At 43.8% G+C, this 72089-nt stretch overlaps 1 protein-coding gene across 1 annotated transcript; it reads right to left on the bottom strand.

Moving 5' to 3' along the window:
• Window positions 1-15368: 15368 nt before the first annotated feature.
• Window positions 15369-68444, bottom strand: hs2st1a (heparan sulfate 2-O-sulfotransferase 1a). The gene is made up of 8 exons (XM_084313655.1): window positions 68265-68444; window positions 67952-68168; window positions 38841-39091; window positions 29961-30046; window positions 28645-28783; window positions 27075-27172; window positions 23332-23489; window positions 15369-16895 (listed from the first exon to the last, which is right to left on the bottom strand). The coding sequence occupies exons 2-8, from the start codon at window positions 68073-68075 to the stop codon at window positions 16669-16671; spliced, it is 1083 nt and encodes a 360-aa protein (XP_084169781.1). The 5' UTR covers window positions 68076-68168; window positions 68265-68444; the 3' UTR covers window positions 15369-16668.
• Window positions 68445-72089: the final 3645 nt, after the last annotated feature.

Below are 72089 nucleotides of genomic sequence, written 5' to 3'. Positions count from 1 at the left end.
GTTCTGATGCTGTTCTGGTGCTGTTCTGGAGCTGTTCTGGTGCTGTTATGATGCTGTTCTGGTGCTGTTCTGATACTGTTCTGGTGCTGTTCTGATACTGTTCTGGTGCTATTCTGGTGCTGTTCTGATGCTGTTCTGGTGCTGTTCTGATACTGTTCTGGTGCTGTTCTGATACTGTTCTGGTGCTGTTCTGATACTGTTCTGGTGCTGTTCTGATGCTGTTCTGGTGCTGTTCTGATACTGTTCTGGTGCTGTTCTGATGCTGTTCTGGTGCTGTTCTGATACTGTTCTGGTGCGGCTCTGGTGCTGTTCTGGTGCTGTTCTGGAGCTGTTCTGGTGCTGTTATGATGCTGTTCTGGTGCTGTTCTGATACTGTTCTGGTGCGGTTCTGGTGCTGTTCTGATACTGTTCTGGTGCTGTTCTGATACTGTTCTGGTGCTGTTCTGGTGCGGTTCTGATACTGTTCTGGTGCGGTTCTGGTGCTGTTCCGATGCTGTTCTGGTGCTGTTCTGATACTGTTCTGGTGCTGTTCTGGTGCTGTTCTGATACTGTTCTGGTGCTGTTCTGGTGCGGTTCTGATGCTGTTACGGTGCTGTTCTGGTGCTGTTCTGATACTGTTCTGGTGCTGTTCTGGTGCTGTTCTGATGCTGTTCTGGTGCTGTTCTGTGTGCATACACATGTTATGCTGCAGTGCTGAGTTGTTTTGTCTCCGTTATTGTTATGAATTATATTGTAATGACTGGAAAGCACTTTGGATCAACTCCTGTTTTTAATAAATGTGCTCTATAAATAAAAGTGACATGACGGATAACATCTAATAAAGATCTATGAACTGAGGCTGGACTAATCACCATGTAGATCCTGTTGATCATCTCAGTTGCCTTTACTCATTTGGAGTAAAATGAATAAATAAACATTTAAATACAGAAGAAAAAAAAACTGTCTCCAGCATCTGTCAGTTCTTGAAACCGTTGCCTTGGTAACTCATTCCTCTCATCAACATCTAGTCACAAGCCTTCCATCTCTCTGTCTCTCTCTCTCTCTCTCTCTTATACAGTGTGTAATATAGTATACAGCGTAGTATAGGAGGCTGATTCTGACTCAGCCCCTCCCTCATGGTGTCTTTGGACTGATGGACTGTGATATTTATCTCCTACACGTTATATTCATAGATAATCTTGCTTTACAAAGGAAAACAACAGTAACTTGAGATGAAATAACTTTCCAAGTCAAAAAGGTCTTTACTGAGGAGGGGCGCTCCAGGGGTCAAGATGCAGGAAGCGGAAACCGGAGTGATAAGAGATTAGCAGTGATCATACTGGCTGCAGTACCTGAGGTCACCTGTAGGGCTAAAGATCAACATGATGGAGCACCCAGGGGGAAATGTCTGGGATAACAACTGATCACAGACCAGGCTCTTCAACGACGTCGTAGATGAATATAGCTGATCAAAATGTATGTAAAAGTTGTTATTATTTATAATTTAGGATGTACTTTAAATGTGAAAACCTGGTCTGATGTGATCTTGACTATTATATGAAGATTATAATTCTGTCACCTGAGGCCTGTTCCTCGTACCTGGCTAACTGAGTTAGCCGGATAATTATCAGGATAACTTGACATAAACTAGACTTTTCGGTTCCCTGACCGAGGTTTGTCTAAATCACTATGGCAACAGATCAAAAGGTTTTAACCTGCTCCAGCGCAGAGTTTAGTTCAGTTAGCTGGATGAACTGGCCACGCCCTCGCAAAGAAATGCCAGCTCCCTTCCTCACAGATTCTGAATTATGTTTTTGTGCTTCGTTTTTCTAGAGGGGGCTTTTGAAATGTAAAATAATAGACCTAAAATGCTGATAATAAATCATATTCAGCCTATGGATTTACTTTGTCCTAAATAATGCACGTCATATGCGCAACACACTATGTGGTTATTTTAATAACGGAGCATTGCAAATGTGAATCCCGCGGGGATATTTTTAATGAATGAAACCTATGGGGTGTTTGGCTCTGATTAGTTTCATATTCTCCGCTGTGGATGTATTTGCTTAACGGAGCGCCCGGATTGTGTTTCATTGAAGCATAAATTGAAGCGTCTTTATGCGTGGATTGTGGATGTGAATTACGACGGATCAATCTGTGGATTGTTGAATTGTATCACTGTCACTCGCACGTTATTGTGATATTGTAACTGGGATTAAAATGTCTGAGGAGATGCGCTGTTTGACGGATTTGATGACGTGGACGTGACTTGAGAAAAGTGAATGAGCAATTGCAAGCCTGTGTTTTGATGAATGAATTTGAGAAAATGCATTTATCTGTTCAAGCACTGTTATCTGATGATGAACAAGAGGGTGATTAACATGACTGGTGTCACTGGTATAAACCAAAGGTTAATCAATTCAATGTATGGATGTTGTCCGAAACAGATTAAAACCTGATTAATAGTGAAACTGTATAGCCTCCAAGCCTCTCTGACACGTTATTTCGGGGGTCGCGCCTTGAAAACGTTGGGAACCATGTATTTATATAGTACATGATACCTAAGCGCATACAGTACAGATATCCTTATAAGTATCTACTATCTATTAATTCGTATCAATTAGATACTCTTTGGGCTTGTTTTTGTCTACTTACTCTGAAAGAGTTGAACTAATTATTTTCGCTAGCAAGATCTCATTCGATTATTCATTCCATTAAGCCTACTGCCAGCAGGCACATTTAAAGAAATATAATCTGATTGATTGGGGTAATGAGGGACTTAAAATTAGCCTATAGATATGCATTTAACTTGTCGGCGAGGCTATTGAGCCGTACTGTATTGTACCCATTCTGCAATCTGTTAATAAAGTTTTCAATCAATCAATCAATCAATGCCGTTAGAAAATCAGGATTTCTGCGACACCTGCTGTCTTTTCAGGTGAGGCGGGCGTGTGCAATTATCAAGTATCAAGTATCAAGTATCAAGTCTCAAGTCTGGTTCGAATTAAGGAGAGTGAATCAGCGTTCGAGAAACAGGGAAAGCCTGGTTTCAAACATCGGGTTAATTTAATCTGGCTAATGGGACTTTTGATCGACTTAGTTGAACCAGGTACGGGGAATAGGGCCCTGTTCTGGGTTCACTAGACAGTACACAACTACACAATCACACAGAATGGTTGGCTTAAAGGAGTACTGTAGCTCACTGTCTCCCCCTGCAGGACTGTGTAGGACACTGAGCTTCATGGTGACACTATTAAAGAGGAGTACTGTAGCTCACTGTCTCCCCCTGCAGGACTGTGTAGGACACTGAGCTTCATGGTGACACTATTAAAGGAGTACTGTAGCTCACTGTCTCCCCCTGCAGGACTGTGTAGGACACTGAGCTTCATGGTGACACTATTAAAGGAGTACTGTAGCTCACTGTCTCCTCCTGCAGGACTGTGTAGGACACTGAGCTTCATGGTGACACTATTAAAGAGGAGTACTGTAGCTCACTGTCTCCCCCTGCAGGACTGTGTAGGACACTGAGCTTCATGGTGACACTATTAAAGAGGAGTACTGTAGCTCACTGTCTCCCCCTGCAGGACTGTGTAGGACACTGAGCTTCATGGTGACACTATTAAAGAGGAGTACTGTAGCTCACTGTCTCCTCCTGCAGGACTGTGTAGGACACTGAGCTTCATGGTGACACTATTAAAGGAGTACTGTAGCTCACTGTCTCCTCCTGCAGGACTGTGTAGGATACTGAGCTTCATGGTGACACTATTAAAGAGGAGTACTGTAGCTCACTGTCTCCCCCTGCAGGACTGTGTAGGATACTGAGCTTCATGGTGACACTATTAAAGGAGTACTGTAGCTCACTGTCTCCCCCTGCAGGACTGTGTAGGACACTGAGCTTCATGGTGACACTATTAAAGAGGAGTACTGTAGCTCACTGTCTCCCCCTGCAGGACTGTGTAGGACACTGAGCTTCATGGTGACACTATTAAAGAGGAGTACTGTAGCTCACTGTCTCCCCCTGCAGGACTGTGTAGGACACTGAGCTTCATGGTGACACTATTAAAGGAGTACTGTAGCTCACTGTCTCCCCCTGCAGGACTGTGTAGGACACTGAGCTTCATGGTGACACTATTAAAGGAGTACTGTAGCTCACTGTCTCCCCCTGCAGGACTGTGTAGGACACTGAGCTTCATGGTGACACTATTAAAGAGGAGTACTGTAGCTCACTGTCTCCCCCTGCAGGACTGTGTAGGACACTGAGCTTCATGGTGACACTATTAAAGAGGAGTACTGTAGCTCACTGTCTCCTCCTGCAGGACTGTGTAGGATACTGAGCTTCATGGTGACACTATTAACACTATGGCGACCGGCGCCACGTGGCGATTTAGGCCTCGGGCTGGGCGATATGACGATATTATATAAATATCGGGTACAGTTCATTAACGATACACTTTTTAAACGTATCGTGGATATCGTGATGTTTTGCCCAAGAGGCTTGTGTCGCGTCAATCTGGTCCACACGTTGACACTTTTGAACAGCGCCGCCCCACACACACACTAGTGCATCAAAAGTTACTACTTATGATAACAAAGGCATTCGTTTTGTGGCATTAACGTTATATAGTTACACTTTCAATAACATCAGCGTATTTACATAGCAACGTCCGAGGTCGACCTAGATATAGCAAGCATTAGTCGTTCATATCTCAGCCCGTGCTGACTCAGTTGTGCCCATTCTGCGGTCTGTTAATAACGTTTTCAATCAGACAGATGTATGGAAAGGCTTTTATTATAACATCCGTTGCAGTAAAATCATTATGCCTCCAGTCGTTTAGTCATTCTGCGGACCTAAAAGCTAAACGTCGGCCGCGGCGAGCTACCGCTGCCATTGTTGTGGTCATTGAGCTCTCCAATGGCGGAAGTAAAAAATGAATACGCGCTTGCCGATTGGTGCTAAGAACAGCAGGGCGGGTGCAAGCGATGTGACGTAATTGGCAGACGCGACTGTCAATCAAAATGATTCTGTTTGCCGACTGAATGAATGAAAACCTTATTAACAGATTGCAGCATGGGTACAATACAGTACAGCTCAATACAACAACAGTCAACAGTGGACTGGAGGATGCAGACCAGAGAAAGACTTTCGTCTTGTTTACATCAGGGTCCCCCATTTTCAATTCATCATATTTCATATCTAAATCATATAATATCTCATTGCTAAATATATGCAATATATAATCTAATAATCCAATAATCTAAATCTAATATATAATATAAAAATGCTAAATGCATGGGTATTTTATTTTGTCTTTAATGTTAGCTTGCAAACTCAAATACCGTCTTGGTAAGCCTCATAATGAATTGTTTGGGGAAAAAAATAAAAACATCGTGATGCGTATCGTGTATCGCCGAAAGGTCAGAAAATATCGTGATATCATATTTAGGCCATATCGCCCAGCCCTAATTTAGGCCTCAGAGGACAGAGGATTGTAAACAAACCAATGTACTTTCTATGAGCTTTATATATAGTATTGCTATCTGTCCATTCTCATTGTCACTTGAGTGCATAAACCGTGCCTTCATAATGGCTTAAAGAAAATAAAAATCCATCGGTTGGTTGTCATTTTATAGCGTCGTGAATATAAGGTATATTGCGCTTTTCGTCTAGGCTTTTCTGCAGGAGGCTGCAAAAAAGGCTAAACGTTGGCGCCACTATATCAAACGCCATTTCTGCTGTATATATACGAATGAAATAAAACAAACTGCGTAGCGTCCGGACTATTACAGAGCATCTATGGATGAAATGGGGGCGGCGGGGAACGCCGATCAGTATTATTGATTAGCAATAGAGTGTGCGTTCCGGTAGCCAATGTCAGTAGTCTATCACGTTAGGTTATAAAACAATGTCCAATCCAGCTGTAATTTGGGGTAATATTATCCTACCGTCAGGCCATGTGATCGCCGGCAGCATTTCCTCACCAGTCATCGGATTCTGGTAGATCAATATGCACATTGGCTAATCATAAATCCCATTATTCCACGCTGAAAAAAACGTTCGGCAAGCTGATCAAAGATGGAGGGGCTTCGTTTGGAATCAAGGCTCTATGATCCGCCCACAGGACTGTAAAAGCATTCTTTTTAAAAAATCCCATCAATGATACTGCAGTGGAGCGATGGCGCCCCTAAGCGGATCTGGCCGGTACTGCATGTTTCGAAAATCAAATATGTGAAAAGATCCTGCTAGTGGATCGGGTACCTAATAAGCATTATAAATATGGAATAAAACAATAACAACTCGTCACGAGTATACTCGTGGCTCTGGACCACAACGCATGGAATCGAAACACGTGTATACTCGTGAACGGACGCCATAGTGTTAAAGGAGTACTGTAGCTCACTGTCTCCCCCTGCAGGACTGTGTAGGACACTGAGCTTCATGGTGACACTATTAAAAGGAGTACTGTAGCTCATTGTCTCCCCCTGCAGGATACTGAGCTTCATGGTGACACTATTAAAGGAGTACTGTAGCTCACCGTCTCCCCCTGCAGGACAATGTAGGTCATTGGTCACACTATTAAAGGAGTACTCGGGGTAAACGTTTGTCAACATATAGACCAACCTTCTATAATTTATAGAGAACTATGCTGGGAAGCAGGCTAAATAGTGTCTCCTCTTTGAGTGTGATATTGCTAAATAGTGTTGTATTAGAATGTTTCAAATTGAATGGTGATGATGATGATGCATTTTATTTATAAGGTGCCTTTCAGGACACTCAAGGTTGCCGTACAACAATTAAAAACAGTTAATTAACAATCACAATCAATTTGAAAAATAAAGTTAGACATACGCCTGCCTAAACAGGTGGGTTTTGAGGTGGGTTTTAAATGGGATGATGGAGTCAATGTTCCTGATGTCGGGGGGGAGGGAGTTCCAGAGGCGAGGGGCAGAGCAGCTGAAGGCTCTTGACCCCATGGTGGACAAACGGGCTGGGGGGGGGGGGGGGCGGTCAGGTTGATGGAGGAGGCCGACCTGAGGGACCGAGTGGGAATGTTGATGTGGAGGTCGGACAGGTATGGAGGGGCGAGGTTGTGGATGGCCTTGAATGTATGGAGGAGGATCTTGTAATCTATGCGGTGTTTAATGGGAAGCCAGTGTAGTTGGCGTAGGACGGGGGTGATGTGACTGATGACAGGGGTTCTGGTTATTATACGGGCAGTAGCGTTCGGGACCAGTTGGAGCTTATGGGGGAGTTTGTGGGGGAGACCAAAGAGAAGGGAGTTGCAGTAATCTAAGCGGGAAGTGACAAGGAAGTGGACCAGGATTGCGGCGCTGTTGGTAGTGAGTGAAGGGTGGAGGTGGTTGATGTTGCGAAGGTGGAAGTAGGCGGACAGGATGGTGTTGTTGATGTGGGAATGGAATGATAGAGTGCTGTCGAGGACGACACCCAGACTCTTGACCTGGGGGAGGGGGAAACCAAGGAGTTGTCTATGGTGAGGGTGAAACTGGGGTGCTTGGTGAGTGAGGACTTGGAGCCAATGAGGACTACCTGTTTTATCACTGTTTAGTTTGAGGAAATAATTAGGGGTAGGTTGTTCTATAAGCCAATTGGCTTCAAACCTATCCTTTTCGCTTGTTTATTTGTAAACAGTCGAAATAAAGAATTCATTCATTCATTCAATCATGTGGTTTTTAAGAGGCGTTGAGCCTCCATCACATACATATTAATACTACAACTCTGTACATACATCTGATTAGATTACTCAGTAGTACTTATTATATATTTTATATCCAGTTTAATCACCTGTAGCTTGTATATTACTATTGCACTTTACTGTTACCTTTGCACTCTGGTTGTATGCCAAACTTATTTACGTTGTTCTGTACTTGTGCTGCATGATGACAATACATTTTAATCTAATACATTTTTTGGATGGACTGACATTCATATTAATCAGCTTCTTAAAATCCTTCAAGTACTAATTCCCCTCAAAATAAAAACATTTAGAATGACTGTTTTAATTTTTTCTATTGCTAAAATGACATACATGGTACTAAATGTATGGAGAGGTGTGTGTAATGCTGTTGTATTGCACTCACCTGTGTCCTGTACACCATATGCATCTGTAATACTGTGTGACCCAAGACACATTCCTCTACATTATTTTTGTACCTGGCGAATAAAACTGATTCTGCACATTTGATGACACTGCCTACTTGCTCATACACATATATTCAGTTAATTATATTGCTTACTGCCTATTTTTTGTAAAGGTACTTTATTGTCTGTATTTATGTCTTCTACTATTACCATGCCCATATCTGTACCTCCCCTCCTCCCTGCTGCTATGTCTGAATTTGTGATGACCCTTACTTCTTTTATAGTTTCCTTGTTATAGAATGATGGTATTATGATGTGGTGACCCTTGCTTGGTAGTTTCCTTGGTATAGGCTCTCTACCTCATGAGACACTGCTAACCCTAACCTTCAGATTACCAGACGACCGATCTACCTCCTGAGACACCGTCGCTCCTTGTATGAACACAACGTGACTGATACAAAAACAAACAGTCAGGTTTCCAGTTTATGTATATTCTTGTGAGACCTGGGAGAAGAGAATAAGGGAAGAGAGAAGAGAAAGAGGGGGAGAAGAGAAGAGAATAGGAGGAGTAGAGGAAAGGAAAAGAGGAGTAGAGAAGAGGGGGAGAAGAGAAGACAAGAAGGAGAGAAGAGAAGAGGAGAAGGATACTAGAAGGCACACAGCAACCTTCAATCCAACCCTTTCAGACGGAGAACCAGATAATTCAGTTTGGACGACACGTGCATTCAGTCCACTCAATCTAACCTCTACTGTGTTAACTATGAATGAACACAACACTCTTATCTAAAGATGGTAAGGTAAAGTAAATCTGACTTGCGCATGCGTTAGATCTGACTTTAAAGTGCTACTCCTCACTTACAACATTTTAAATGGGCTCGCACCGCTCTATCTATCCGATCTCATCTCACGATACTCGCCCGCTCGTGCTCTGCGCTCACAAAATGCTGGGCTTCTATCGATTCCTAGGGTTAAAAAGAAATCCGCCGGCCACAGAGCCTTTGTCTACCGCGCTCCCTACCTGATCGCTATATAAATCCAATGTATTATTATTAAAGTACTTAACCTCTACACTCCATACCATCTTTAGATAATAAAGTACCTCATCTCTATGGTCTTTAACTATGAATGTGCACAACATTCTGCTTCAGGGATGGTTGTCAGGGACTAAGTGACATTAGCTTGAGTGATGGTTGTCAGGGACTAAGTGACATTAGCTTGAGTGATGGAGGGAGCTCCACAAATCATGTTAAACCCAGATTCGGCTCAAACAAGAGACTAAACACGTTTCGCAATTATGCCACATCAATGTGGAACGCCCTACCCAAAGCTGTTAAGGAATGTGAAATCACTACCCACTTTCAAAACCACTCTCAAAGAACACCTACGGGAGATTGCAATTCGAAACTGGCCCCTGTAAATGTCCTAACCCAACCCCCTCCAATGTACAGTAAATGACCAAGTATGGTTGTCAATATTCCAATGTACAGTTTTGCTTGTACAGTTGTAGTGTCCCCCACCCACCCCTCCCCCCTCCAATGTACAGTCCCCCCACCCCCATCCCACCCAACTCCACCCCACCTACCCAACCTCCTCCAATGTACAGTTTCTACGTCAAATGTATATACTCTCTTTTCTGGACTCTTTTTGTATCACAAACAGTACTGTATTTGCAAATCTGGTATGTCATAAATGTATAGATGTAGCAGTACTGTCTATCTGTATGTCGTATGTCATATGTTATGATGAATTGAAAATGTGGGACCCTGATGTAAACAAGACGAGTCTCTCTGCTCTGCATCCCCTTAACAATTGTATGTATTGAGCTGTACTGTACTACCCATTCTGCAATCTGTTAATAAAGTTTTCAATCAATCAATCAATCAATGGTTGTCAGGGACTAAGTGACATTAACTTCAGTAAAGGCGAGGATCTGACCAGATAAAGCCTTCAAAGGAAGAACCAGATAAGACGCTTTCTTTTAAGATTGTAGTCAATTAAAAATAATTTGACTGCAAATGTTATACAGTTAATGTTCTTGAAAGTACACAACCACTACGGTGTTAAAACTCTGAATATACACAACACCATTGACTCCCCAGTGTCTACAAGACAAGATGTGCAAACATCGTCTAAAAAACTAAAATAATTATGTTCTCCGTCTAAAGAATTCAAATACATGGTACATATTATAGAACGATTCGTCGACTACAGGTTAATGTGTATCGTTTATGCATTGGACAATTGCAGAGAAAACACTAGTTTTTAGCAGCAGAGAAGTGTTAATGAGCTTCATTATTTAACTGTAGCTAAGAAGAGCAGGAAAACATACACTGGGTCTGAAAAGAGAAAAGAGACAGAAAGGGTGTAAAGAAACACAGAACATTGAAATTGTCCGCTGTCAAAATGACCAGTGTAAACAAATTCATTCTGTTTAAACTGGGAATGAAAAACCTACTGAAATTATAAATGTATGTACAGCAGCTGAACCGTCGCTGAGGCATAACAAATAAATATTGTTTGGTTCCTGTTGGTTGTCAGTTAAGGCCATGGGTAGGTAGGGAATTTATTTTATTTAATCTTTTATTTAATTTTTTCCCACAGCGACTATGGATAGGGAATTTCTTTATTTAATTAAAATGTTCACGACAACATGGATGCATGTACTCTGCCAGCATGTTTAATATCCATAATACTAAAGGTTTGACTAAGATTTTTATCAAACTGTATTGTAAAAAGAAATATATATATAATAATAATTTTAAACTCATAAAATAAATTGGGTCGCACCTAAATCGGCAGGAACCAACATTTTGTTTTAGGCCCGCGTGTGTTTACATGCACAAGGTATATCAAGGAAACTATGAAAGTGAATTAATGTGCTGTGGTGATGCGATGACCCTTCCTTCTTTTATTGTTTCCTTGACCTAATCAGGCGGTACTAGGGGTACATTCTGAAGGTTCATAGACAGCGCTGCCTCTTAGGGGTCCATTCTGAAGGTTTATAGACAGCGCTGCCTCTTAGGGCTCCATTCTGAAGGTTTATAGACAGCGCTGCCTCTTAGGGCTCCATTCTGAAGGTTTATAGACAGCGCTGCCTCTTAGGGCTCCATTCTGAAGGTTTAGAGACAGCGCTGCATCTTAGGGGTCCATTCTGAAGGTTTATAGACAGCGCTGCCTCTTAGGGCTCCATTCTGAAGGTTTATAGACAGCGCTGCCTCTTAGGGGTCCATTCTGAAGGTTTATAGACAGCACTGCCTCTCAGGGCTCCATTCTGAAGGTTTATAGACAGCGCTGCCTCTTAGGGCTCCATTCTGAAGGTTTATAGACAGCGCTGCCTCTTAGGGGTCCATTCTGAAGGTTTATAGACAGCACTGCCTCTCAGGGCTCCATTCTGAAGGTTTATAGACAGCGCTGCCTCTTAGGGCTCCATTCTGAAGGTTTATAGACAGCGCTGCCTCTTAGGGCTCCATTCTGAAGGTATATAGACAGCGCTGCCTCTTAGGGCTCCATTCTGAAGGTTTATAGACAGCGCTGCCTCTTAGGGGTCCATTCTGAAGGTTTATAGACAGCGCTGCCTCTTAGGGCTCCATTCTGAAGGTTTATAGACAGCGCTGCCTCTTAGGGGTCCATTCTGAAGGTTTATAGACAGCGCTGCCTCTTAGGGCTCCATTCTGAAGGTTTAGAGACAGCGCTGCCTCTTAGGGCTCCATTCTGAAGGTTTATAGACAGCGCTGCCTCTTAGGGGTCCATTCTGAAGGTTTATAGACAGCACTGCCTCTCAGGGCTCCATTCTGAAGGTATATAGACAGCGCTGCCTCTTAGGGCTCCATTCTGAAGGTTTATAGACAGCGCTGCCTCTTAGGGCTCCATTCTGAAGGTTTATAGACAGCGCTGCCTCTTAGGGCTCCATTCTGAAGGTTTATAGACAGCACTGCCTCTTAGGGCTCCATTCTGAAGGTTTAGAGACAGCGCTGCCTCTTAGGGCTCCATTCTGAAGGTTTAGAGACAGCGCTGCATCTTAGGGGTCCATTCTGAAGGTTTATAGACAGCGCTGCCTCTTAGGGCTCCATTCTGAAGGTTTATAGACAGCGCTGCCTCTTAGGGCTCCATTCTGAAGGTTTATAGACAGCACTGCCTCTTAGGGCTCCATTCTGAAGGTTTAGAGACAGCGCTGCATCTTAGGGGTCCATTCTGAAGGTTTATAGACAGCGCTGCCTCTTAGGGCTCCATTCTGAAGGTTTATAGACAGCACTGCCTCTCAGGGGTCCATTCTGAAGGTTTAGAGACAGCGCTGCCTCTCAGGGGTCCATTCTGAAGGTTTAGAGACAGCGCTGCCTCTCAGGGGTATATACAGCAGAAATGGCGTTTGATATAACGTGACTAGCCTTTAGCCTATTATCTAGGTCTCCAGAAAAAAACTGAGGCGAAAACTGTGATAAACCTTATATTCCCTTAAGTCCCTGAATTCCGGACGTTTCCTGCGCTTTAAGATATTTCCTGGGCTTTTATGTCGTTTCCCGGCCTTTTTGCAGAGTTCACGGGCCGTAAGATTTTATTGGGCTTTAAGACGATTCCTGGGCTTTGTGAAGTATCCTGGGCATTCTGAATTGTCCACGGCTTTTTCGACGTTTCCTGGGCTTAGGGACGTTTCCTGGGCTTTGGGACGTTTCCAGGGCTTTAAGACAATTCCCGGGCTTTAAGATGTTTCCTGGGCTTTAAGACGTTTCCTGGGCTTTAAGACGTTTCCTGTGCTTTAGGACGTTTCCTGGGCTTTAAGATGTTTCCTGGGCTTTAAGATGTTTCCTGGGCAGGGCGGCTACATGGCGTAGTGGGCAAGGCGCTCGCCACGAATGCAGAGACGCTGGGCTCGCCTGTTCGAGCCCAGCGCTCCACATTGCTTTCAGTTTAGCTGGTCGTCCGTACTAATACACATTGGCCGTATTAGGGGGTGGGAAACTGATGGGTGGGGATCAGGCGTTGTGGACAGCGACTCCTACAGGTCGGTTGGTGCGCCTGCGCAGTAGAATCAGGAAGTGTCGGGGGCAGCGTGAGCCTCCCACGCGTTACTCCTCGCCACTGAAAGATCGCGCCGCGCAGGTGAAAAGATGCGACTGCTGTTACCTCAAGTACCGGAGGGGACTTGTGCTATGTATGACTTAGTCCACATTGCAGCCGGCTTGTGGGAGGCAAGAAACAGCGTTCGTGACAGGGGAGGGTTGAATTGGATGATACGAAATTGCGATGGGAGAAAATATAGAAAATGGGAGAAAAAAGCGGATAAAAAAAAAAAATATGTTTCCTGGGCTTTAAGACGTTTCCTGGGCTTTGGGATGTTTCCTGGGCTTTAAGACGTTTCCTGGACTTTGGGACGTTTCCTGGGCTTTAACCTGCTGTTGTGTGGCAGTGAAAGGGTTAACCTTCTGTGTATTATCGCAGTGAAAGGGTTAACCTTCTGTGTATTGTCATAGTGAAAGGGTTAACCGTTTGGTAGTGTGGCAGTGAAAGGGTTAACCTTCTGTGTATTGTCGCAGTGAAAGGGTTAACCGTTTTGTAGTGCGGCAGTGAAAGGGTTAAATATGGCGGCAAGTTTTCATGGTCATGGAGGAATGGAGGACAGGATGCTTAATCTTTGGAACGCACCCTTATGGTGTGAAGGGCTTAATGATCCTTACTCACCTCACCTGCACGTCCACGTCATAAACATTGTATCTTACTTGTACTATGTATTTTTTTACGAGTGTGAATCAAATCAAGCTTTACAACCTCTGAGGAACAGTAATCCATTATTTATACTCTGAATGCCCCTGTTATACACATTGATGAGCAGAATGTTGACAACAGGAAACCAAGGAAAGTGAACATGACGAGCAGCAGTCAACGGGATGAAGTGAGGTTAATATTCCAGCTGTAGGAGGCTTCACGCCACGGCCAGGGTTTTCCTGCCGCTCAGAGGCGTGACCCCCCCCCCCCCCCTCCCTAACGTGACCTTTCAAATGCACGGCTGATGGCTTTACAATATCAATCAATCAATACATTTACAGTAGGTTGTAGTCAGAGACAAATCAGCATGCTTGATATATTCACGATAGTTTCTATTCAAATTAATAAAATGTGTGTTGGTGTTTTTCAGTTTTCTCATTCTGTGTAAAGCTCCCCGTACAGCTGACGTACAATGCGTTTACATATATCGTACCTCAGAACTTCATACTAGTTCTTGTCAGGGACCTAGTTCTCAATGCGCACCAGGCTGTGGACCCCGGTCTGACGAAAAGCTCGTCTCACAGACCCCCGTCTGACGAGATATTTGATGTTACATTATGATTCAGACCAGCGTTCCATCACCGATACTGTAGTCGAGGAGATTGCAGTGAAACCCGTGTTCAGAGTCTTTCTTCTCGTTGGGTTAATAAATGCACTTGTGAAATTAAACAACTTATTTGGGCTAGGGGGCCACCTGGACCTCCTCAAGGACCCCTGGAGGTACCCGGACCCACTGTGAGAACCACTGCTGTACCTCACTATCCTGGAGGTACCCAGACCCACTGCTGTACCTCACTATCCTGGAGGTACCCGGACCAGACCCACTGCTGTACCCCACTATCCTGGAGGTACCCGGACCAGACCCACTGCTGTACCTCACTATCCTGGAGGTACCCGGACCAGACCCACTGCTGTACCTCACTATCCTGGAGGTACCCGGACCAAACCCACTGCTGTACCTCACTATCCTGGAGGTACCCGGACCAGACCCACTGCTGTACCTCACTATCCTGGAGGTACCCGGACCAGACCCACTGCTGTACCTCACTATCCTGGAGGTACCCGGACCAGACCCACTGCTGTACCTCACTATCTTGAGTTAAATCCCAGTTATCATAATCAAATGTCTCTTGTCAGGATGAGTACATAACAACAGAATACCCCATTAACCCAGAGATAATAACCAGATATTAACAGCATGTTAAACTCACGCTTTTCTTTCATAGTTTCTCCACATCAAGGGGATTCAAACAATTTCTTAGCACGTTCGCTACATGAGAAACTTTAAACCCACTCCAAAGTAATTAGTGTATACTTCTCCGTGATTGACAGCTCGATCCGTAGCCTATCCGAACCGTCCTTTAACCGGTAAAAGCCTACCCAACTGGTACTCCCGACTCGGGTAACGCCAGTAAGAAACAATGAATGCAAATACTACTTGACCCCCGGTCTGATGACATCACGTGTAAGGGTAAGGGTTCATAAAACAATCACATTGAGTACGGTATAAAAAAAACACACACAGCCTGTAAACAGTCCCAAGTCACAGGATTTTCATTTAGTAAAAACATCTTCCGGTTCTTAAGTTTCATGTCCGATAATATACAACAGTAGTCAGTTTCTCACACTTATAAGTTAGTAGTGATGGTGGTGGTGATGGTTATGGTAGTAGTGGTAGTGGTGGTGGTAGTGATGGTGATGGTGGTGATGGTCATGGTGGTGATGGTCATGGTAGTGATGGTGGTGGTGATGGTAGTGATAGTGGTGGTGGTGATGGTGGTGGAGAGGTGAGGGAGGCTGTCATTTCATCAACATCACTGCCATTACGTATAAAAGAGTAGAAGACTCCTCTCCAGCATAAATCATGATGGTAAAGTTAAAAAAAATATACAACAGAAAACACCAAACAAAACACGGCCCATAACAACGGTCCCTCTGGGTGGAGACTAGCCTCCAACATGACGCTCCCTCTGGGTGGAGACTAGTCACCAACATGACGCTCCCTCTGGGTGGAGACTAGTCACCAACATGACGCTCCCTCTGGGTGGAGACTAGTCACCAACATGACGCTCCCTCTGGGTGGAGACTAGCCTCCAACATGACGCTCCCTCTGGGTGGAGACTAGTCACCAACATGACGCTCCCTCTGGGTGGAGACTAGTCACCAACATGACGCTCCCTCTGGGTGGAGACTAGCCACCAACATGACGGTCCCTCTGGGTGGAGACTAGTCACCAACATGACGGTCCCTCTGGGTGGAGACTAGTCACCAACATGACGCTCCCTCTGGGTGGAGACTAGTCACCAACATGACGGTCCCTCTGGGTGGAGACTAGTCACCAACATGACGGTCCCTCTGGGTGGAGACTAGTCACCAAACCAACATGATGTCAGCCAGCTCCTCTCCAGGCTGTGCGTCTCTAAAGGCTCTGCTCCCATGACCTTCCACCTGGAAGTGAAAGTAGGTCTGGGAAGGGGGGGGGGGGGGCCTGGGAGCCGATGGGAACATGACCTCTTGGCACTCTTGACCGGGAGGGGGGGGGGGGGGGGGGGGTGGGGGGTGGGATGGGGTGCGGGCGGAACAAACCCAATCTTTTGGTTGGCATGGAAATGGAGATGTGACACACAGTACCCCTGAAGAAGACCCAGAGGAACAAGAAGACGGCCCCCCCCTGCTGGTCCGGGTTCACGAACATTTAACCTTTAAGAGTAAGAATTCACTGCTTCTCCAGTGCCGGCTTCCCCCCCCCCCCCCGTGGTCTGCATCCGCTCTCCGCAAGCGACTGTACAAAAACCTCCTCGACCAAACGTTCCCTCCGCCGGTGTGGGGAGTCAGTTAGTCTTGGGGTAGATCTTCTCGTAGAAGAAGTTCTGCGGCAGCAGGTAGAGCTCCCCGTCCTTCTCCCGCACGCCATGCGCTCTGACGAACTGGAACTGCTCCAGGGCGAACTCGTAGAAGTCGTTCTCCATCTTCCAGATGGACGACTGCTGCAGCTTGGCGATGGACTCCTTGGTGGGCGGCTTCTTCTCCGTCGTCTTACGCAGGTGTGACTTCTTCCCTGTCGAAGAGAAGGAGGGTTGAGTTGGTTTTAAAGGTCCCCATGTTTTGCTATTCCTTTCACTATTTGGTAGGGGTGTAACGGTACACAAAAACCACGGTTCGGTACGTACCCAGGTTTTGAAGTCACGGTTCGGTACGGTTTTTTCGGTACAGTGGGGGAAAGTTTGGCTTTCCATGTTCCACTCAGGGGTGATGTGGTGTGCAGTAACTAATTGTACTTGTAGGGCGGTCAACGAATATTCTATATTGAAATTAATAATCGACTTGTAATTTAAAAAAATATATAATAATAATTATATATTAGATTGTGAAAACATACCGTTGTATTCGTCTGTACACTACACAGCCGTTCGGTACGGTACGGTACACACTGAAACGGTTCGGTACGTTACGGATACGTGTACCTTTACACCCCTACTATTTGGGCAATGTTACACAATTCCTGTGAGTCTTTGGAACACATCTGTACGTTTTCTTTCCAATAAAAATTCATTGTTTTGCATTTTTAATCAAGTACTCTAAAGCAGCATTTTTCCACTTCAAGATTTCAAGCCGTTTTGGGCTGGGCTCCGCCCATACTCGCAAATCGCTTTGAGTGACAGTCACCCACAGTCTGCACTGGCAGACAGAGAGAGAGAGAGACATAGACTGACAGGGAGACTAATTAATTTCGCCGCAGGGGGGCATAATCCCACGGGACAATGCATTTTTTTTTTTTATTGCACAGATCGGAATACACGTGGGAGTGTGCGTGTGCAGTGTGCACTATGATATTTTGCAACAGGTTGACGTGACGCGAGTGCTGACAGAGAGAGCAGAGAACGAGAGAGAGAGAGAGAGAGGGATACAGAGCATTTACACACACTGTAAATGCTCCGTATCCCTCTCTCTCTATCTCTCTCTCTCTCTCTCTCTCTCTCTCCGCACCCACGCCACGTCAACCCGCTTTAAGGAGATCTTTTATTTTTAGAGCATTAACTCTTTGGAATAACCTGCCTCAAAACCTCTGCTGCATTTACAGTAGATTCACTTTTAAAAATAATCTTAAATTGTTTTTAAATTGTTTTTAACACTGTAAAGTAATTTTTTGTTTTTGTTTTACACTGTAATGTAATTGTAGCCATCTTAATTGTTACAGTAGTTTCATTATGCATTGTGTGTACTGACTTAATTTTGTTTTTGCAATAATAATTGTTTTTGTATGTTTTTTTGTGTGTGGACCCCAGGAAGACTAGCTGGTTGCTATGGCACCAGCTAATGGGGATCCCTAATAAAATCAAATAAAATCAAACTGAACTAAACACAAGATGTGACAAATGATGGGGGGGGGGGGGGGGGGTCAGGGGGCCAGTCTTGATAGGTTATATTAATCAAGTACATTATGGGTTATATTAATCAAGCACATTATGAGTTATATTAATCAAGCACATTATGGGTTATATTAATCAAGCACATTATGGGTTATATTAATCAAGCACATTATGGGTTATATTAATCAAGCACATTATGGGTTATTTTGAATGACTGCATTGGGTTTAGACAGGTTTAGGTGGCGTGGAGAAGAATCAGCTCTGAATGAGCTGCAGGAATGGAGACCAGGCGTTATGAAATCCCAATCCTGGATCACCACACCCTTCATAAACCCTGGCTGATTATTTCTCTCTATTTCATGTGATTTCATGTGATTCGGCCTCTGTTGTGGTTTGGGCCCTTTGTTTGGTTACCATTGGCTCTGGTTTTGATTGATTGATTGAAAACTTTATTAACAGATTGCAGAATGGGTACAGTACAGTACAGCTCAATACATACAATTGTTAAGGCGATGCAGACCAGAGAAAGACTCGTCTTGTTTACATCAGGGTCCCCCATTTTCAATTCATCATAACATATATGACATACTTGACATACAGATAGACAGTACTGCTACATCTATACATTTATGACATACCAGATTTGCAAATACAGTACTGTTTGTGATACGAAAAGAGTCCAGAAAAGAGAGTATATACATTTGATGTAGAAACTGTACATTGGAGGAGGTTGGGTAGGTGGGGGGGGGGGAGGGACTGTACATTGGAGGTGGTTGGGTGGGTGGGGGAGGTTGGGTAGGAGGGGTTGGGTTTGGACACTGTACAACTGAACAAGCAAAACTGTATATTGGAATATTGACAAGACCATACTTGGTCATTTACTATACATTGGGGGGGGGGGTTGTGTTAGGACATTTACAGGGGCCAGTTTCGAATTGCAGTCTCCCGTAGGTGTTTTTTTGAGTGTGTTTTTGAAAGTGGGTAGTGATTCACATTCCTTTACAGCTTTGGGTAGGGCGTTCCACATTGATGTGGCATAATTGCGAAACGTGTTTAGTCCCTTGTTTGAGCCGAATCTGGGTTTAACATGATTTGTGGAGCTCCCTCTGGTGTTGTGATTGTGGTATTAACTGACCTTTGGGAAGTATTTTGACATGTACATGGGTACCTTGGTCGTGTAGTGTATCTTGTAGACCAGGCCCATTGCAAGTTGCTGTACTCTGTCGTCTACTCTAAGCCATCCTAGGTTGTCAAAGTGGGCAGGGGTGAGGTGGGTTCTAGGAGTAAGGTCAAGCAGTAGTCTGACCAGTTTGTTTTGAGATGTTTGTAATTTTGTTTTTAGCGCCTTTGAGGTGCTTTGGTACCATGAGGTGCAAGCATAGTCGTAGTACCCTTGAATGAGTGCTCCTGCCAGAGTCTTCAGGGTATTCTTGTTTACCAGTGAGGAGATCCGGTACAAGAATCGTGTTCGTTGGTTGACTTTTTTTATTACATTGGATGCCATTTTGTCACAGGAAAGATTTGCCTCTAGGATGGAACCCAGGTAGGTAATATCTTCTTTCCTTGTGACAATATTGTCACCCACTGTAACTGAGAAGCCGTCAGTCTTGCTGAGTTTGTTATTTGAACCGAAGAGAATGGACTCTGTTTTGCCCATGTGTAATGATAGTTTGTTATCAGCGAGCCATATGCAGATTTTGCCTAGTTCTGAGCTGAGGGGTTTTTCAACCTGTAACTTGTTCTTGTCAGAGACCAGCAGGGCTGAGTCATCCGCAAACAGGAACAAGTTGCAGTCACAAGCTGACGACATTTCATTTGCATAAATTAGGAACAGTAGTGGACCTAGTATGCTTCCTTGTGGAACACCACAGCTCACTGTGAGGGGGGGGGATAGGGTACCGTTTACCTCCACCATCTGCTCTCTCCCCTCCAGGTAGGATTGCATCCAGCTCACTGATAGACTATCAAAACCAATTACTTTTAGCTTGTCAATCAGAATGGTGTGATTGACAGTGTCGAAGGCCTTTTGTAGGTCCAGCATGACCATGCCGCAGTATTTGCCCGCGTCCACCTCTTGTTTGATGTGGTCGTTTAAATAGAGAAGGCATGCGTCAGTGGAGTGGGATGTTCTGAAGCCAGATTGGAATTCGTAGATTCGATTTTTTTCCGCAAGGTATTTTTCTACCTGTTCGTATAAAAAAAATGCCATGACTTTCGAGATGGAGGTAAGGATAGAAACAGGGCGGTAGTTGCCAGGGTCTAATTTACTGCCTTTTTTGTGCAGGGGTGTTACTCTCGCAATTTTGAAGTCCTTGGGGACGTGTCCCTGTTTTATGGAGAGGTTTATTATGTGTGTGATGACTGGGGTGATGGCGGCTGCTGAGTCTCTGAGGAATTTGGAGGGGATGTTGTCATGGCCAGTGGCCTTGTTAGGTTGGAGGGCACTCAGTTTTTTGAGTACCTCATCTGTTGTTACCATTTCCAGTTTGAAGTAGTCTTTGTGGACCCCTAGGTTCTTGTAGTATGCTACTATGTGTTCTACCCCATACTGCCCTGAGTGGGAGGGTAGTTTGTTTACCAGTGTTGTGGCTATGTTTGTGAAGAAACTGTTAAAGTAATTGGCTACATCCAGCTTGTCTGTGATGAGCGTGTTGTCCGTCTTTATGTTTATGTTTGAGAATCTGGTTTTACGTTTTTTACTGCAGCCTAGTTCGTTATTGAGTCATTTCCAAAGTTCACATGGTTTGTTTTTGTTTTCCTCGGTTTTGTCATTGATGATTTTTTTTTTGCTGTTTTGATCATGGAGTTTACGTCATTTCTTAGTCTGTTTCTTTCCAGTTTGAGTTCAGTCACGTGGGCTTGGAGTTCACTGCTCGTGCTTTTGGTAAGCTTTGACTGACCGTTGTGGTCGTTGTTAGAACTGTTAGCTTGTATTGTCTAATGTATTACTTTGTTTTACTACACTTAGCTTGTATTTGTCAGGTCTCTGACATCAAGGTCACCTAACCATCCCTTCCCCTTAATTGGCTGATATCAATCCCTGTCTCCTGAGCCGTTCAGCCATTGTGTAGTGTGATGTGTGCTGGGTGCCAGTGTATGGTAGCAATTGAGCCTGCGTAGCCCAAGGTTGGGTGCTATCAGTGGTGGTGAAGGAGGCAATTTCCACCCTACATTGTAAAGCGCTTCGAGTGTCTAGAAAAGCACTATATAAATGCAAGTAACTATTATTATTATTATTATTATTATTATTATTATTATTATTATTATTATTATTATTATTATTATTATTATTATTATTATTATTATTATTATTATTATTGTCTAATGTATTACTTTGTTTTACTACACTTAGTTAGCTTGTATTGTCTAATGTATTACTTTGTTTTACTACACTTAGTTGTTTTCTGTTCTTCCTATCATGACTAATGTGTGTTTTTCTCATTTTCAGGAAGCACCGATGGGGTGAGCCGCCATTTCATTTGAGTATTGTTTTCTCCTGTTATTGTTAGTTAATGGTTTAGGTTACTGAATGTATTTTCCTTTACCATAGGTTAGGTTGGTTTGTTTTGATATAGTGGTGTTTGTTTGTCGTTTTGGCCTTGGCTCACCCTCGAGTTACTTGCGCTTCCTTTTGTCAATAAATACCCTTTTTGTTTACAAACCTGGTCATCCTTTCTGTCAACCAACATTTATGTTACAGCCCTTTTACCCTTAGACCCTTACACATAAACACACTATCCACATAAACACACACGCTGCACATAAACACACACTATCCACATAAACACACACTGTGCACACGGTTTTATAAGATAACTTATAAAGATCAGTGACATGGTACCCGTCTTATAAAGATCAGTGACATGGTACCTGTCTTGTAAAGATCAGTGACATGGTACCTGTCTTATAAAGATCAGTGACATGGTACCTGTCTTATAAAGATCAGTGATATGGTACCTGTCTTATAAAGATCAATGATATGGTACCTGTCTTATAAAGATCAGTGACATGGTACCTGTCTTATAAAGATCAGTGACATGGTACCTGTCTTATAAAGATCAGTGACATGGTACCTGTCTTGTAAAGATCAGTGACATGGTACCTGTCTTATAAAGATCAGTGACATGGTACCTGTCTTATAAAGATCAGTGACATGGTACCTGTCTTATAAAGATCAGTGATATGGTACCTGTCTTATAAAGATCAATGATATGGTACCTGTCTTATAAAGATCAGTGACATGGTACCTGTCTTATAAAGATCAGTGACATGGTACCTGTCTTATAAAGATCAGTGACATGGTACCTGTCTTGTAAAGATCAGTGACATGGTACCTGTCTTATAAAGATCAGTGACATGGTACCTGTCTTATAAAGATCAGTGACATGGTACCTGTCTTATAAAGATCAGTGACATGGTACCTGTCTTATAAAGATCAGTGACATGGTACCTGTCTTGTAAAGATCAGTGATATGGTACCTGTCTTATAAAGATCAGTGACATGGTACCCGTCTTATAAAGATCAGTGATATGGTACCTGTCTTATAAAGATCAGTGATATGGTACCTGTCTTATAAAGATCAGTGACATGGTACCTGTCTTATAAAGATCAGTGACATGGTACCCGTCTTGTACAGATCAGTGATATGGTACCTGTCTTGTAAAGATCAGTGACATGGTACCCGTCTTGTAAAGATCAGTGACATGGTACCTGTCTTATAAAGATCAGTGATATGGTGCCTGTCTTATAAAGATCAGTGACATGGTACCTGTCTTATAAAGATCAGTGACATGGTACCTGTCTTGTACAGATCAGTGATATGGTACCTGTCTTGTAAAGATCAGTGACATGGTACCTGTCTTATAAAGATCAGTGATATGGTACCTGTCTTATAAAGATCAGTGACATGGTACCTGTCTTATAAAGATCAGTGACATGGTGCCTGTCTTATAAAGATCAGTGACATGGTACCTGTCTTATAAAGATCAGTGACATGGTACCTGTCTTATAAAGATCAGTGACATGGTACCTGTCTTATAAAGATCAGTGACATGGTGCCTGTCTTATAAAGATCAGTGACATGGTACCTGTCTTGTAAAGGTCAGAGGTCAGTGACATGGTACCTGTCTTGTACAGCTCGGTGGCTCCTCTGAAGAAGCGCGGCAGGGCCGCCTCCAGCATCATGACGAAGTCCTCCAGCTCCTCCGTCACGCCCACCAGCAGGTACTCGTTGACCAGGGTGTACTTGGCCTGTTCCAGAGCCCAGTGGCTGCCCACGTTCCTGGGGAGAGAGAGCGGCTCGAGAGTCAGTTCAGCCGCTTCATTTGCTGTATTGATTGTGCAGGAGAGGAAAGAGTAGAGCAGAGCAGAGGAAGTCATACAAATATGGAAACATTGTAGAATATCAAACCAAGATATCAAACCATTTGTACAGATGGTTACATTTTACATTTTGTCATTTAGCTGACGATTTTATCCAAAGCAACTTACAAGTTCTGTACGACAAGTCAGCAGGAACGGTACGACTCTTACGACTGAGTAACAATGTTCATCAAACAGTGTTGAAACTTGGGTGGTGCAGTAGTAGTAGAGACATATTGGTATAGTAGGAAGAGTGCATGATAGTATACTGCAGTTTTTCTTTTTTTCATTTCCGATATTGAGTCACCCGCTCTGGAAAAATAGTCAACGATCCCTCTCACCCAGCACACCACCTATTCCAGCGCATGCCCTCGGGTCACTACAAGTCCATTTTAACCAGACACACACGCAACACAAACAGCTTCTCCCCCACAGCAGTCCGAACACTAAACACTCTGCCCCCCCCCCCCTTGCACAGACGGGCAGGCATCCGAACTGAACTGAACATGAACTGAATTGAACCGACACTTGTTATATGTGACTGTCGTGTAGGGCTGGGCGATATAACGATAACGATAAATATCGCGATATATTTTAATAATCGATATCGAATATCGAAATTAATTTTTTTTTTTTTTTTTTTTTTTTTTTTTTTTACCTGCAACAGGGCAGTTTTAAAACCAGAGACAGTGGACAGACTTGTCTTTCTTGCCTGCAACTTAAAGTAATGGCTTTGCTTGTCCAAATGACAATACTGACCAAATTCAGATTTCTTTTTCTCTTGTCCATTTATTTTGTTTGCTTTCTAATTTAAAATACATTTTGAAACCGTCTGTACACAGTAGGCTATGTGTGCTAGCAGAACTAGACTCCAGTCACGAGTCACAGTGCACATGTGCTGTGGTTTGTCCACCAAAAAAGCGCCAAAAGATCGAAAATAAACTAGCAGAGCCAGAACTGTTCAACTCCTCTGGAGCCACAGCCAGCAGAGAAGCCGGTTTACTTTAGCTTTTAAACCAGCTGCAGCCTGAGAACTGGAGTGTGAGGGGATGTAACACTAAAGATGGCGGCAATGACAAAGAATTGCTGCAAAATACACATACATCTGTTGTTCAAAAAAAAAAAAAAAAAAAAAAAAAATTTATACTTATAACAATTCGATAATTATCGATATCGAGAAATAAAATAAAATTATCATATCGTTATCGCGATATGATTTTTTTCCATATCGCCCAGCCCTACTGTCGTGTATGTATTTATGTATTTATTGTGGGGATTGGGAGGTGGGAGGGGGGCGTTTGATGTTCCATGTTGATGTCCCAGTGCTTAAATAACATGCTGTACCGCAAACGATTACCACCAACCATAGTTGTGTGGCATTAAAAGCATCTTGTATCGTGCCGTGTAGTGGAAGGATATTGATAGGATATATAAAATATAAAAAGGTACACGTATACATTTGTACAGCTATAAAGTGTTGTGTAGTGGTAGGATAATGATAGGATATATAATATATAAAAAGGTACACGTGTCGTATACATTTGTACAGCTATAAAGTGTTGTTTAGTGGTAGGATATTGATAGGATATATAAAATATAAAAAGGTACACGTATACATTTGTACAGCTATAAAGTGTTGTGTAGTGGTAGGATATTGATAGGATATATAAAAAGTAGGGCTGGGACTTTATTGCATTCATTTAGATTAATTAACTACAGAAAGAATTAAAAGTTAGGAAAATGTATGCATTTAATCGCATGATGATTTTTCTTTATTGTGTAAGAATGTTACCTTTCAAAGGAGACCAGACTCATGCATGTGCTATAAGTATAAACTATAAAGTATAATAAATCGCAAATAACTTTTTTTTTTTTTCAATTGTCAACTGTTCTGGAATGTACTTGAAAGTACTGCGTTTAACTTTTACCTCGAAAGTGCTTCAGTTTACAAAAGGTCCTTTGCGCTATATATATTATTCCTAAAATTGCTGCACTTTGTTAAAAATGGCATTGATCTGTTGGTCTGTGTAGTAGCTAATACAGGATTTTGCTGCTTAAACGTATGTATAATGTATATTCATTGATTCACTCGTATACCAAAATTAATTTGAATTGAACATTTTTCCTTTCGCATCAAATATTGATATGAGATTTGAATGTGATTCATTTCGATTAATTAACACTTTGAGTGCCAGCCACGACAAATCTAGTTATTTCATGCCATGCGTTGAGTGCCAATGACGAGAAATATCGTTATTTAATCATTATTGCTTTTTCTTTTTTAAACTTTCTTTTTTAGCGTTTATCGCTTTTCTGGTCAAGCATGACCGACAGAAACAGGTTGAAATGGGATGTAGAGCAGGGGAAGACATTCTGAGAAATGACGGCGGGTCCGGGAATCGAACTCGTGTCCCCCAGATCCGTGCCGAGCACGGTTTTCCCCGACGCAGAAATAGCGCCGAGATATGCGGTGAGCTACGGGAGCTCCCCTATCGTTATTGCTTTTATTAGCGATATCCATTCATTTTTCATCAATCTAGCCTCACGTTACCATTGGGACTGTCAATGAGCTCGAACAGGGAAAATATGAGCTCGAACAGGGAAAATACCGCACCCTATCGTCTCCCGGATGGTAATGCACCCATTGGATTGGACTCAATGAAAATCCGGATTCCACATTTTACTTCTCAGGCATGTAACCTGAGCCGATCAGATTCATTGTGGTCCCTCAGAACAGCGTGGAATATGTATTTCGAATACCTAACGTTGGATCAATAAACGCGATCGATATTTGGAATGGTGATCAGGAATTGGAATAATCTTTTTGCAGAACATCTGATGTGAGGTAAGGAATCTATGTTACCAGTCTTGGGGTAATCGGATCCATTTTTCACATATCTCAATGTGTGCGTGTATGACGTTAGCACTGACCAGGAAATAGATAATCGATTTTTCAGCCCGCTTCTCTAGCGTGCATACGTACACATATACTATCGATAATCTAGCGTTTATTTGAAAACGATTCATAAATAGGCCGAAAAATGACTACGTGTTTTGTGTATTCCACTAAAGAGCTATTATCACAGAATAATTTTTTCTTTCTGGACATTTTTAAAAACGGTATAAAACGGAAATGTACTGATGAAAAAACAATCCGTTTCATACATGTTGACTGCAAGCAAGTCATTGATAAGCGACGGGCGTATTAGACACATAGCCATAATATAGAATATAGAAATAGCTCCGCGAAAATCATGAAATATCGGAAAATCAGTCCAAAAAGGCTGGCATTCAAGCGCTAAATCTGGCGCCCCCTGCTGGCACTCAATGTGTTAACTATAAAGTCTCGAATTCATTCGATACATTTTTTTTAATCGAGTCCCACCAATAATAAAAAGGTACATGTACCGGAATACATTCTGTACAGATATAAAGTGTTGTGTAGTGGTAGGATATTGATAGGATATATAAAATATAAAAAGGTACACGTATATAAAGGTCTCACCAGCACTCAGAGTAGTGACCACAGAAGAAAGGGATCTGGAGCCAGAGCTTCTCAGGAGCGCAGTCTGAGCCTCCTGCCGACACACACTCGTCAAACGTCTGGGGACACATGAAGCACACGGTTACCTTACATTCAAACGTCTGAGGACACATAATACGGTACCGTTACCTTACATTCAAACGTCTGGGGACACATGAAGCACACGGTTACCTTACATTCAAACGTCTGGGGACACATGAAGCACACGGTTACCTTACATTCAAACGTCTGGGGACACATGAAGCACACGGTTACCTTACATTCAAACGTCTGGGGACACATGAAGCACACGGTTACCTTACATTCAAACGTCTGGGGACACATGAAGCACACGGTTACCTTACATTCAAACGTCTGGGGACACATGAAGCACACGGTTACCTTACATTCAAACGTCTGGGGACACATGAAGCACACGGTTACCTTACATTCAAACGTCTGGGGACACATGAAGCACACGGTTACCTTACATTCAAACGTCTGGGGACACATGAAGCACACGGTTACCTGACATTCAAACGTCTGGGGACACATGAAGCACACGGTTACCTTACATTCAAACGTCTGGGGACACATGAAGCACACGGTTACCTTACATTCAAACGTCTGGGGACACATAATACCGTTACCTTACATTCAAACGTCTGAGGACACATGAAGCACACGGTTACCTTACATTCAAACGTCTGAGGACACATAATACCGTTACCTTACATTCAAACGTCTGAGGACACATGAAGCACACGGTTACCTTACATTCAAACGTCTGAGGACACATAATACCGTTACCTTACATTCAAACGTCTGAGGACACATAATACCGTTACCTTACATTCAAACGTCTGAGGACACATAATACCGTTACCTTACATTCAAACGTCTGAGGACACATAATGAGACATGATATATAAGGTCCTCCAGCTTATAGACAAAGCTCTAAATGGAACAGGACCAAGCTACATTGCCAATTCTCTTGTCAACTATGTGCCACCAAGAACATTACCATCATCTACCACTGGTTTGTTCCCAACCACAGGCACAAGAACATCAGGGATGCAGCCGTTGTTAATTAAGCACCAAAGCTATGGAACACCCTGCCTATGGACACTAGGGAGGCTAGATAAAGCTATGGAACACCCTGCCTATGGACACTAGGGAGGCTAGATAAAGCTATGGAACACCCTGCCTATGGACACTAGGGAGGCTAGATAAAGCTATGGAACACCCTGCCTATGGACACTAGGGAGGCTAGATAAAGCTATGGAACACCCTGCCTATGGACACTAGGGAGGCTAGATAAAGCTATGGAACACCCTGCCTATGGACACTAGGGAGGCTAGATAAAGCTATGGAACACCCTGCCTATGGACACTAGGGAGGCTAGATAAAGCTATGGAACACCCTGCCTATGGACACTAGGGAGGCTAGATACAGCTATGGAACACCCTGCCTATGGACACTAGGGAGGCTAGATAAAGCTATGGAACACCCGACCTCTGGACATTAGGACAGAGGGTTCAGGACGTCCTACCTTCTTGTCTCCTTGCTTCCTGCGCCTCAGGCCCGGCCGATAGTCGTCTCCGAAGCGGAGGAAGTAGTAGTAGGAGACCAGCCGCTCTATCGGGTCACGGATAACATTGATGTAGATCGGCTTCTTCTTCACTCCGAACCTGAAGGGACAGACGAGACCGACGGAGCGCAGAGGAGGATCAACGTCAAACATAGGACACATGTTCTCAGAGATAAGTGTAGTGGTCCTGCTCCTGGAACCACGTGTACCTGCTGGCCTGGGATCAGATCCAACCAGAACCTTCAGTCCTACTCTCTCTCTCTCTCAGCCTTCCTACTGTCTTAATAAAGAACCTTCAGTCCTACTCTCTCTCTCTCTCAGCCTTCCTACTGTCTTAATAAAGAACCTTCAGTCCTACTCTCTCTCTCTCTCAGCCTTCCTACTGTCTTAATAAAGAACATTCTCTCCTACTCTCTCAACCTTCCTACTGTCTTAATAAAGAACATTCACTCATACTCTCTCATACTCTCTCTCTCTCAGCCTTCCTACTGTCTTAATAAAGAACCTTCAGTCCTACTCTCTCCCTCTCTCAGCCTTCCTACTGTCTTAATAAAGAACATTCTCTCCTACTCTCTCAACCTTCCTACTGTCTTAATAAAGAACATTCACTCATACTCTCTCATACTCTCTCTCTCTCAGCCTTCCTACTGTCTTAATAAAGAACCTTCTCTTCACCAGGGGATGATAAACCTTATGTTCATATTAATTCTATGTATTCAATTATATTATTACAGCTCCCAACGTGTCAGAGCTGGAAGAAGAAGATAATCTCATTGAAAATAGGATGATATCTCCTCTGCAGGCGACTATCTACCACTCCAATGTGTAACACCCTGAATGCCCACAAGGTGGCACCATCAACAGCACAGATCCAGGGAGAGTAACCCTAACCTCTAAAGTCTCCAGGGACAGTCTGGATCAGGGGTCACCAACAACCTTTTTGAAACTGAGAGCTACCTCATGGGTACCGAGGCTACCAGTTTGATACGCTCTTCTGAAATAACAAATGTGCTCAGTTTGACTTCAGTTATTATATATTTTATTATCAATGATAAATTATACTCATCTTTGTGAAGACACTGATCACCTTAAAGATTTCTCACTATAATTATCAAAAATGACTGGACAAGGTGGGAAACGGATAATTCAACAGGTTATTGCCTCTCCCTGCACTGTATATTATTTGTTCGTTTTTTGTGTATTTTTTTACTTTAAAGCAAAATTAAGAAAAACCTGAAACTGAACTGACACTGATGAAGATGAAGATGATTCCTTACTTGGTGAAGTCGAGGAAGGAGACGTGTCCGTGGTAGAGGGCTGGCTTCATCTCCTTCCACTCGGTCACATTCTTCACAAACCGCACCTGGAGACAAACCATTATAAACCATTATAACCACTATAACCATTATAACCACTATAATCATTATAACCATTATAAACCATTATAACCACTATAACCATTATAACCACTATAATCATTATAAAACACAGACTATCTCCCTTCAGTCTTTCCATCTATGCTGTTTCTCCAGGGAGCAGCAGTTGAAATGTTATTGACTAATGATGCACAGACAATACGGATACTGGTCAGGGATATGGGACTGATACTGATCAGGGACCGATACTGGTCAGGGATATGGGACTGATACTGGTCAGGGATATGGGACTGATACTGGTCAGGGATATGGGACTGATACTGATCAGGGATATGGGACTGATACTGGTCAGGGATATGGGACTGATACTGGTCAGGGATATGGGACTGATACTGGTCAGGGATATGAGACTGATGCTGGTCTGGGATATGGGACTGATACTGGTCAGGGATATGGGACTGATACTGGTCAGGGATATGGGACTGATGCTGGTCAGGGATATGGGACTGATACTGGTCAGGGATATGGGACTGATACTGATCAGGGATATGGGACCGATACTGGTCAGGTATATGGGACTGATACTGATCAGGGATATGGGACCGATACTGGTCAGGGATATGGGACGGATACTGATCAGGGATATGGGACCGATACTGGTCAGGTATATGGGACTGATACTGGTCAGGGATATGGGACCGATACTGATCAGGGATATGGGACTGATACTGATCAGGGATATGGGACTGATACTGGTCAGGGATATGGGACTGATACTGATCAGGGATATGGGACTGATATTGATCAGGGATATGGGACTGATACTGGTCAGGGATATGGGACTGATACTGGTCAGGGATATGGGACCGATACTGGTCAGGGATATGGGACTGATACTGGTCAGGGATATGGGACTGATACTGATCAGGGATATGGGACTGATACTGATCAGGGATATGGGACAGATACTTGGAACATGCTAGAAATCAAAAGCAACGTGACTTGATTTGCTGCATTGATCTCTAACGGAAAACAGTTTCCTCATCTCAATCCTTTTTGTCCAATGACCGAAAACGGTTTTATGCTCAAACGTGAAGCAGCACCGATGCTTGGCTGAGGATAGCACTGCTAGCACCCACGGGCACGGTGAGGTCTGCGTGCAGCTGGCCAGGTCTGCGTGCAGCTGGCCTAGTGATAAACATACAGTATCTAGGCCTCGTTTCCACATTGTAGAAGCTAAAAGCACTTTGAGGAACTGAACGAGACGTAGTGTTTAGAGACACCGGGGCGGAACAGAGCGATTAATACTCTGCTCTAGGCGGGAACCCTTTATAACGGGATGCAGTGAGATTTTTTTTTATATCAGCAGGTTTGTTTTCTGTTGCCGATAAGAGACAGAATTCTCCTCCCTGGAGCCTCGCCTTCCACCGGCACTCTGTAGGCAACACAAGGAGCCATGAGGCTGTCAGAGGAGGTTTATATAGTCTGAGGCAGTCGGAGGCTAACTACTGTAGTGTCTGTGAGAGGATCAATCAATCAGATTTATTTATATAGCACATTTAACATGACACATGTCAACCAAAGTGCTGTACAGAGGGTAGATACATAGATACATATAGACAACAATCACAACTCCGTTTTACGGGAGGGCACACAGGCAAGCACACAGGAAAACAGGGCATGAGTCAGTGAACGGGAAAAGCCAATAGGTAGAAGTGGGTTTTGAGCCTAGATTTGAAGGCATCTATCGAGGGGGCAAGCCTAATGGAGGTGGGGATGCTGAGGATAACTACTGTAGTGTCTGTGCGGGTAGTCTGCTGCTAACACTACTGTAGTGGCTGTTTCTGTTCTCATTCTAGCAGCCTCTATACCTCTCTGTTTCAGTCCTGTTCTCATTCTAGCTAGCAGCCTCTATATCTCTCTGTTTCAGTCCTGTTCTCATTCTAGCAGCCTCTATACCTCTCTGTTTCAGTGCTGTTCTCATTCTAGCTAGCAGCCTCTATATCTCTCTGTTTCAGTCCTGTTCTCATTTGAGCAGCCTCTATATCTCTCTGTTTCAGTCCTGTTCTCATTCTAGCAGCCTCTATACCACTCCGTTTCAGTCCTGTTCTCATTCTAGCAGCCTCTATACCTCTGTTTCAGTCCTGTTCTCATTCTAGCAGCCTCTATACCTCTGTTTCAGTCCTGTTCTCATTCTAGCAGCCTCTATACCTCTCTGTTTCAGTCCTGTTCTCATTTGAGCAGCCTCTATATCTCTCTGTTTCAGTCCTGTTCTCATTTGAGCAGCCTCTATATCTCTCTGTTTCAGTCCTGTTCTCATTCTAGCAGCCTATATACCTCTGTTTCAGTCCTGTTCTCATTCGAGCAGCCTCTATATCTCTCTGTTTCAGTCCTGTTCTCATTCTAGCAGCCTCTATACCTCTGTTTCAGTCCTGTTCTCATTCTAGCAGCCTCTATACCTCTCCGTTTCAGTCCTGTTCTCATTCTAGCAGCCTCTATACCTCTCCGATTCAGCCCCGTTCTCATTCTAGCAGCCTCTATACCTCTCCGTTTCAGTCCTGTTCTCATTCTAGCAGCCTCTATACCTCCGTTTCAGTCCTGTTCTCATTCTAGCAGACTCTATACCTCAGTTTCAGTCCTGTTCTCATTCTAGCAGCCTCTCTGTACCTCTGTTTCAGTCCTGTTCTCATTCTAGCAGCCTCTATATCTCTCTGTTTCAGTCCTGTTCTCATTCTAGCAGCCTCTATACCTCTCTGTTTCAGTCCTGTTCTCATTCTAGCAGCCTATATACCTCTGTTTCAGTCCTGTTCTCATTCGAGCAGCCTCTATATCTCTCTGTTTCAGTCCTGTTCTCATTCTAGCAGCCTATATACCTCTGTTTCAGTCCTGTTCTCATTCTAGCAGCCTCTATACCTCTCTGTTTCAGTCCTGTTCTCATTTGAGCAGCCTCTATATCTCTCAGTTTCAGTCCTGTTCTCATTCTAGCAGCCTCTATACCTCTCCGTTTCAGTCCTGTTCTCATTCTAGCAGCCTCTATACCTCTGTTTCATTCCTGTCCTAATTCTAGCAGCCTCTATACCTCTCCGTTTCAGTCCTGTTCTCATTCTAGCAGCCTCTATACCTCTCCGATTCAGCCCTGTTCTCATTCTAGCAGCCTCTATACCTCTCCGTTTCAGTCCTGTTCTCATTCTAGCAGCCTCTATACCTCTCCGTTTCAGTCCTGTTCTCATTCTAGCAGCCTCTATACCTCCGTTTCAGTCCTGTTCTCATTCTAGCAGACTCTATACCTCTGTTTCAGTCCTGTTCTCATTCTAGCAGCCTCTATACCTCTCTGTTTCAGTCCTGTTCTCATTCTAGCAGCCTCTATACCTCTCTGTTTCAGTCCTGTTCCCATTCGAGCAGCCTCTATACCTCTCTGTTTCAGTCCTGTTCTCATTCTGGCAGCCTCTATACCTCTCTGTTTCAGTCCTGTTCTCATTCTAGCAGCCCCTCTATACCTCTCCGTTTCAGCCCTGTTCTCATTCTAGCAGCCTCTATACCTCTCCGTTTCAGTCCTGTTCTCATTCTTTTTTTTTTACTTTTTTTTTTTGTGTCATAATGAACATCACATTGCATTGATCATACAGTATATATTTGATTCATATAGTCAATGACATTTGTTACTCAGGCTCTTCCATCTTATTCAATTTGTTTTCAAAGTATTCAGCATAATAAAAATAAGCAGTATAATCCGAGTACGCCTCATAAACAACCCAGGGGGGGGGGGTTATTACATTTTTTAAGGACATACAGTAGGATAAGAAACTTGACTATTGAAAAAAAAATTGAAAAAAAAATTTAACAAGGAATTTTTTTAACAAAAAAAAAAAAAGGGGGGAGGGAGGACGGTCAGGAGGGTCAGACTCATGCTAGTGTGTATCCAGGTACAAGGTTACAAGTGACCATCTCTGCATAAACATATCTTTTTTCAGTTGCAATTGTGCAGTCATTTCTTCCATTGTATACATCTGTCTCAATCTCTTGGTCCATTGTTTGATTGTCAGTGGTTGATTTTGTAATCATGCCATAGTTATCATTTTCCTTGCTATTAACAGTATCACTCTCAAGATGTATAACGTATCTCCATAGTATGTGCCTTTCGGTATACATCCCAAGATATAGTACGATGGATTCAGAGGTAAGTCAAGATCTAGAATGGTTTTAATCTAATTTTTGATATTCACCCAAAATGTCTGCACCCTTGGACAGTCCCAGAAAATATGTGTATGATCTCCGATCATTCCACATCCTCTCCAACATAGTGGTGAGGACCCACCAGCAAATCCGGAGAGAACTTGAGGAGTCCTAAAGTACCTGACCTTGACCTTCCAGTCAAACTCCTTCCACATTGGGCTATTTGTGATTTTATGATTGCTTGAATGGCTGTCCTCCCATTCTTCATTTTCTATGATCACATTAGCTTCCAACTCCCATTTTTCTCCTGGATCATCTAGTTGTAACATGTTGTAAATATTGGATATCTGCTTTCTTTCCATCAAGTTTTTTTCTATCGTGTTAATAAAGTACCACTCCACGTTTGTTGGCGGTCTCTTAATTGCTTCCCACTCACTGTGAGTCATTACATAGGGTCTTATTTGAAAGTATCTAAACATGTCTTTCGAAGGTAGATCAAAACATTGCTGTAGCTGTGCAAACGATTTAAAACAGTCTCCTTCCATTAATTGATTGATAGTAACCAGGCCCAAATCCGCCCACTTTTTAAATCCCCCATCCTCCATAGCTGGCCGGAACTCTGTATTGTCTGCTATTGGCATGGCCCTAGATATTGATCGTGGACCTCCCCCCTTTTTCCTTACACTTTCCCACACCTTTAATGTATTTGTAATCCATTTGTTACCAATCTTAATTTTTTTCCAGTATGCTTTCCCCAGGAATATTATGGATCTGAGAGAAGTCTTTGGAATTGAGTTTAGCTCAATCTGTACCCATCCGGAATCTAGGTCCTTTTGTATCCAATGCACAAGTATGCGTAATTGAGCTGCCCAGTAGTAGTTTCTTAGGTTTGGCAGACCAAGATCACCCTTGTTCTTTGGCAAACAGTGTTTTGAGCCTTACTCTAGGTCTTTTCCTCTGCCAGATAAATTTGGATAGGAGTTTATCCAACCTTTTAAAGGTAGTGGCAGGTATTGGTATAGGTAGAGACTGGAAGAGGAAAATAAGTCTAGGTAACACATTCATTCGAATTGATTCTATTCTTCCCACTAGGGAGAGAGGTAAAATGTCCCATCTGGCCATGTCTGATTTGATTTGATTTGTACAATCAACTTTTCGTAGTTTGCTTGATATAACTGATTGCTGCTGGGAGTCAGAATGATTCCTAAATACCTGAATCCGTCTCTAGCCCAATGGAAGGGTGCTATACTATTCAGATGTGTTGGCCATGTTCCCACTATCATCATGGCTTCTGATTTGGTCTAATTTATCTTATAACCCGACAGTTCGCCGTAATTTCTTAAGTCCATCATTATGTTTGGAATTGATTCTAATGGGTTTTTGATATAAAGTAAAATGTCATCAGCAAATAACGAGATCTTGTGTGTAATGCCTTTTTGGTCATCTATTCCCTGTATCTGAGGATTTGATCTAATCATCTCCGCTAGTGGCTCTATGCCAATCGCAAATAGTAACGGAGACAAAACTTCTCCTTGGCGTGTCCCTCTCTGTATCTCAAAGAAGTGAGAGCAGTGACCATTCACCCTTACTCTAGATTTAGGATTTTTATATAAAGATTTTATCCAATCTATAAATGTGTTATTGAATCCCATACCTTTCAATGTTAGTTCAAGGTACAGCCAATCAACTCTATCAAATGCCTTCTCGGCATCTAAGCCGAGAAGCATTGATGGTTCTTTTCGAGATCCAGCCACTGTTTGCAGATTTAAAGTTCTTCTGATGTTGTTAGTACCCTGTCGACCAGTGATAAAGCCAGTCTGGTCTGGGTGGATCAGTTTTATTATATGTTTCTGTATTATTTCAATATCTTGAAATCGTTGCAAAGGAGACTTATGGGCCTATAGGAACTACATCTTGTGGGGTCTTTACCTTCTTTATGTATTACCGAGACAATAGCTTCTGACCAGCTTCCCGGTGGGTCTCTCTCAGATAGGGCATAGTTATAAACTACACTTAATACTGGTGTTAACTGTTCAGTGAAATGTTTATAAAATTCATTTGAAAACCCATCTGTACCTGGTGATTTATTGTTCTTAAGCATCTGAATAGTTTCCCCTATCTCCTTCTCCGTAATAGGGGAAGTCAGCTCATCAGCCTCATCTGGGGATAGTTTAGAAAGTTTAAGGTTATCTATGAAGTTGTTGATTTTTTCTTTCTTGTTTTCCAATTGCTGTGCTTTGTAGAGGTCGGTATAGTAATCTGCAAATGCATTAGCAATTTCTTGTGTTTGCATTACTTCCAAGTGTGTGCTGGGGTGTTTAATCTTTGGAACTATCCGACTTGACTGTATTTTGTGGAGCTGAAATGACAGTAGCTTGCTTGCCCTATTTCCCATCTCATAGTAATTCCTACCAGCAAATCTAAGGGCTCTTTCCGCTTTGTATGTCAACAGGTCATCTAGTTTTTGTCTGCAAGTTAGTAGAGCTTTTAAGTCTTCCTCATCTCTGTTCAGCTTATGTTTCCTTTCTAGTATTTTTACCTCATTTTCTAGGTTCTGCTGTTTTCCATTTCGCTGTTTCTTTAGTGCACTTGAAATTGAGATAATTTTACCTCTCATTACAGCCTTTGCCGCGTCCCATAACATTGATGGTGAGACATTCCCCTTATTGTTGAGATCAAAAGAACTCTTCAGTTCTTCACTTATCCTCTCCTGTGTGTGAGAGTCAGACAGCATGGATACATTGAGCCTCCAATATTTAAAGATCTTATTGGTACTGAGGTTAAGTTGAAGAGTTAGAGGTCCATGAGTCTACTATATCTAACTGGTTTACTCATCTTTATCGTCCATGAATGTTCTTAGGTCTGCGCCAGATAGTGACGTTCTGGCTCCTTTCGTTCGCTGCTCTCGCCCGCTTCCTTGTGTACGCCACCTGTCCCTTGTCAGTTATCTTTGTAGTTTCTCTCTGTCGTCGATTTGGACATGAATTCCCAGTTCTTTCAGTGTGGGAATTGCAGGGAGTCAAACACCTTCGTTCCCGAGGCTGTTGTCATCCTGAGTCGTGCCAGGTATGGGCAATTAGCGCGTATCCCTCTTTCCTTCAGCTGTTTGATGACGTGACGCACCTGTCCCCTCTTCTTTTGCAAGTCTGGGAGTAATCGTGGTCAAAATAGATCCTTTTCCCTTGAAATGCGACGGGTTGTCCCCATGCGAGCTGTAATACCTGTTCTTTGATATTGAAATCTAGAAAGCGCACAATGATAGAGCGCGGGGGGGGGGGCGCTAGAATCTCTCGGTTTGGCCATCAGTGATCTGTGCGCTCTTTCTATCTTGATCTCAGACTCAAGTTCAGGTGTTATTTTCAGGGATGTTGTCAATAGCTGCTTCACAAACTCTTTAGTATCCTTGTCCTCGCTACCTTCGGGGACATGGTAGATCCGGATATTGTTGCGTCTGAGTCTGTTTTGCAAATCTTCGCATGTTGCCGTCATCTCTGCATCTCTTCTTACAAGGTATTTGAGCGCCCTCTCGTGTCTCATTCCTCTATCGTCCAGTTTAGTGATTTCTGATTCAATGTCCGTAATTCTACCTTCTGTTTTGTCAATCCATTCAGTTACTTGCGACATAGATGTTTCAAGTTTGCTCACTGAAGACTGAGTGACATTATGTGCTTCTTTATTCTCTCTCCTTAGATCTTTTAGAATCGCGGATTCCTCTCTCTCTGTTTCCTCGTCGGAGTCGGAAGAGCTAGTTTGACAAGTCTGTTCAGGCGTGACATCTTTCTCTTTTCCAGAGTCGGTTTTGGTCTTTCTTTTAGCATTTCCTTTCTTCTGGCTCATCTTTAGACTTCTTACCGTCACACTCGTTAAATGTTGCTGACAATATCTGTTTGTTGGGTCATTTATCTCGGGGGTTCTGAGGAGCAAGAGACTCAAGCTGCTACCTCGTACATCACACAACCTGTTCTCATTCTAGCAGCCTCTAGAGTCTATACCTCTGTTTCAGTCCTGTTCTCATTCTAGCAGCCTCTATACCTCTGTTTCAGTCCTGTTCTCATTCTAGCATCCTCTATACCTCTATTTCAGTCCTGTTCTCAACAGGCTGTTTCTGTGCCTGTAACAAGCACGCTGCTTTTATCATATACAATAATTATCATACATGTAGCAGTGGTGCGTGAGGCTGTACCATCAAACTAAATTCAGATCCAACTTTCAGACTAGATGTTGCAGGTCAAATATGACTCCAGCGATCCAGCAATAGCATAGCAATCTTGTCAATAAAAATATTTTAGGTTCAACTTTAGGTAGAAAAGAGAAGATTTACACGCAAGCCGCCATCTTGTACAGCTGGTCACAGAAGGGTGCTACAGCTGAACTGCAGAACAGGCACAATGCACATGTTTAATACTTTATCAGTGTTGAGACAACCTCTCCTTCTGTAAGAACAATGCAACACACAGGAAAAGGACATAACCTGTTCTTATTCTCTGTCTATTTTATGTCTGTTTTTATTGCTGTGAAGCACTTTGGGCTGCGTTTTTTTGTATGAAAGGCGCTCTACAAATAAAGTGTATTATTATTATTCTGACAGTGGAGGAACATCTCTCTGACCTGGTCCTGCATGGACATCACTGGGTTGTTCTTGGTGGTGTTGATGTGCAGGACATGGTAGTGGTTCTTGCCACACAGGTCGTAGGCGAGGTTGGTGAAGGAGGTGCTGGCCGTCTTGGGCACGCGGTTGTAGATGACCACCACGTCCTCGCTCTCCAGCAGCGCGGGGACGTCCGAGCGGCCGTCACGGAGACCCTCCTGCGTGTGCCGCTGCTCAATCTCACGAACCTCGTGCCTGGCGATGGCCCGCTCTGAGAGAGGGAGGAGGAGAGAGAGGGGAGAGAGAGGGGAGGAGAGGAGAGGAGAGGAGAGGAGAGGAGAGGAGAGGGAGAAAGGGGAGAGGAGAGGGAGAGGAGAGGAGGGGAGAGGGGTAAGAAGAGGAGAGGAGGGAGGAGGAGGAGAGAGATGGGAGAGAGGGCAGAGGAGAAGAGAAGAGAGAGAGGGAGGGGGAAGAAGAGGAGAGGAGGGGGAAGAAGAGGAGAGGAGTGCGGGGAGAGGGAGGGTAGAGAGGAGAGGAGAGAGAGGGGAGAGGAGAGGAGAGAGGGAGGAGGAGGAGAGAGAGGAGATGGAGGGGAGAGAGGGGAGAGGAGAAAAGAAGAGAAGGAGGGGAAGAAGAGGAGGAGGAAGAAGAGGAGAGAAGGGAGGGGAGAGAGAGAGAAGAAGAGGAGAGGAGGGAGATAGAGGGGAGAGGAGGAGGGACAGGGAGGGGAGAGGAGGAGGGACAGGGAGGGGAGAGGGGGAGGAGAGAAGGGACAGGGAGGGGAGAGGAGGAGGGACAGGGAGGGGAGAGGGGGAGGAGAGAAGGGACAGGGAGGAGGAGAGGAGAGAGTTTAGTAACTTATCAAACTGTGAATTTGACCTCTCTAGGCAGTGGTGGTGTTTTACATTAGAGGTCTAGAGGTTTGTTACTCAGTGGTGGTGTTTTACTTCGAGGTCTAGAGGTGTGTTACTCAGTGGTGGTGTTTTACTTCGAGGTCTAGAGGTTTGTTACTCAGTGGTGGTGTTTTACATTAGACGTCTAGAGGTTTGTTACTCAGTGGTGGTGTTTTACATTAGAGGTCTAGAGGTTTGTTACTCAGTGGTGGTGTTTTACTTCGAGGTCTAGAGGTTTGTTACTCAGTGGTGGTGTTTTACTTAGAGGTCTAGAGGTTTGTTACTCAGTGGTGGTGTTTTACATTAGAGGTCTAGAGGTTTGTTACTCAGTGGTGGTGTTTTACTTAGAGGTCTAGAGGTTTGTTACTCAGTGGTGGTGTTTTACTTCGAGGTCTAGAGGTTTGTTACTCAGTGGTGGTGTTTTAATTCGAGGTCTAGAGGTTTGACAGCATTACAGATTGTTCCTATAATACTACCCTGCAGAAGCTAAGCGCAGTAACTACAAGTTTTTTAAAAATTTTGTTATAAGTGAAATTGGTATACCAAAAAGTTGCCAAAACGTTGAAAATAGCTTAGACTTTTTTTTAAGGTTTATTTATTTTTAAAAAATACACTGAAATTCGAATTCGAACTAGTCTACAATTCTGCAACGAATTTCAAATTCGATTTTTTGTTAAAGTGACAGCCCTAGTACATAATAGATAGTATTATTACATGGCGTTTTTACATTCGCCGAAATGCTTGCTTGTGATTGGTCAATAGCCCGCGTCAGAGGTCCGTTATCACACAATAATGACCGCTGTGGGACAATAATGACCGCTGTGCGCAGCTGTTCGCAATCAAGCCCACTACAACACTGTATCAGTGCTGCTCAGCATATGCACAGCTGCACTCAGTCATGCAATCAGACCAGAGACCTGCCGGCTGCCGATAATAATAATCACTTTATTTGGGCTGACAGAGCCACAGAACAACTGCGTCTTCATTTGATCTAGTCTTGTCGATGAATTAGGTATATTGTTAGTAAGTTAGCCATGTAATAAGCGGGATAATGTATAGCTATACTCGATCATTGTCGCAAAATAATTGACCTTCACTGACGTTTAAAACACCTCGGCGCTGCGCCTCGGTATTTTAAACTCTGTGTCGGTCAATTATTTTGCGACAATGACCTCGTAGCTATACATTATCCCTTACGTATAGACATACAGTAGTACATAATAGATAGTAGTGGTGGGGGGAAATATCGACACAGTATAGTATCGCGATAGTTTGCGTAGCGATACTGTATCGATACAAGGACGCCAAGTATCGATATTTTTCTATTTATTAAAAAGAATAAAGAATACGAATATTTATGTATAAGGAAGTTGCATTATTCATTTCAATACCTTAATAGTACAGTAGTCCACACACACACACACACACACACACACACACACACAGTTAAGTTGCAATATGACTGTAATACAAGCAGTTCAGTTTGTCAGGTACATGCAACACAGATTACAGTGTTGACATCTGTCTGCTTGAGAAAATCCCATTTGCTGCAATAAAAATGATTGAAGTGAGATTAACAGACTGAAAATGTATTTGATTAGATAAAACATGTTGACAAAGTTTTACTTTGCAGTTGATAAAAGGTAATAAATAAATCACAATACTCAGCATATCGCAATATATTTTGAATCGCAATACTATCGTATCGTGACTTAAGTATCGCGATAATATCGTATCGTGAGGCCTCTGGTGATTCCCACCCCTAATAGATAGTAGTATAGACATACATAGTACATAATAGGTAGTAGTATTAGACATAGTAGCATAGTAGGTAGTAATATATGCATAGTAGATTTCTTGAAAGGCTGGCTACGAGTACGAGCTGATCGACTGCCTGATAACTGACTGGCTGGTTGGTTGGCAGAACGGCTTGCTGAGAAACCTACTGACTGACTGGTTGGCAACAAGATGTCTGACTGGCTGGCTGGCAGAAAGGCTTGCTGAGAGACCTACTGACTGACTGGTTGGCAACAAGATGTCACTTGATGTGATGAGACCCCCACCGTCTGACTCTCCCCCCCACCCACCACGCCTACACACACACCCACCCTTCCTCCTACACAAATGGCCGCACACACAAACACACACTCTCCCCCTCCCCCTGGCCTCGCCCACATCTCCTGCTGACACACAAGCACACACACACGCACAACCTCATAAACACCTCCTTCTCTCTCTCGCATATCACACACACACTCCATCTCTCTGCCTCCTCTCTTACTCCTCCTCCCAGGCAGTGGCTGGCATGTGGTCGGTCAGAGCAGCTAGAGAGACTGAAGCTTGCTGTTGCTGCACGCTGGCAACTGGTGCTCCCGCAGAGAGACAGGTGGCCCGCAGGGAGACAGGTGGTCAAGCAGGGAGACAGGTGGCCAGCAGCCGTGGACAGCCGGCTTAGTCTGCAGTGATAATTGAGACATATATCCTATCCACTCAGCAGCCAAAGACAACAGCAGTAAAAGGGTCCTGTGTCTCCCGTGTCTCCCTCTCGGCATTCCTGCTGTCTCAATAAAGAACCTTCTCTCCTGTGTCTCCCTCTCGGCCTTCCTGCTGTCTCAATAAAGAACCTTCTCTCCTGTGTCTCCCTCTCAGCCTTCCTGCTGTCTCAATAAAGAACCTTCTCTCCTGTGTCTCCTCTCAGCCTTCCTGCTGTCTCAATAAAGAACCTTCTCTCCTGTGTCTCCTCTCAGCCTTCCTGCTGTCTCAATAAAGAACCTTCTCTCCTGTGTCTCCCTCTCAGCCTTCCTGCTGTCTCAATAAAGAACCTTCTCTCCTGTGTCTCTCCTACTCGGTCTCCCTCTCAGACGCTCTACTGTCTCAGTAAAGAACCTTCTCTCCTACTCTGTCTCCCTCTCAGACGCTCTACTGTCTCAGTAAAGAACCTTCTCTCCTGTGTCTCCCTCTCAGCCTTCCTGCTGTCTCAATAAAGAACCTTCTCTCCTGTGTCTCCCCTACTCTGTCTCCCTCTCAGCCTTCCTGCTGTCTCAATAAATAACCTTCTCTCCTGTGTCGCCCTCTCAGCCTTCCTGCTGTCTCAATAAAGAACCTTCTCTCCTGTGTCTCCCTCTCAGCCTTCCTGCTGTCTCAATAAATAACCTTCTCTCCTGTGTCGCCCTCTCAGCCTTCCTGCTGTCTCAGTAAAGAACCTTCTCTCCTGTGTCTCCCCTACTCTGTCTCCCTCTCAGCCTTCCTGCTGTCTCAGTAAAGAACCTTCTCTCCTGTGTCTCCTCTACTCCCAGGCTCTACTACAGACTGGCTTGTTACAGACAGTCAGACAGTGTTCAGCGACCGACAAGGAGGCTGAGGCTCTGGCTTTTGTCGGAGCAGAAAAGAAGCTTCTCTGTGAACAACTGAACATGTTGGCTGAGTGGACCCTGTATCTGAAGTTGTCACGCGCACACACACACACACACACCACACATGCACACACACACCACACACAGCGCCTGGTCTCTCCAGAGGTCATTTAATTAGAGAACAAAGGCCTGGTGTCTGGGAGGCCTGGTGTCTGGGAGGCTGAATGGGTTTGGCCTATGATTCACTTTCATTCACCGTCATTCACTCTGCGTTTCCGCCGGTTCCCCCCTCCTCCTCTACCTCTCCTCCTCCTCTTCCCCCTTTCCTTTCTCACACCTCTCCCCCCTCTCCTCCTTTCTTCCTCTCCCCCCTCTCCTTTCTCACACCTCTCCCCCCTCTCCTCCTTTCTTCCTCCCCCCCTCTTGCTCCTCTCCCCTCCTTTCTTCCTCTCCCCCCTCTTGCTCCTCTCCCTCCTTTCTTCCTCTCCCCCCTCTTGCTCCTCTCTCCCCTCTTGCTCCTCTCTCCCCTCCTTTCTTCCTCTCCTCCCTCTTGCTCCTCTCTCCTCCTTTCTTCCTCTCCTCCCTCTTGCTCCTCTCCCTCCTTTCTTCCTCTCCCCCTCTTGCTCCTCTCCCCTCCTCCCTCTTGCTCCTCTCTCCTCTCCCCCCTCTTGCTCCTCTCTCCCCTCATTTCTTCCTCTCCTCCCTCTTGCTCCTCTCTCCCCTCCTTTCTTCCTCTCCCCCTGTCCCCCCCCCCATCTCCTCCTCTACCTCTCTCCTCCTCCTTCCTCTCCTCATCCTCCCCTCTCGCCCCCCTCCGAGCATTAAGAGCTAATTGCCAGCCTTGGAGGCGATGCGGCTCTTTAAACACCGCGACAACTACAAGCCCATTACTCCCAGATTCATCCATTCAGTCCGTGTTGAGAGAGGAAGAGGAAGGAGGTGAAGAATGGAGGACAAGACGCCTCAACATATTTACTGAAGCAATTTCGCGCCCGATTAGAGGAGAGCGTTTCTGAATTGTCATTCATATTCAACCAGCAGATCATGCACAGTACAGGACGTGACAACAGACTGTCATGTATCTGTCATGTATTACAGACAGTAGACTAGACTTTTTCTCTCTAAGAACTGAGATCACGATTCTCTCACACGATTCTTATTTTTTCAATAAAATCATTTATTGCACTCTTTCTTAAACTTAAACATATGAAAGTGCTTGACTTAAACTTAAACATAACATATATGAAAGTGCTTGACTTAAACTTAAAAGTATCTTGTAACATATAAAATAAGTCATCCTTTTTTATTTCCAGTTACGCACTGCAATGCGCACTTATGGTGTCCCATGGAATCAGCCTTTACCAGGTCACCCTTTAATGAATATAGTGAATGGCATAAATGTTAAAAATGGTTTTGTTTCTGGGTTATATAATAAAATACAAGGAAAACTAAACAGAACTACAGGTAATACCACTGTCTGGAACATAGACTTAAAGAATTACAATGCCTGCATAAATTGGCAGAATGTATGGGATAATATTCCACTAACCTCTCGTAATTATAATAACCAATTAACTCATTACAAAATGATAAAGATTTTATCTGTCACCCAGGAAACTCTGTCAAATAAAAATATTACAAAGTCCTCTATGTGCTTTATGTCCGCAAAAAGTTATAGGAACATACATACATATGATGTGGGAATGTCCAGGAGTACTCGCTTTTTGGGCCAAGGTTGCATTATTTCTCACTAATATAACAGAGATAAACATACCTTGTTTGCCACACATTTTATTATTAAATGATGATTCATCTCTAAAATTAACACCTCACAAAAAGAGAGTGTTTCTGGCCGGTTTAACGGCAGCAAAGAAAATGCTCGTAATGAGATGGAAACCACCCCATAGTCTCAATATTTACCGTTGGAAACTGTCCTTCTACGAAGTATTGAGATTAGAGGCATCCAGTGCTAGAGCACAGGGAGCAAGGACAGAATCAATCCAAATATTACTTACCGCGGCCCAGAAGGTAAAATCAGTACTCCACTAGGTTGAACACTTGTACCTTGACACCAGAGAATGAACAAAAATCATGTTGCTGTTGTTTCCATTTATCTTTTCCATTTATCTTTTCCTTTTCGGTTTACTGCTATAATTTGTTGTGGTTGTTTCTAAATTGTATTGTATTTTTCCCTATTACTTGGTTATCTAACAAACATAATTATGATTTATTTTCTAATTAAGAGTATCCTATACATGTATGCATCAAGGTTTCCCCCTCTCCTAAAATGTCTATGCAAACCCGGGGGGCTGGGAGTGGGGTTAAGAAGCGACCTGGGCTGTCTCGCAGCCACAGGACCGCCAGAACGGAGGAAAAGACTGTCACAACTGCAACAGGCAGGCTACACAGTATATGAATATACTGACGGACAATATATACTGAAAAGACACTTTGTATGCCACTGTGTGAATTAATATGAAATGCTGATGTGAATGTCCCTCCTCTGAACTTGTTTTAAAAAAAGACAAAATAAAAAGTTGGTCACAAAAAAAAAAAAGTAAAGTAAAAAGTAAAAAAGACAATTTTTTTAATTTTTTCGTCATAAAATAGTCATCATTTAGAAATGAAAAATATAAAAAAGGGAGACATCGAGAGGCTTCGTATCTGACTTTTATCATCACTTACTTACGTCTTCGTATGGAATCCTTCCCCTAGACTCAGTTTGGAGGAAGGATATACCAGACTTGGAAGTAGATTTTGATTGGCATGAAGTCTGGGCAAACGTTCGACTAGCGTCACGCAACCCGGATCATCAACAGATTAATCTTAATTTTATTCATAGGACATACCTGACTCCTATAAGATTGAACCGAATGGGGCTTAAGCAAGACACTCTATGCTCCTTGTGTCTAAAGGGTGATATCAGTACATTTATGCATATGTATTGGGAATGCCCCCCTGTTAATATATTCTGGGAAGAAGTAACCACGCAATTATCAGAATTTTTATTTCTGACCATACCTGTACTGCCTTCTGTATTGTTGTTGAATGATGTTTCTCAGTTAGCAGCCTCTATACAGCTAAAGAGACTAATTTTGTCCGGTCTTACGGCTGCTAAAAAGCTGATAGCATCACGCTGGATTCAACCGGATAAAATGTGCCGGAAGGTATGGGTTCTTACCTATCTCGATGTGATTTATCTAGAGATATCTACCGCAAGAATTTTAGGTGTCAATGAAGCCAGCATAGCAATCTGGTTAGAGGTGGTGGAGAGAATAAAGGTTAGCATATGAATTTGTAATCCTTGGTTAGAAACTAAATAATGGATGGATTATCCAAGGGGGGTCCTGAGGGGGGGGGGGAAGAACGAGCAAGAGCATATGTATGTATTGTATTGTATTGTAAGTATTATGTATATATCTCGTAACCTACATTTATATTGATTCAAATACTGGACTGTATAGTCCTGTGATTTATTGTGGATATTTACTGTTAATGTTTGTGTGTCTAGTTTTATGTCATGTCAAAAAAATTATAAAAAAATGTGTTAAATTTTTTTCTTTTAAATCGATGCATCGAATCGAACACATTAGAATTTTTTAATGTTTTTTTTGTGTGTATTGTTTTTATTGACCTAAAGTCCATTCATGTCGAGTGAATCAGTTCGCCCAGCCACATTTGTGTATTCAAATTTTTTTGGGGAATTAACTGATAGAAAATGTATCGAAAATGTATCGAATCGTGGTCAAATGAAGAGATTTCATGATGCATTGAATCGTTGCCTGAAGAATCGTAATCAAATCGTTGTGTGGTCGAATCGTTACACCACTACAACAGACTGTCATGTATTACAGTAGACTTGTCATGTATTACTGTAGACTAGTGATGGGACTTTCTAGCAAAAGTGCTATTCGAAAAAATTTCGTGTTTCATAATATCGAATATTCGCCCCCCCCCCCCCCCAAAAGTTTATATAAAAAAATAAAATATTTATACAATTTTTGTTTTTTTTATCAGCTGACCGACATTAAATCAAAATGACACCATTCACCATCGTAGCCTATAATACCAGCATTGCATTGGCCTATCAACCGGCTTTAATGAACAAACAGAAACAGTAGCATGTGCATCTTTTTGATCAATTAGGCTATGAACAAACATTTTTTTTTATAATTTTTTTTTTTTTTTTTTTTTTTTAAATAATTTTACAAAACGAATATTCGATTGTAAAAAAATGAAATCGATCTTAATAACAGAAACGACTATTCGAATTTTAGGTCCCATCCCTACTGTAGACTGTCAGACTGTCATGTATTACAGTAGACTGTCATGTATTACAACAGACTTGTCATGTATTACTGTAGACCGTCATGTATTACAGTAGACTCATGTATTACAGTAGACTGTCATGTATTATAGTAGGTTGTCAGATATGAAGACATGAAGGGCGGCCGTATATTACAACAGACTGTCAGATATGATGGGATAATAAAAAGACCAGGAGAAAACTATCCCGTCTCTCAACTGATCATAAATTCAGTTCTCTCTCTCTTCCTTCCTCCCTCCCTCTCTCTGTCTGTTCCTCCCTCTCTCTCTCTCTCTCTGTTCCTCCCTCTCCTCTCTCTCTCTCCATCTGTTCCTCTCTCTCTGTCTGTCTGTTCCTCCCTCTCTGTCTGTTCCTCCCTCTCTCTCTCTGTCTGTTCCTCCCTGTCTGTTCCTCTCTCTCTGTCTGTTCCTCCCTCTCTGTCTGTCTGTTCCTCTCTCTCTCTGTCTGTCTGTTCCTCCCTCTCTCGGTCTGTTCCTCCCTCTCTCTCTCTCTGTCTGTTCCTCTCTCTCTGTTCCTCCCTCTCTCTGTCTGTTCCTCTCTCTCTCCGTCTGTTCCTCCCTCGATCTGTCTGTTCCTCTCTCTCTCCGTCTGTTCCTCCCTCCCTCTGTCTGTTCCTCCCTCTCTGTGTCTGTTCCTCTCTATCTCTCTCTCTCTCTCTGGGCCCAGCACTAGGCTAACAGCTAACAGTGGGGTGTAGTGGTTGTGTGGTTCTGTGCAAAATCAATGAAGCATGACAGGGAGATCTGGGCTGCTGCTTAGTCTATACCGCTGTTCCTCTCTCCTCAGCTCTCCTCCCCTCCTCGCTCTCTCCACCTCTCAGCTCTCCACCTCTCCTCCTCTCCCTTCCTCTCACCTCAGCTCTCCACCTCTCCCTTCCTCTCACCTCAGCTCTCCACCTCTCTCTTCCTCTCACCTCAGCTCTCCACCTCTCCCTTCCTCTCCCCTCAGCTCTCCACCTCTCACCTCAGCTCTCCACCTCTCTCTTCCTCTCACCTCAGCTCTCCACCTCTCCCTTCCTCTCACCTCAGCTCTCCACCTCTCACCTCAGTTCTCCTCCCCTCTCAGCTCTCCACCTCTCCCTTCCTCTCACCTCAGTTCTCCTCCCCTCTCAGCTCTCCACCTCTCCCTTCCTCTCACCTCAGCTCTCCTCCTCTCCTCCCCTCTCAGCTCTCCACCTCTCCCTTCCTCTCACCTCAGCTCTCCTCCTCTCCCTTCCTCTCACCTCAGTTCTCCTCCCCTCTCAGCTCTCCACCTCTCCCTTCCTCTCACCTCAGCTCTCCTCCCCTCTCAGCTCTCCACCTCTCCCTTCCTCTCACCTCAGTTCTCCTCCCCTCTCAGCTCTCCACCTCTCCCTTCCTCTCACCTCAGCTCTCCACATCTCCCTTCCTCTCACCTCAGTTCTCCTCCCCTCTCAGCTCTCCACCTCTCCCTTCCTCTCACCTCAGTTCTCCTCCCCTCTCAGCTCTCCACCTCTCCCTTCCTCTCACCTCAGTTCTCCTCCCCTCTCAGCTCTCCACCTCTCTCTTCCTCTCACCTCAGCTCTCCACCTCTCTCTTCCTCTCACCTCAGCTCTCCACCTCTCTCTTCCTCTCACCTCAGCTCTCCACCTCTCTTCCTCTCACCTCAGCTCTCCACCTCTCCCTTCCTCTCACCTCAGCTCTCACCTCAGCTCTCCACCTCTCCCTTCCTCTCACCTCAGTTCTCCTCCCCTCTCAGCTCTCCACCTCTCCCTTCCTCTCACCTCAGTTCTCCTCTCAGCTCTCCACCTCTCCCTTCCTCTCACCTCAGTTCTCCTCCCCTCTCAGCTCTCCACCTCTCTCTTCCTCTCACCTCAGCTCTCCACCTCTCTCTTCCTCTTACCTCAGCTCTCCACCTCTCCCTTCCTCTCACCTCAGTTCTCCTCCCCTCTCAGCTCTCCACCTCTCCCTTCCTCTCACCTCAGTTCTCCTCCCCTCTCAGCTCTCCACCTCTCCCTTCCTCTCACCTCAGATTAGGGCTGGGCGATAAAACGATAACGATAAATATCGCGATAAATTATTTCCTCGAAATAAACATGAAACGTGGTCGCAAAGTTGCGATATATCGATTTTCCAAGTTTGGCTCCGTTCAGCCTCGGCTCAGCACACTCACCAACAACCAACGTTACGTGATGACGTCCTTACGCACCACAGCTCAGGACTCAAGGCTGCTAGGATACTTAGCTTGCACGGCGCTATTTAATATATTTACGTGCCGAGTATGTGTGTGGCGTGAATTCTGATGCCACGGTTATAGTAGTGTGTGGTATACGGTGGACGCTGTTGCAATGTATTGTGGCGGAACAGAGTATTTTAGGGATATTTACTAGTACATTGTCATGGAATACATCGCTTGGAAACGAAGCTGGCTAGGATACTTAGCTTGCACGGCGCTGTTTTTATATATTTACGTGCCGAGTATGTGTGTGGCGTGAATTCTGATGCCACGGTTATAGTAGTGTGTGGTATACGGTGGATGCCGTTGCAATGTATTGTGGCGGAACAGAGTATTTTAGGGATATTTACTAGTACATTGTCATGGAATACATCGCTTGGAAACGAAGCTGGCTAGGATACTTAGCTTGCACGGCGCTGTTTTTATATATTTACGTGCCGAGTATGTGTGTGGCGTGAATTCTGATGCCACGGTTATAGTAGTGTGTGGTATACGGTGGATGCCGTTGCAATGTATTGTGGCGGAACAGAGTATTTTAGGGATATTTACTAGTACATTGTCATGGGATACACAGTACTGCTGGCTCTGGCTAACTGCTAACGTGCGCGGACTGATGACGACATCAACTCGAGACATTCACAGCAGAAAAACAAGTCTATTAATAGCCCGTCCATCGGCGCCGGGCATAAAAAGTTAATTAAACTTGACAGACATTATATCGACGATAATTATCGATATCGAGTTATATGAAAATAATTTTATAATTTTATCGCGATAACGTTTTTGGTCATATCGCCCAGCCCTACCTCAGCTCTCCTCCCAAATGGTAAATGCCAATGGCTGCTTTTTTATATAGCGCTTTTATCCAAAGTGCTTTACAATTTGTTCCTCACATTTTACCCATTCACTCACACATTCACACACCGACCGTGGAGGCGACCATGCAAGGTGCCAACCTGCTCATCGGGAATAATTAGGGGTTAAGTGTCTTGCTCAAGGACACATCGACACGCCGCCCGGGAGGAGCGGGAATCGAACCGGGAACCTCCGGATTGCCCGCTCAGCTCTCCACCTCTCCCACCTCAGCTCTCCTCCTCTCCTCTCTCTCAGCTCTCCTCCTCCCTTCGCTTTTCTCTCCTCTCCACCGCTCGTCTCTCCTCTCCTCAGCTCTCCACCTCTCCTCTCTTTTCTCTCCACCTCTCTTCTCTCCTCTCCTCAGCTCTCCACCTCTCCTATCAGCTCTCCTCTTTTCTCTCCACCTCTCTTCTCTCCTCAGCTCTCCACCTCTCCTATCAGCTCTCCTCTTTTCTCTCCACCTCTCTTCTCTCAGATAATTGAGCTCTGACAGAGAGTATGAACCACACTATGAGGAATCTATTGTGTGGCTTTTCAACACCGCTGGCAGCAACACAGGATTCAAAGGGAGACCGATAAACAAGAGAGCTTTCACCCCCCCCCCCCCCCCCCCACCCACACAGGTGTTGAAAAACCCAAATGCCTTTTTTTAATTGCAACCGTGATTGAATTGTGAAACACGTGGACACGGCTTTTAGAAAATGTGAATAATGAGATGATGAGATGCTAATGCCTGGGATCTGCTGGGTTTCAATGTAATGAAAGGTGTTCTGTTCTGTGAAACCTGATTAAGACCAGAGACTGAGGTCCCTCTACTACTCAACCTCTGTTTGGAAAGTTAAGTGCAGTATGCAGTATGCAGTATTCAGTATGCAGTAAGCAGTATTGTAATTTCATAGAAAGATACTAAGTTATTAGATATACTGTGCAGACACACACACAGCCTAAATATGACCAACAATAGACATCCATCACAAAACAAAATGAATCAAATAAATAAAACAGAGGAACAGAATTACCATGAGTGAGTTTGTTTTTAAATAGAGCCTAGCTAACAGTTATTTTTAATTACAGCCTACCTAGGGCTGGGCGATATGGAAAAAATTCATATCGCGATAACGATATGATAATATATTAAAAAAAAAAATTAAAAAAAAATCGCTATTCGATATCGATTATTAAAATATATCGCGATATTTATTGTTATCGTTATATCGCCCAGCCCTAAGCCTACCTAACATAGTTGATTTTAAATAGAGCCTAGCTAACAGTTCTTTTTAATTACAGCCTGCCTAACATAGTTGATTTTAATTATAGCCTAGCTAACAGTTGTTTTTAATTACAGCCTAGATAATATTAGTTGTTTTAATTACAGCCTGCCTAACATAGTTGATTTTAATTATAGCATAGCTAACATAGTTGTGCATTTACATTATCTAGTCATTATTATGTAGTCATTCTTGTCATTCTCTAGTGTGCGGACAATTTCTCTACAGAGAACATGTTCATGGAGCATTATCTCCATGATTATTCTCATTATTATCTAGTCATTATTATGCCTGGATACCAGTTACAGCAGAGATCAAACTAAATCTTGCCAGCTGCTTTTGTCCACAAGTACATGTACACACACACACGCACGCACACACACATATCACACACACACACACACACAGCTGTTCTGAGTGCTGATGACTGAGGATGAGAGACTTTCCCTGACTCTCTCACACAACTGATGCATTGATGCTTAATGAAAGGTCTCATTCAGAACCCTATACTATACAACACTGTCTAGACAGCTGACAGGAGGAAGAGAGAGAGAGAGAGATGACAGAAAGAAAAAGATTAGAGGAAAGGAGAATACATGAGGAGAGGAGAGGAGAGTGGAGGGAGGAGAAGAGAGGTGTGGAGCGGAGGCAAAGAGGGCAGAATAGGAGAAGAGAAGAGGGGAGGAGAAGAGGAGAGAAGAGAGTGGGGGAGATAAGAGAGGAGAGAAGAGAGGATTTGAGGGGAGGAAAGAAGAGAGGAGGAGAGGGGAGAAGAGGAGAGGAGAGAAGAGATGGGGAGGATAGGAGAGGAGAGAAGATAGGAGTTGAGGGGAGGAGAGAAGAGGAGAGAGGAGAGAAGAGAGAGGAGGGAGGAGATGAGGAGAGAGGAGGGGAGAAGAGAGGAGATGGGGGGCAGAAAAAGAAACAGCCAGTCTTCACAACATGATCTGCTGACAAGAAAAGAACATCCATTCGAACTTCGTCAGGGTTTTTCGAACAAACGTTCGAACCTTCGTTTTTAATAAAAAAATTAAAAAAATATTTGTTTTCCTTCTTTTTTTAAGAAAAAAGTATTTTAAACTTAATTTTTTTATATATATATATATACACATGCAAAATAATAAAATAAACAATATTTATCGATAATTTTGTCCCCATTTATCGATTCTTCCAAATGGCATATCGTCTCAGCCTTACAGCTGGGTCTAGTCCTGGGCCTAGTGTCTCTGCTATAGTAGCCAGCTGGGTCTCCGTTTCCATTAACCTGTGGTGTGTATCAGCTAGTAAACTGCCTCCAAGCACCGCTAGTCTCTCCTCCGTGATCTGGACACACCACACTCATGAAGACACTCTCCGTCTTTTAAAGATAGTCTTAAAGTCACTTAAAAGATGAAGTCGCAGTTCTGTTGGGAACTCGCCATACTGACACACACGACTTATGGACATCTGGAGGACAACGCTATTTTCATTTCTGGTGGTCATTCAGTAGCAGAGGTCATCTTGGGGGGGGTTATTGGACATGGCATACACGGAAGCCACGGTTCGGTACGTTCCTCGATTTTGGGGTCACGGTTCGGTACGAACTGTTCGGTACAACAGGTAACAAATATTCATAATTATATATTTATAATTATTAAATATAATACTTTTTCTGGTTATACTTACCACCTAGGGTTGCCACGATAGTCAGTGATACCGAGTTTATGTGGTCTGGTTCTCCTGCTTCTGTTCTGTCAGTTTATTTAGTCTGGTTCTCCTGCTTCTGTTCTGTCAGTTTATTTAGTCTGGTTCTCCTGCTGTTCTGTTCCGTCAGTTTATTTAGTCTGGTTCTCCTGCTTCTGTTCTGTCAGTTTATTTAGTCTGGTTCTCCTGCTTCTGTTCTGTCAGTTTATTTAGTCTGGTTCTCCTGCTGTTCTGTTCCGTCAGTTTATTTAGTCTGGTTCTCCTGCTTCTGTTCTGTCAGTTTATTTAGTCTGGTTCTCCTGCTGCTGTTCTGTTCTGTCAGTTTATTTAGTCTGGTTCTCCTGCTGTTCTGTTCTGTCAGTTTATTTAGTCTGGTTCTCCTGCTTCTGTTCTGTCAGTTTATTTAGTCTGGTTCTCCTGCTGCTGTTCTGTTCTGTCAGTTTATTTAGTCTGGTTCTCCTGCTTCTGTTCTGTCAGTTTATTTAGTCTGGTTCTCCTGCTTCTGTTCCGTCAGTTTATTTAGTCTGGTTCTCCTGCTTCTGTTCCGTCAGTTTATTTAGTCTGGTTCTCCTGCTGCCGTTCCGTCAGTTTATTTAGTCTGGTTCTCCTGCTTCTGTTCTGTCAGTTTATTTAGTCTGGTTCTCCTGCTGCTGTTCTGTCAGTTTATTTAGTCTGGTTCTCCTGCTTCTGTTCTGTCAGTTTATTTAGTCTGGTTCTCCTGCTTCTGTTCTGTCAGTTTATTTAGTCTGGTTCTCCTGCTTCTGTTCTGTCAGTTTATTTAGTCTGGTTCTCCTGCTTCTGTTCTGTCAGTTTATTTAGTCTGGTTCTCCTGCTGTTCTGTTCTGTCAGTTTATTTAGTCTGGTTCTCCTGCTTCTGTTCTGTCAGTTTATTTAGTCTGGTTCTCCTGCTTCTGTTCTGTCAGTTTATTTAGTCTGGTTCTCCTGCTTCTGTTCTGTCAGTTTATTTAGTCTGGTTCTCCTGCTTCTGTTCCGTCAGTTTATTTAGTCTGGTTCTCCTGCTGCTGTTCTGTCAGTTTATTTAGTCTGGTTCTCCTGCTGCTGTTCCGTCAGTTTATTTAGTCTGGTTCTCCTGCTTCTGTTCTGTCAGTTTATTTAGTCTGGTTCTCCTGCTTCTGTTCTGTCAGTTTATTTAGTCTGGTTCTCCTGCTTCTGTTCTGTCAGTTTATTTAGTCTGGTTCTCCTGCTGCTGTTCTGTCAGTTTATTTAGTCTGGTTCTCCTCCTGCTTCTGTTCCGTCAGTTTATTTAGTCTGGTTCTCCTGCTTCTGTTCTGTCAGTTTATTTAGTCTGGTTCTCCTGCTTCTGTTCTGTTCTGTCAGTTTATTTAGTCTGGTTCTCCTGCTGCTGTTCCGTCAGTTTATTTAGTCTGGTTCTCCTGCTTCTGTCAGTTTATTTAGTCTGGTTCTCCTGCTTCTGTTCTGTCAGTTTATTTAGTCTGGTTCTCCTGCTGCTGTTCTGTCAGTTTATTTAGTCTGGTTCTGCTGCTTCTGTATTTAGTCTGGTTCTCCTGCTTCTGTTCTGTCAGTTTATTTAGTCTGGTTCTCCTGCTTCTGTTCTGTCAGTTTATTTAGTCTGGTTCTCCTGCTTCTGTTCTGTCAGTTTATTTAGTCTGGTTCTCCTGCTTCTGTTCTGTTCTGTCAGTTTATTTAGTCTGGTTCTCCTGCTGCTGTTCCGTCAGTTTATTTAGTCTGGTTCTCCTGCTGCTGTTCCGTCAGTTTATTTAGTCTGGTTCTCCTGCTTCTGTTCTGTCAGTTTATTTAGTCTGGTTCTCCTGCTTCTGTTCTGTCAGTTTATTTAGTCTGGTTCTCCTGCTGCTGCTGTTCTGTCAGTTTATTTAGTCTGGTTCTCCTGCTGCTGTTCTGTCAGTTTATTTAGTCTGGTTCTCCTGCTTCTGTTTTGTCAGTCTGACACTGTTGACTGGAGAACCAGACTAAATAAACTGACAGAACGCTTCCCGTCGACACGATGCAAACGCAAGTCGTGTCTCTACACTAATGACCGGAATCCCAGACAGACACTCTAATCATCACGGCTCAAACCGTCACCTCCTAGTAGCCTAACCCTAATATTTCTCGCCGCGATCGAAGGCTTGCTGCGCCGTCTGACAGGTGAGTCGATACCATCTGGGACCGACGGGACGGGAAGACGTCTGCCTTCCGCCGAGAAAACAGCCAGTCAAACAGCCAGTATGGGAGACTGTTACTAGGTGTTAGTATGGGGGACTGGTACTGGGTGTTAGTATGGGGGACTGGTACTGGGTGTTAGTATGGAGGACTGGTACTGGGTGTTAGTATGGAGGACTGGTACTGGTGTTAGTATGGAGGACTGGTACTGTGTGTTAGTATGGGGGACTGGTACTGGGTGTTGGTATGGGGGACTGGTACTGGGTGTTGGTATGGAGGACTGGTACTGGGTGTTAGTATGGAGGACTGGCATTAGTATGGAGGACTGGTACTGGGTGTTAGTATGGACTGGAGGACTGGTACCGGGTGTTAGTATGGAGGACTGGTACTGGGTGTTAGTATGGAGGACTGGTACTGGGTGTTAGTATGGAGGACTGGTACTGGGTGTTAGTATGGGGGACTGGTACTGGGTGTTAGTATGGAGGACTGGTACTGGGTGTTAGTATGGAGGACTGGTACTGGGTGTTAGTATGGAGGACTGGTACTGGGTGTTAGTATGGAGGACTGGTACTGGGTGTTGGTATGGAGGACTGGTACCGGGTGTTAGTATGGAGGACTGGTACTGGGTGTTAGTATGGAGGACTGGTACTGGGTGTTAGTATGTAGGACTGGTACTGGGTGTTAGTATGGAGGACTGGTACTGGGTGTTAGTATGGGGGACTGGTACTGGGTGTTAGTATGGAGGACTGGTACTGGGTGTTAGTATGGAGGACTGGTACTGGGTGTTAGTATGGGGGCCTGGTACTGGGTGTTAGTATGGAGGACTGGTACCGGGTGTTAGTATGGAGGACTGGTACTGGGTGTTAGTATGGAGGACTGGTACTGGGTGTTAGTAGGGGGGACTGGTACCGGGTGTTAGTATGGAGGACTGGTACTGGGTGTTAGTATGGAGGACTGGTACTGGGTGTTAGTAGGGGGGACTGGTACTGGGTGTTAGTATGGGGGACTGGTACTGGGTGTTAGTATGGAGGACTGGTACTGGGTGTTAGTATGGAGGACTGGTACTGGGTGTTAGTAGGGGGGACTGGTACTGGGTGTTAGTATGGGGGACTGGTACTGGGTGTTAGTATGGACTGGAGGACTGGTACTGGGTGTTAGTATGGACTGGAGGACTGGTACTGGGTGTTAGTATGGAGGACTGGTACTGGGTGTTAGTATGGAGGACTGGTACCGGGTGTTAGTATGGAGGACTGGTACTGGGTGTTAGTATGGAGGACTGGTACTGGGTGTTAGTATGGAGGACTGGTACTGGGTGTTAGTATGGAGGACTGAGGACACCAGGACGCGTGAATATTTTAGGCAACCAACTTGTGTTTAGCGTTTCTCTGATTGGCCAATATGCCCATGTGACCACGGCAGCGCGAGAGAGCGGCAGCGCGGAAATAGGCTGTCTATTGCCATTCTCTAAGTCAAACTCTAACCTTAACCAGCTCCTTAACAGCGCCTAAACTTAACCCTTCTAACCTTAAGCAACTCCGAAACAATGCCTAACCTTAACCAACTCCGAAACAATGCTTAAAGTTATGCCTAAACTTAACGGCGAAAGAATGCGAATGCACGTTAAAAAAAAAAAAAAAAAAAAAATGAAGGGAATCGAACTAGCGAGCAACGAGCCGTAGGATCCACAGCCATGCAGCTTTGCCAATTGAGCTATTTCTGGATACTGAATAAGGGGCGGTTACTGGCATATAATGAGCTCCGCTCTGCTGCGTCGGCGCGGGGGCGTGGCTAGACGCAAGTTGGGCGTGGTTAGACACAAGTTGGTTGCCTTTAATATTTAGGCCACCAGGACGGCGGTTGGATTTACACCGTTTCTGGACATGGTGGGAAGACTAACTACGGACGTACAAAGTGAAAATGTCAGCCGGGGTGTCTCTGTCTAGACTACAGTTCCAGTAGTCTTTTCCACTGCATGGTACCGACTCGACTCGCTTTTGGTACTTCGTTTGTTTTCCCCAGTCAGTGTAGCTGGTCGTCATAGCGAGGGCACCGTGACGTCATCATCAACGCAACACACACACACACACATATCGAAGCTAGCTATGAAGCTATGAAACCAGTTCCTTATTAGCTAATGTACGCTAGCCACTATGCTAACGGTTATAATGGGAAATCCCAGTCACACAAGCTAACAAAATTAGCGATATCTTTGTGAGACTAAGCTCTTTGTTCTTGGTGGTAAAATGTGTTGCCGTTGGTTTTGTTTAATCAATAAATGAGGCACTGTGAATGTATCTTTTTTTTTGTTTATTGCACTTTGTTCTCGCTGCAAACAAATAATGAATGCTAATGTTTAGTAGTCGCGAGGCTATTTAAAGATGGCGGGTTTGTGTTTTGTGCAGGACATCCCCCGTGTAGCGCAATGATGACGTAGTGATGATTCTCTCTCCTGACCAATCAGTGGTCTGCAGTGTTTCACCTCACTTGTTGGTATTGCTTCTCTACCCGCTTGGAACATCGACAGAGTAGGTACTATAAAAAAAAAGTACCCGGTAATATCAGGGAGGTAGAGCAGTCGTCTGGCAATCCGGAGGTTCCCGGTTCGATTCCCGCTCCTCCCGGGCAGCGTGTCGGTGTGTCCTTGAGCAAGACACTTAACCCCTAATTGCTCCCGATGAGCAGGTTGGCACCTTGCATGGTTGCCGCCGCCAGCGGTGAGTGAATGTGTGAGTGAATGTGTAAAATGTGAGTAACAAATTGTAAAGCGCTTTGGATAAAAGCTCTATATAAAAAAGCAGCCATTTACCACTTACCATTATAATCCGCACATTTTGGCAATGGAAAACCGGAAAGGCAGAGTAGAGTAGAATCGAGTAGGTACTATGCAGTGGGAAAGCGCCATAACTGGGCTCAGAATAGTTTTTATACCATAAAGTCAATACTCTCAGAGCAACAGAGGGGTGGAGCGGGCAGGTCCTGGGGGTGAACTGCACAGCTGCTGAAGGGGAAAGGTTGAGTGTTACAGAGTGGCCTGGGGTGACAACCTGCCCTGTGGGGGAAGCTGCTCCAGTTACATGGTCCGTGAGGTGGCAGCTTTAGGCTGCGGTTACACTAGGGCCATTTCGTTTAGTTTCATTTCGCTTTTCAGAACGCTGCGTATTGGCAGGCAAGTAAGAGTTAAGTTAGACGTTGTTTTGTCTCGTCTACTATATACATGTAGTACAATGCCAAAGCAGTAGGTGGCGATGTAGTTCATACATGAAGGCCATTTTCAACCAATCAGAAAGGTTGAACGAGACACTCCACATCCTGCTCAAAATCACAAAAGCCACCATCTTTATACCTCGCATGAGCCATTTAGCCACATAGCATTTATTTTTCAGCAAGAAATAAAGTGCAATAAACAAAAACGGATACATTCACTGTGTGTTCTGCCTCATTTGTTGATGTTTTGTTGATGAAACAAAACTAACATCAACACAATTGACCACCAAGAGCGGAGTTTAGTCTCACAAAAATATCGCCGATTTTGTTAGCTTACGTGCTAACGTGATTGGGATATGCCAGTATAACAGTATAGCATTGTGGCTAGCAGAGAAGTAACGTTAATGCTAGCAGAATAAATGGATGTAAACGTTTTTAACAGATTTAACAGATTGCAGAATGGGTACAATACAATACGGCTCAATACAAACTATTGTTAAGGGAATGCAGACTGTTGTAGCTTGTTATATTAATCAGCGTCCCCAGAGCGATAGTTCAACTTGACTAACAGGGTCTGAAAGTAACGTTAGCTATGTAGCTAACGTTAGCTCACGAGCGACGCTAGCCAGCCAGCACCTGCGAAAACGAATGCCAAACTGATGATATCAGACGTTGATATCAGGAGCTATCAGTAGCTAGATAACATTAGACAACGCCTCATGTATTAAACAAAAGTGAATAGATGACTGGGCCATTTTGTTTAATGCTTGTTATGTTGAAAGAGGAGCTCTGCGCTGCTCATGCAGTGGACTCTTGCGTGGTAAGGGTTTGTTGACATGACATGGGTCTGGGAGGGGGAGAATTTGGCGACGGTCTCTACCGCGCATGGGCATTGGGCAGAACGGCTCCGTATCCGGCTCGCGCAAACTACATTGTCGGCGAGTTTCCAAAACTAAAACACCTTTTCAGCGTTCCCGCTAGGGAAACGCGTTTTCCTGCCAAAACGGCGTTTCTTTTGAACTTGGACATGCAAACGTTATCATTCAGCAACAAAAACTAAAAGAAAAACCCCAGTGTAACCATGGCCTTAAGAAACAACTCTCTATTTACACAGAGTCACCAGCGTGAGGCAGGAAACGCATGCTATCTGCAGCAGGGACTCAGCTGGGATTTGGCAGGGTACCTGTGAATCGATACTGGTACCCAACGGTACCTTTTTTCTGTACTTCTGTGTCTAAAAATGTAATCTACCTACCTCAGTTGTAAAAATAATTTTCAAACTTCAAATTTTTTATTATCGTTATTATTTATTTAGAACAACTTGTTAATATATATATAATATTGCAGCGAGCGTGTCTGCATTCTAGCTTTGTAAAGTGTAACCACACTTGCCACCGTTTTCGGCTTGCCATTGCCCCGACTGCTTTGTTGTTGTTGAATCAAGTCAAATCCTAGTTAAGCGTGTATTGTGCGCATGGACGTTGACGTGAATGTGCGGCACACGTCATAGGTTTAGTTTTGCGGTAAACGAAACGTTGACGTCATCGGACTTAAAATATATATTTTTTTGCATTAGCTAAATGTGGCACCGGTGGATCTCACGTGAATCGGTACTCGGTAGTACCGACGTGACTCGGTCGATACCCTTTAAAAGTACCGGATTCGGTACCCATCCCTAGACATTACAATGATACAATGAACTGGTGATAACATCAACACTAGGTAACGTTACCATGATACAATAAGCTAACGATAACGTCAACATTGAGGAGTCAAACCCACTCTTGAAAATGAAGTATCCCTTCCAGCTCCACAGATACAGTTAATGTTAGTTGTGCAGCAGTTTCAAGCTGTGGCATTAGTGAGACGGCTACGTTAATAGTGATCTGTCAGTTTCTCCAGTCCACTAATTCTGTCCTTGTTTAGTCATTTAGCTGAACGCTTTACCAGGAGGGGTACACCTCTGGCTTATATAGTCAGATAATGCATCAGCTAGTATTTTTGTAAACTGAAAGTTAAATTCTACTCAAAGCCGTGTAAGATTAGGGCTGATTGCCCAGTCCGAGTCTAATCTTGTAGCGTCAGAGCTCGGTCTGTGGCGCAGACTGATGATGTGAGCTCTGTCTGTGGCGCAGACTGATGATGCGAGCTCCGTCTGTGGCGCAGACTGATGATGTGAGCTCCGTCTGTGGCGCAGACTGATGATGTGAGCTCTGTCTGTGGCGCAGACTGATGATGTGAGCCCTGTCTGTGGCGCAGACTGATGATGTGAGCCGTCTGTGGCGCAGACTGATGATGTGAGCCCTGTCTGTGGCGCAGACTGATGATGTGAGCTCTGTCTGTGGTGCAGACTGATGATGCGAGCTCTGTCTGTGGCGCAGACTGATGATGCGAGCTCTGTCTGTGGCGCAGACTGATGATGTGAGCCGTCTGTGGCGTAGACTGATGATGTGAGCCCTGTCTGTGGCGCAGACTGATGATGTGAGCTCTGTCTGTGGCGCAGACTGATGATGCGAGCTCTGTCTGTGGCGCAGACTGATGATGCGAGCTCTGTCTGTGGCGCAGACTGATGATGCGAGCTCGGTCTGTGGCGCAGACTGATGATGCGAGCTCTGTCTGTGGCGCAGACTGATGATGTGAGCTCTGTCTGTGGCGCAGACTGATGATGTGAGCTCGGTCTGTGGCCAATATGTGTCAAACTGAGGACCACTGACCCTAACCTGATATGTCAAACTGAGCAGGACCACTAGCAGGCAGGAGGTCAACAGGAGGTCAACAGCACCATGTAACTGGAGTCACTGGTTGGTCGTCACCATCAGTCCGCTGACAGACAACTCACTCTCTACACAACTATTTGACTATGCTGCACATTACAGACTGAGCTGCTGCTAGGAGAGAGAGATAGAGAGAGACACAGGCAGAGACAGAGAGGAGAGAGGAGAGAGAGGAGAGACAGAGAGGAGAGAGAGGAGAGAGAAGAGACAGAGGGACAGAGAGAGAGAGAGAGAGAGAGAGAGAGAGACAGAGAGTAGAGAGAGAAAGACAGCAAGAGAGAGAGGGGGAGAGTGTTGTGGCTTGGTTGGATTTGACACAGCAGGAGACGTTGTTTCCAATTTTAACAGGTGTGTAATTTATTCAAGAAAAGAAGTTTAACAGAAGAGGTTGAAGGAAGGTAGTCTATGGATTACCAGACGGCACCACAACGAAAAATAACACTCCGACTCCCCAACTCTACGTGCCCAGAGATAATACCTTCCCCAGCCCCGCCCCGACATGACAGATATGATGTTTCCACTTTCCACTCATCTCCCTTTCCCGGAATCATCGAGGTCCTGCCGACCCCTTATCTGACCACCTGTCCTCCCCTGGTTGTTTACCCTTTCCGGGCAAACCAACAGGCCTTGGAAGTTTGAACTTATCCCCAAAACACACATTCCTTACCCCTCATCCGATATTAACCCTTTCCTACCCCCCCCCCCCCCCCCCCCCCGTTATACACATTTTCCACTACAAGAGAAAGAGAGAAATAGAGCAAGAGAGGGGGAGAGAAAGAGAGACAGAGCAAGAAAGAGATACAGACAGTCAGTGAGTGCGCACGTGTGTGTGTGTGTTTATGCGTGTATGTGCATGTACTGTATGCATCAAAGTGTGTCAGTGTGTGTAGGTATGCGTTTGTGAGAGAATAATATGTGCATGTGTGAGAGAGATTGTGCAATAACTTTACATTAACTTGAATGAATGAATGAATGAATGAATGAATGAATGAATGAATGAATGAATGACTTTATTTGACAATATAAAAAATAAACATGTGACAGAAAAGCACAGTCAGGATATACTGCCAAGGATGAAACACAAAAAAGTTCAGAGCTTATTTCCATTGTGGTCCTTGTGGGGGGGTAGGGGAGTGTGATGCTTAATACATGCATCATACAAAACATGACATCACACAACACATCACATATACCATTTAACATGTATATACATAACAGACTCATACAACATGCAAGGTGCCTTAAGCTAAGTGTCTAGGTTAAGTATAGTCCCTTTTGAGCCATGTCTTCAGGCTGGACTTCAATCTAACGGCATTGTCTACGATTTTCAGGTCACTGGGCAGACTGTTCCAATAGACAGCTGCTGAATACAGAAATGACTCCTTCCCCATACAGCTCCTGAATCTGACTGGCACAAAGTCAGTTGAGCTGCGCCTAGTTGGGTATGCATGGGTGTCCCTGATTTGGTTGAAGTAGTTGTTGAAGTACACTGGCACTACCCTGTGCACTATTCTGTGAACTAGGCACATCCCTATCTGGTTTACATACTTCACAGATATGTGTAACGTACTGTAGGACTAAACAGCCTACTTCACAGATATGTGTAACGTACTGTAGGACTAAACAGCCTACTTCACAGATATGTGTAACGTACTGTAGGACTAAACAGTCTACTTCACAGATATGTGTAACGTACTGTAGGACTAAACAGCCTACTTCACAGACGTGTAATGAACGTACTGTAGGACTAAACAGCCTACTTCACAGACGTGTAATGAACGTACTGTAGGACTAAACAGTCTACTTCACAGACGTGTAATGAACGTACTGTAGGACTAAACAGCCTACTTCAGACAGACATGTGTCTAGGGCTGTCTTAAATACTTAAGCTTCGTTCGATGGGCATGGGATTCAAATATGAAAATAAAATTCGATTATTAAAAAAATTTAAATATATGAAATCTTTCTTTTTGCAAAATCAACTCTGCCTCTCTTTGTTAATTACAACAAGCAATGCTTATTTAAGATGAGGTCGGACTCGGCACTGACAGATTTGTGTTCATTGTGCTGCTTTTATAAAGCCTCAAATGACGGCTTACAATATTTCATGAAAGCAAACTAAAGTGTTTCGTTTGTCTAAGATTTTAAAAGGTTTAAACTTTACAGCACTGACAAAGTTGAACAAAGTGCTGTACAAGTCCCACAACATAAAAAAAATTATAATAATAAAAAAAAATAATAATAATTTATTTCGAAGCTTCGAATTAAAATCGAATCTCGGCCCCCGAAGCTTCGAATTCCAAATTTTTTTCCGAAGGTCAGCCCTACATGTGTCTATTTCATTCTATTAGTAGCAGATACATCAGTCAGTCAACAACACTCAACATATGAGTCATGGTCTGTTTCCGGGCTGTGGGCCTGGGGTGTTCTGTGTCAGAGGGTCAGGGCTCAGGGCTGACATACAGGCTGGTGGCTAGATGGGATACAGGAGATGTCAAGACGTGACCTGTGCTTTAGGGTCAGGGCTGATATACAGGCTGGTGGCTAGATGGGATACAGGAGATGTCAGGACGTGACCTGTGCTTTACACCCCTTCCTGACAGGGAGCGACGCGAGCGAGCGTGATTGCGAAAATGATTAAAGGGGAACTATTTTACTATTTCTTTCACTATTTGGGCACTTTTACACAATTCCTGTGAGTCTATGGAACACCTCTGTAATATATATATTTTTTTTATTCATTGTTTTGTATTTCTAATCAAGTCCTCAAAAACAGCATTTTTCTACCTCAAGATCTCGAGCCGTTTTGAGCCTGGGCTGCAGGTGCAGGTGCCACTGTGTGCAGCTCATCTTGTATCTCAACATTAACATGCAGCTGAGTCTCTCTGACATCACATATCGCGCACATTTTCAGATGACTCAGTTCAGTGAGGGTGAATATTGTGAGAGGAGAATTGGAAGAATGCACCAATATGAGAATTTTGAGACATAGATCATATTAATATAAGTTCACATAGCTAGGAAACAATGCTAAACACTCAAAAAGGCCATTTATAAGATAGTTCCCCTTTAAAATGTATTCGTTTCAATCAGACTATCCTGACCTGCCGCGAGCGACAGCGAACTGAGCAGCGATGTCGTTCACCCCTCAGATATTCGCTCGCTGTGTCTCTAGTTGAGCGATTACGCGGCCGAGTCCCGCACCTAAACACTTTTTATTGGTCAAGAATCGCAGGCCCCCCCCACGTGTGCTTCCAGGTAACACACACACACACACACTCTGACACGCGCCACCTCATATCAGGACAGTGTCGCGCACGATTTCGTCTCTAGTTCGCTCGCTCGCTCCCTGTCAGGAACCGGTGTTAGGGTGAGGGCTGATATACAGGCTGGTGGCTAGATGGGATACAGGAGATGTCAGGACGTGACCTGTGCTTTAGGGTGAGGGCTGATATACAGGCTGGTGGCTAGATGGGATACAGGAGATGTCAGGATGTGACCTGTACTTTAGGGTCAGGGCTGACATACAGGCTGGTGGCTAGATGGGATACAGGAGATGTCAGGATGTGACCTGTGCTTTAGGGTGAGGGCTGATATACAGGCTGGTGGCTAGATGGGATACAGGAGATGTCAGGATGTGACCTGTACTTTAGGGTGAGGGCTGATATACAGGCTGGTGGCTAGATGGGATACAGGAGATGTCAGGACGTGACCTGTACTTTAGGGTGAGGGCTGATATACAGGCTGGTGGCTAGATGGGATACAGGAGATTTCTGGACTTCACCTGTACTTTAGGAGGTGCAAGGAAACTATAAAAGTAAGGGTCATATTCTCCCTGTCTTGTGATCCCAATGTCTCTGTTTTTTAACACATTCCCCGCCATTGGTTATACCCATCAATATACTGCAGTCTGCCACCACTGTAAGCCTATGGAGATGTTCCCCTTCTTTGCAGGGCTATAACTTTTTAACTTTTCAACTGTATATGATCGGTATACGTTATGCTTCATCATGCGTGGAGGAAAGGGGGGGGGGGGGTCGTTTATAATTCCCCGATCATCAGTAAATGCTTTATGTAGGTTGGGTGATATATTGATCAGATGGTTTGCTCACAAGAAAACTCACAATTGGGTTGAAAATAACGTTATATTCCTCTTACCGTGGGTCAAAGAGACTTGCAGTGAAAGATCCCGGGTATACGACGCCGATCGCCTAGGTCCATTTCCGGTTTGTATGTCGCAATAAACGCCGAAATCATATCGATTATTAAGTTTAGAAAGCGATCCATTATGTACATTGTGTCTGTCGGGAGTCATGCAACGATATCTGATGGCCGGATGAGTTTAATCGACGCACATCAGCCATATCCTGTAGGTGAGTGTAACTCGCCCGACCATCCACCAGGCGGCGGTATTGAGCCGTCATTGCCGTCACCTATAGGGTCCAGCTGCAGCGTATATGAATTATGAATGCCATGGCGAAAAAATGAAATATTGATCTCAATAACGCTGTACAGCGAGGTCTGGCGGTCAACGCATGGCGGCCAATAACGCTGTACAGCGTTTTTGCCGGAGAAAGTGTTAATGCATCTGATTCTAATTTCTTTGATTTAATTGAATTCGTTATGTCTTATTTTATTTGTTATTATCATTATTGTATTGTGTTGCGTCTGTTACATGTTAATAAATTTTTTTTTTATTATTATCAAAAGAAGGAAGGGGGGCGCCCCAGTGGCGAACCACATAGCGCGCTCAGCCGCGACACGGGCGACCCGGGTTCGATTCCCGAATCCGTCGTTATTTCCCGAATGTCTTCCCCCCACTCTGTCTCCCATTTCTCCTCTGTCTCTCCCTACTGGACTGCCCAGTAGAAATAAAGCGATAAAACGCCAAAGAATAAATCTTAAAAAAAAAAAAAAAAAGGAAGGGACATCACGTCAGAATACCAGTGTTCTATGCTCTGCTTGACTTTAGTGCCAGTTCTATTGAAGCCTAAACATCAACCAATATGCAACAAATTGATGATGATTCTGACATCTGAGGTAATAATCTGTTTAAAGGACAGGTCACATTATTACGTGCTGTATTTCTTTACATTACTGTAAATGAGAGCTTGCTCTCAATGATCCTTCCAGATTAAATACAGATTGAATGAATGAATGAACACACGCATCTCAGTGATACTGATGCAGCACATAGCATGTCTCATGACCGTTCCTTCTGCCTCTCAAAAAATGTGTCTAGTTGCGAGTGACTGTTGCTATGGAAATAAGATGAATAAGAACCATCGATCTGTCACAATTGATTACTCAACTATTTGATCAGTAGCATCATAACAGAATCTGGACTATCACCGGGATATGCTTTACTGGAAAGAAATAAAAGTGATTCCTGTCGTCCACAATTGTATATACAAACTGATTAGCCTAGAAACTAATCAAAACCAAAACCAAAGTGTACTGAATTAATTCACAACATGGCCATATGTGTAATAATGCCTGGTACATAAATACAAATCAAACAAAAGATGAACCCTGTCATGTCTTATTTGTTCATAGCAAGTTCATAATATCCATATCTGTCTGAATATACCCGAATAAATAAAGTCCTTCTATATACCTATACTTACACACCTGCATATAATAACCCATAATGTATGGTATGATGGGTTTACGTATATGATATGCCATGTATGATAGCATGTACAATAATGCTGTGTATACCCAGTTTAATATATATTACTACTGCACTTTACTGTTACATTTGCATTCTGGTTGGATGCCAAACTTATTTTCTTTGTACTGTACTTGTGCTGTATGATGACAAAACATTTGAATATAATCTAGAGTTCGTGCACATCATCATCCCGTATGATAATATGCTAATACACAAAAAAAACTACAACAGGTACTAAGGTCGACCTAAGCCCAATGACCGATAATTCGTTTATAGCAGCAGCGACTATAGAACCAGCATCGACGATGAGGCACCAGGACTTCATCATCATCACTAGATAGACAGTACTGCTACATCTAGACATTTATGACATACCAGATCTACAAATACAGTACCGTTTGATACAAAAAGAGTCTAAAAAAAGAGAGTATATATACATTTGAGGGGGGAAGAAACTGTACATTGGAGGTTGGGTAGGTGGGGTGGGGGGGGGGGGGACATGTAGTGTCTAGTTGTGAGTGACTGTTGCTATGGAAATAAGATGAATAAGAACTATCGATCTGTCACAATTGATTACTCAACTATTTGATCTATTTGACTATCTATTTGATTTCAGGGACCATGATGGAAATAAGTGCTTGCATTTTATCATGTTTTTATCCCTTGGATGATGTCTCTAAAATGCACAATAAAATCAATCAATCAATGATCAGTAGCAGCATCATAACAGTGTGAGGGTTAATAATAACGGTATCTTCTTCTCACCCAGCTTTCCTCGGGACTCCTCCAGCTTCTGCACCTGGTTCTCCAGCAGGAACATGGCCACGACGAACAGCAGCAGCGCCAGCAGCTGAAACTTGGGCGGCATTATGACTCTGAGCAGCCCCATCAAACCCCTCCAGCACCACCAGCAGAGAGAGAGACAGCCCGGTCACTCCTCCTCCATGTTGTCGACAGAAGAAGACACACCGAAGAAGACACGCTGGAGAAGAAGAAGAAGACACACTGAATACACAAAGCGAGCTGGTGTCTGTAACATGGCCCTGGCTGTCTAGTGTGGTGTTGTTGTTGGTGGTACCTTCTTCCTCCTCGGTTCCAAAACCTCTGGTCCACGTTATTAATATTTTATATTGATTAATTTAGTTCCAGAGCAGTGAAGCGGTACTACGAGTCCCCAAAGACATGTCCCCCTTTTGTCCCCAGAGGGTGTGAAAACAAGACAACGGTTGGTTGTGTCTCTCGCTGTGTGTCTCTCTCTGTCAGTACTAGTAGCCTCCTGCTCGCTTCCCCCCTGGCGGCTCAACGCCACACGGCGGCGGTAGGGGCGTTATTATTATTATGACGCGTTCGCTTTAGTATCAAACCACGCACGATTGGACGAACCAGCCGTCAGTTAGACATGCGAGCGTTTTCATTCGTCGACAGCTGCTGCCTGTGTAGACACGCGGGATTTGGGCGACGTTAACCCTTTCACTGCCATAATAATAATAATAATAATAATAATAATAATAATAATAATAATAATAATAATAATAATAATAATAATAATAATAATAATAATAATAATAATAATAATAATAATAATAATAATAATAATAATAATAATAATAATAATAATAATAATAATAATAATAATAATAATAATAATAATAAATTTTATTTGTAATGCTCTTTACAATTGTGGAGCAAATCTCAAAGCGCTACAATTAAAAGAACATAAAAACGAGCAAGAATAAAGGAAGAAAGGCAAGACTAAAGCTGATTGATTGATTGATTGAACATTTTATTAACAGATTGCAGAATGGGTACACTACAGTACAGCTCAAGACACACAATTGGGATGCAGACCAGAGAAAGACTTTCGTCTTGTTTACAGATTCAGGGGTCCCCCATTTTCAATTCATACATGACATACAGATAGACAGTATACTACTACATCTATACATTTATGACATACCAGATTTACAAATACAGCACTGTTTTTGATACAAGAAGAGTCTCGTGTATTATTGGGTTTAATAGGACATTTATTGTACATTGGAGGGGGTTGCGTTAGGATATTTACAGGGGCCAGTTTCGAATTGCAGTCTCTCGTAGGTGCTCTTTAGAGAGTGGTTTTGAAAGTGGGTAGTGAATGATTCACATTCCTTTACAGCTGTGGGTAGGGCGTTCCACATTGATGATCATGTGGCATAATTGCGAAACGTGTTTAGTCCCTGGTCAGACTACTACTTGACCTTACCCCTAGAACCCACCTCACCCCTGCCCACTTTGACAACCTAGGATGGCTTAGAGTAGACGACAGAGTACAGCAACTTGCAATGGGCCTGGTCTACAAGATACACTATACGACTAAGGTACCCATGTACATGTCAAAATACTTCCCAAAGGTCAGTGAATACCACGACCACAACACCAGAGGAAGCTCAACAAATCATGTTAAACCCAGATTCGGCTCAAACAAGGGACTAAACACGTTTCGCAATTATGCCACATCAATGTGGAACGCCCTACCTAAAGCTGTAAAGGAATGTGAATCCCTACCCACATTCAAAACCGCTCTTAAAGAGCACCTACGGGAGGCTGCAATTCGAAACTGGCCACCATAAATGTCCAAACCCCCCACCCCCTCCTAATAGACAGTCTCCTCCCCACCGCATGTATATATTCTCTCCCCGCCGTATTTCTCTCCCACCCACCCACCCCCTCCAAATGTACAGTCTCCTCCACCACCCACCCACCCCCTCCAAATGTACAGTCTCCTCCCCACAGTATGTATATTTCTCTCCCACACACCCACCCCCTCCTAATGTACAGTCCCCTCCCCATCATATGTATATACTCTGTCAGGATCTATGGGTAACAGTACTGTATATTTGAATACTGTTTATGTCACAAATGTATCAGTACTAAATACCTGTATGTCCCTATGCCATAAATGTCATGTATGTTGTGTATGTCATAAATGTCAATATGAATTGAAAATGGGGGACCCTGATGTAAACAAGACAAACGTCTTTCTCTGGTCTGCATCCCCTTAACAATTGTGTGTATTGAGCCGTACTGTATTGTACCCATTCTGCAATCTGTTAAATAACCGAATCTGGGTTTAACATGATTTGTGGAGCTCCCTCTGGTGTTGTGGTCGTGGTATTCACTGACCTTTGGGAAGTATTTTGACATGTACATGGGTACCTTAGTCGTGTAGTGCATCTTGTAGACCAGGCCCATTGCAAGTTGCTGTACTCTGTCATCTACTCTAAGCCATCCTAGGTTGTCAAAGTGGGCAGGGGTGAGGTGGGTTAGGAGTAAGGGCAAGCAGTAGTCTGACCAGTTAGTTTTGAGATGTTTGTAATTTTGTTTTTAGCACCTTTGAGGTGCTTTGGTACCATTTTGTATTTATTTATTTTGCATTTATTTAAAAAGAAAAAAAATATTTGGACCTTATGGTGTCCTTGTTTTGTTCTTGAATTATTGTGATGTTTTTTCTTGACTTGTTTAAAGAAGACGTGTACGGCCCATGGGGACATTAACGTGTGTTGTCGGGCCTTACAAATAAATTGGATTTGATAAATTGGATTTACCATGAGGTGCAAGCATAGTCGTAGTGCTCCTGCCAGAGTCTTCAGGGTATTCTTGTTTACCAGAGAGGAGATCCGATACAAGAATCGAGTTTGTTGGTTGACTTTTTTATTTATTGCATTGGATGCCATTTTGTCACAGGATTAGCCTCTAGGATGGAACCCAGGTAGGTAATTTCATCTTTCCTTGTGACAATATTGTCACCCACTGTAACTGAGAAGCCGTCGGTCTTGCTGAGTTTGTTATTTGAACCGAAGAGAATGGACTCTGTTTTACCCAGGTGTAATGATAGTTTGTTATCAGCGAGCCAGATGCAGATTTTGCCTAGTTCCAAGCTGAAGGTTTTTTCAACCTGTAACTTGTTCTTGTCAGAGACCAGCAGGGCTGAGTCGTCCGTGAACAGGAACAAGTTGCAGTCACAAGCTGTAGGTCCAGCATGACCATGCCGCAGTATTTGCCCGCGGCCACCTCTTGTTTGATGTGGTCGTTCAAATAGAGAAGGCATGTGTCAGTGGAGTGGGGAGGCATGTGCAGGGGTGCAGTGGTCATGCCACGCGGTACCACACCGTCGCAGCACTTTTCTGAGCAGAAGTACGCGCACAGATGTGTACGTGCGCACACACAAAAATGCGTTCACAACTTTCACTCGACTCGTCGTCCGTATTTAAGTACCGGTACTCAGCTATCACCAGTCTTTGCATAACAATAGCATAGCAATGAACGAATGAATGAATGAAAACTTTATTTAACAGATTGCAGAATGGGTACAATACAGTACGGCTCAATACACACAATTGTTAAGGGGATGCAGACCAGAGAAAGACGTTTGTCTTGTTTACATCAGGGTCCCCCATTTTCAATTCATAGTGATGCATGCAGTAGGAGTAGGAAGACGTTGGGAACTAGGCTAATGGAGGAACCTACTTCCAGTGACTGACGCTAAGTTAGGCTAACGGTGCGCGTCTTCCTACTCCTACTGCATGCACAGAGAAGAAAAGGGTATGTATCTTCTTGTCTAACTCCAGGATAGATGGCAAATAAGCTAATTTCCCAAAATGTTGGAGTTTTCCTTTAAACAGAGTACAGCCACTTCTGAAATTACGACTGCACCCTGCATGTGTCAGTGGAGCTAGCAAGGAGCCAAAAGAACAATAGTAGCAGAGTAAGAGAAACAGAATAAATATAACTGGTAAAAGAAATTGGTAAAAGAACATAAAATGTGTGGAGCTAAAAGTGTGATAAAAAGTCAACAGAAGGCTCTATTAAAAAGATGAGTCACACTACAGAAGGTTAACCCTTTACTATCACACGACAGACGGTT

This window comes from Notolepis coatsorum (assembly GCF_963971535.1).
Source record: "Notolepis coatsorum genome assembly, chromosome: 4".
Lineage (NCBI taxonomy): Eukaryota > Metazoa > Chordata > Actinopteri > Aulopiformes > Paralepididae > Notolepis > Notolepis coatsorum.
This window is presented reverse-complemented; position numbering and strand designations above follow the sequence as displayed.

Bases quoted from the DNA above. Each gene is read 5' to 3' on its own strand.
- hs2st1a (XM_084313655.1), bottom strand. From the start codon at position 68,075: ATGGGGCTGCTCAGAGTCATAATGCCGCCCAAGTTTCAGCTGCTGGCG. The intron at 23,490-27,074 runs GTGAGACCTTTA...CTCTCTCCCCAG, and splicing joins GGTCACTACTCTGAGTGCTG to GAACGTGGGCAGCCACTGGG. The intron at 16,896-23,331 runs GTACCATGTCAC...TCTCTTCGACAG, and splicing joins CACCGAGCTGTACAAGACAG to GGAAGAAGTCACACCTGCGT.